General features: G+C 44.7%; 2 protein-coding genes across 2 annotated transcripts in view; both read left to right on the forward strand.

Annotated features, from left to right (window-relative positions):
* Nucleotides 1-5,384: 5,384 nt before the first annotated feature.
* LOC307221455 (IgGFc-binding protein-like) lies at nucleotides 5,385-37,285 on the forward strand (the record flags this gene model as incomplete). Its single annotated transcript, XM_079985877.1, has 20 exons — nucleotides 5,385-5,433; nucleotides 6,236-7,462; nucleotides 9,102-9,445; nucleotides 10,498-11,071; nucleotides 11,591-12,192; nucleotides 13,481-14,048; nucleotides 15,052-15,641; nucleotides 16,800-17,379; nucleotides 17,983-18,182; nucleotides 19,255-19,396; nucleotides 20,013-20,341; nucleotides 21,233-21,806; nucleotides 22,547-23,145; nucleotides 23,812-24,376; nucleotides 25,561-26,138; nucleotides 27,620-28,190; nucleotides 28,894-29,093; nucleotides 33,398-33,778; nucleotides 35,409-35,695; nucleotides 37,091-37,285. The coding sequence occupies 20 exons, from the start codon at nucleotides 5,385-5,387 to the stop codon at nucleotides 37,098-37,100; spliced, it is 8,970 nt and encodes a 2,989-aa protein (XP_079842003.1). The 3' UTR covers nucleotides 37,101-37,285.
* A 14,763-nt stretch (nucleotides 37,286-52,048) lies between these two features.
* LOC307223409 (IgGFc-binding protein-like) overlaps nucleotides 52,049-72,089 on the forward strand; it is a gene marked incomplete at its 5' end in the record, with an annotated part of 26,314 nt that continues 6,273 nt past the window's right edge. The window contains 12 exons of the mRNA XM_079989377.1: nucleotides 52,049-53,054; nucleotides 53,736-54,076; nucleotides 55,100-55,592; nucleotides 56,945-57,546; nucleotides 57,899-58,478; nucleotides 61,270-61,469; nucleotides 62,797-62,938; nucleotides 65,003-65,331; nucleotides 66,509-67,082; nucleotides 67,525-68,123; nucleotides 69,909-70,473; nucleotides 70,958-71,535. Coding sequence (XP_079845503.1) covers nucleotides 52,049-53,054; nucleotides 53,736-54,076; nucleotides 55,100-55,592; nucleotides 56,945-57,546; nucleotides 57,899-58,478; nucleotides 61,270-61,469; nucleotides 62,797-62,938; nucleotides 65,003-65,331; nucleotides 66,509-67,082; nucleotides 67,525-68,123; nucleotides 69,909-70,473; nucleotides 70,958-71,535 — 6,009 coding nt within the window. The remainder of the gene's footprint in view (nucleotides 53,055-53,735; nucleotides 54,077-55,099; nucleotides 55,593-56,944; nucleotides 57,547-57,898; nucleotides 58,479-61,269; nucleotides 61,470-62,796; nucleotides 62,939-65,002; nucleotides 65,332-66,508; nucleotides 67,083-67,524; nucleotides 68,124-69,908; nucleotides 70,474-70,957; nucleotides 71,536-72,089) is intronic.

Below are 72,089 nucleotides of genomic sequence, written 5' to 3' on the forward strand. Positions count from 1 at the left end.
GTAAGCTTCTGCGAAGATATTTAGAATTGTTTGGAGGTCATTCTCTGAGTGTGCACACACTACGCTGTCATCAGCATACTGAAGCTCTATGACGGAAGTTACGGTAACCTTAATCTTTGCTTTCAGCCTGCTCAGATTAAAGAGCTTTCCATTTGTTTGATATATGATTTCTACTCTGGTGGGGAGTTTCCCTTCGACAAAGTGCACACCATATAGGAACTGGGTATGCATTCTTAGGACACCCCCCCCCAATTACATATTAGTCATTCTCTGCTCAAGCGATTGTTACTTTATTTCTGAGTGGAGATTTGAAGCTTTGTGTCCCAGGTCCTGCCAAGGCAGCTAAGAAGCAAAAGCCTAAAATAAACAATATATGAAAAATAGCAAGTTGTGCAAAAGAACATAACCAAGCTACTGAAATTAGAAGCTGGGGGTGGTAGTGGAAAGGAGAGATTCCACCTAAACATTAGGAAGAACTTCCTGACAGTAAGAGCTGTTCAACAGTGGAATTTGCTGCCAAGGAATGTGGTGGAGTCTCCTTCTTTGGAGGTCTTTAAGCAGAGGCTTGACAACCATATGTCAGGAGTGCTCTGATGGTGTTTCCTGCTTGGCAGGGGGTTGGACTCTATGGCCCTTGTGGTCTCTTCCAACTCTATGATTCTATGATTCTAGGAAGACAACATTTTTTTTGGGGGGGGGGGGGTGACAAGGATCACCTATATTTTGCAATTCAGTTGAGAAACATGTCACTCTGTGTTCACGCTCTCTAATCTTGTGTTATCTGACTTCCACCATGCCCAACTACCATTTCTAAAGAGTGGACATTTCCTGGATGGTTTGGTGGAACTTGATTTGCATAAGACTCATTGACCCTATAAAAAGGGAAAGGACAGCAGAGAAGCAGTGAGGCGGGTGGGCAGAACCCACCTTTGCTCTCCTCTGTTGTGCCGTGACAGGTCGACTCAAGCGCTGAAGGTAAGAGACTTCCCTGGGGTTCCTCATTGTCAGCCACATCTGCTGAATGAAGCCAACCAAGGGCAGAGTATACATTTATCAGTATAAAGACCCCATTCTGTTATCTGTGGAGGCCAGTCCATAGGGGCATTTGAAGGAGAGTCCATTTGACTCTCCTTCCTCGGAGGTTTTTGAGCCGAGGTTGGATGGCCACCTGTTATGGATCCTTTAGTTGAGATTCCTGCATTGTGGGGTGGTGGTGGACTACATAACTCTGAAGGTGCCTTCCAACTCTACAATTCCATGTTTCTATGAAATGGGGCCCTACCCTACCACACTCAGTCTCCGCTCAGCCAGCCCCGCTTGCTGGGGAGTGGCCCTGCCTATCAGCATTCTCCCCCTTAGTCTCAGTGTTGCCCCTTGTAGAACTCTGCTGAGAAGAAGAGGACAAAACAAGAATTAGTTGGCTTTCCTGGTTCATGGGCTCTGGTTCCCCCATTACTGGGCTTCTTGCTTTCTGTTCCATAAGTTCCAGTGAGCATCAGCTACCACTGAATGAATGCTGTTCTTATCTTTGCACAGCAGCAAAGGTCAAAGGTTTCTACATGTGCGTGTCTCTACACGTGGGCAAGCCAGAGACAAGCACATGTACGTGGGGGGTATCATATGAGAGCAAGGATTTGCCGGGCAGAATTGGCGGTTGTTGCATCAATTCTTCCCTGCCTGCATTTCCTTTATCTTGACAAATGCAGATTTTGGATAACCTTCTAAGTTCTGCCCATTGAACATCTTAGTTTCTCTGGATTTGCACTTTTGCACAGCTGAGCCCATTTCTATCTCAGTACAACAAGTTCTGCCCTGTTTTACAAGGCTTCTGTCAATATCCCTTACGAGTCCAAGTGCCTTCCATATGGAGATTGTTTATTTGCACAAATATTTGCACAATGATTTGAATGGGCATTCCCTGAGTTGGGATGAGGGGTGGAGCCTCTAAATGTTTGACCAGATACTAATCAAGTAGGTAATAAACCTCTGATTACCTCTGATTCACCTTTTAATTGTATCTGAGATAACACAAGGAACTCTTAGCTCTCAAACTGCCCAGTTTGTTGGCTGATAGCTATAGCAATTTAAATTATGGTGATTTCAGGAGGCAGTCCCAGTGGAGGCTTCTGTTGAAATGCAGATAACAGCTTCAAAAAAGTGGTTTTTGTCAGAAAAATGGCAGGGAGACAAAAAAGAAAAAAGAAAAAAGTTTCAAGGCTGCTCAAGGCCTGGCTCCACCAGGCATTTATATAACAAAAAACCTCAACTGCATAATGCAATTAACACATCTAGTTTAATTAGGGGGCCTACCTAAAAGATAGACTCAACCCTTATATTCCCAGTCAGCAAATTCACTCTGCATTTAATGGTTGAATCACTTGTATGTTTGCTGCCTTGGGCTCCTTTGGGAGCCCACCTTCGCAAAACACAAACCAAATACTCAAAGTGAAACACAGCTTTGACATTTACCTTTCTCTTGGTTTTCATTCCATTTATTAGACTTATCTGCCGCTTGTCACCCAAAGGTCTCCAAGTGAGTTACAGTAAAAAAAAAAAAAAAAAGGCAGAGGGCCTTGTCGGTAGTGGCACCCACCCTGTGGAACGCCCTCCCACCAGATGTCAAAGAGAAAAACAACTACCAGACTTTTAGAAGACATCTGAAGGCAGCCCTGTTTAGGGAAGCTTTTAATGTTTGATGCATTACGGTATTTTAATATTCTGTTGGAAGCTGCCCAGAGTGGCTGGGGAAACCCAGCCAGATGTGCGGGGCATAAATTACTACTACTACTACTACTATTATTATTATTATTATTATTATTGCTCCTCTCCTGCAGCTGGTGCGGGTGCAGAGCAGAGGCATACCTGCATGGGAATTTATCTTTCCATGCCAGGCCAGCCAAGGCCAGCTGTTGCAAATCAGTGGTGGGTGGGTCCAGGGTCCTCCAGGGGTGGTCCGGCATCTCTCCTCTCCCAAAGCAAAGCAGGAGGATAGTATCAAAAGTTTCACCAGGATTTGAGATGTAATTCACAACCCAAACACACACATGTGCATATATTCAGGAAAACAACGCACAAAAACACAACACGTTAGAGAAAGGAACTTGCAGAAATGCATATATTAGGCAAAATTCTGTTTTGAAAATTGCATATGTTATGAGAGGTGTGCATGACAATGAATAAGAATTACCATGCAGGTGGTTTGTTTGTTCTTGAAAAGAAAAACCCTAAAATTTCAAAATGGGACTAACTGCATTTAAGATTTAAGAGAGAAGTTGAAATTGACACATTTGTCCATCTCTGCCTCACCAAAAACCCACCAAAACCTCAGACTTGCCTGGTTTCTTAAAGCTTCCCTCCTCCCTGACCTCTGTCCTCATTCAACTTCCACAATGTAGGTTATATATTATAGATTTTAATTATCATCATACCAGGGCTGTCAGTTCTTTGATAAATAGTGTTATCAGTGCTTGCTGCCTAGAAAGATCAGGCAAAATGCTGCCCTTTCCCCTGCCCACTTTTAGGGCACAGAAAGCCACTAGAGAGTAAGCTGCTTATATAAGCCCAGCTACTTGGTGAGCTGAACTAGTCTGGTGCCTTCAGCAGGTAAGCAAGATCCTTTTTCTATTCTTTGCCGAGTGAGCAATGCTTTTATATGGGGAGAGATAAGTAACCTGTATGTCAGCAGAAAAGTCCAGGCTTGCAGAAAAGCCATTGGGAATGAAAGCAATCTTAACCATATAGCCCTTGTGTGCGGCTGGAAAGCATACCTGGTTAGCAATTGCAGACACTCCAGTAAGTCCCTATTTTCCAGGGACAGTCCTGGATTTATAGAAGGCGTCCCCATTTCTAATTTGATCCTGGGATGTCTCACTTTTCCTTATTTTCATCAGAGAAATGTTGGAGGGCATGCAATGGCTGCAGAAAGGCGTGGGCATGTTTTTTAGCATGAAAATTCTATTCCTGACCCAATGCTGGTCTTATCAAATGCTGTTAGGTAGCCCTTGTGTTTCAGAAGTCCAGCTGCCTTCAACCAGAAATCAGGTATTTAGTGGCACTAGTTCCATGCTATGGAATGCAGAACTCTTTCAGCAGAGATTTGGCAAGCCTCCTTGCTGTTAGTTTTCATATGTTTCTTGAAGACCTTTTCATGCCAACAGGACCCTCTATTCAGTTCAAATTGTCTTAAGGCGAGCCTGCCATTTTTTAATGAATAATTTTATTGCTGTTGTTTTTGTGGTTTGGACTGCCATTTTTTAATGAATATTTTTATTGCTTTTACACACCAACACCCCCCCTTAAAACTGTTGTTTTTTGTGGTGTGGACAGGGTTTGGATCTGGTGCAACTTTATCTTGGCTTACCTTTCACTGGCTTGCTTCCACCAGCTTCCTGCAATGGTATATGTCAGATGGCAATGGTGGTTGCTCGTGAGTAACCAGTCAGGACTCCGACTTGTCTTTTACAGGTCTTATTTTGGTGCAAAACTATTTACAGTGCAGAGCCACAATCGCTAGCAGAATCCGGGAGTGGTCATTTCCGGGTCCTCCCCCAACATAAGAGCTTAGTCACCCCCAGCCTTTTCCTTCCTTCTTTTTGTTTTACACCTATGCGCAGGGTGGGCAACAGAAGAGGCGTGCTTCCCTCCTGACCGGCTTGGCCAGGAGTGGTGCTGAGGCTCCCAGCAGCATTCTCTGGTCCCTTCCCCTCTTCCCCACTGGAGCCGTGGCTTTCCCCACCACAGGAAGAGGAACTGCTTCACAAGATTTTCAGAGGTTCCCTGTAACCCAACTGCCCTTCTGCTTCCCTACCCTGTTCCAATGGCAGTACCCTGACAGTATATATCTTTTTTCTAGAAAAAGAGGTGCCAGAACTTGTTGACCTTTTGGGGGGGGGGCACACCCCTTCTGACTCCGTTGCACAGCAGGAATGCACCAAAGAGGTGCAAGAACTCAATTTCAGTGAGTTCCAGCTGGAAAAAAGCCCTGTTTTCAATAATTTGCACATTTTTGCAAATACAATGCTTCTGGTGTGTTATTTTCACAAATTTCCCCATTGTTTCACACACTTTCACCTAATGTACGCATTGTTGGGTTGCAAAACTACCTTGCAAAAGTGTGAATTTTGAAACTACCTTGCAAAAGTGTGATTCTGGAAAAGTGTGAATTTTGAAGAATAACTGCATTCCATATTGTGTATTGGTTTGAATTGTGTGACTTCCGCAGTTCCTTGTGGAAATGCAAACAAAATCAATTTTCTCCCCATCCCTACCCAGGTAAGACAAAAGATCAGAGCAGCAAAGTTAAAGAAAATAAAAGAAAACTCATGCACACACTCACACAGAATCTGCAGATGACCTGAACTTCTTTCTTTTGCTGTTTTGTAGCCATGGCCAAGAGGCTGCTGCTGCTTTTGACCGGACTGGCACTCCTATCTGGTGAGTTTGGTACTTAATTAACCTGCAGGTTGGTCCCACAAGGGAGACACTTCTTGAACTTTGTCTCTATGGAGCAACTGAAGATGCTGACGGAACAGGGACTCACTCAGAGCCTGGCAAATTTATCTTTGACCAAAAATCCCACACTGTGGCTATCAGACACACAGCCCAATGTATTGTTGGCTGAGTCTGTGCTAATACATGCCACAGGTCATCATCACCTGTACTATATCCTAAACTTTAATCAGTCAGATTTCTGATTTAGGTGGTTCTCATTTTCCCCTGTATTTGGCAAACTCATATGAGCCTCTCCCACAGAGGAATATTCCTGATCTTCCTGAGATACATTTTTCTTGATATAACCAAATAGGGTTCTTAAAAAGTCCCTCTGATAATTTTCTGTCGATTATCGAGAGAGATGATTATTTTGGGAAGAAGATGCAAAAGTCAGATCAGTACAGAGTATTCCAAAAGCTATCACCCCAAGTGATTATAGCACAGCATTGAGATACTTGCATTGAGAAACATCCTTTTGGGGTGCAGGCTATCAAAGGAAAAGCTGGATATTCTTAGGGATGCTTCATAGCATGTCAATAGATAAATAATCATTTATTGAACTTTCTCAGATGCCATCTCCTTGATATAAGCAAATAGAATTATTAATGGCTTCCTTTAATTTTCTGTCTGTTGCAAGATAGGATAATAAAGCACACAAAACTCTAATTGCTGCCACATCGTATGATTAGGGCACAGCATCGAGATACTTGCACTTTACGAATTATCTGTTCCTTCTGCCTTTCAGGGTTCTGTGGAGCAGATTACCGTGGGAAGGAATTTGTAACATGTTACCTGCAGAACTACTTGGCAAGCCAACACAGTCCTAGGCTTGAGCTGCTTATCACCGGATATCATCCTGCAACCACTGTCAGAGTCACAGTGAACAAATCTTCATTTCAGAAAACGGTTTTAGTCTATGAGAAAGAGACAGTGTCTGTTGTGGTCCCGGCCTCTTTGGAGTTGACGGGGAACAATATCTTTGATGGGGTTGTCAGGATCCAAGCTGACAAAGATATCTTAGTCTTTTCCTACAACTACAAGCTTACATCAAGTGCTGCCACAGTCGTGTACCCAGTTCATCAGCTGGGCACACAATATTATGTGGTAACCCCAGAAGGGCATCTCTCAAACACTTTCAAGGAATTTGCAGTTGTAGCCTATCAGTTTCCCACTCAAGTCACTATTCACCTGAAAGGGGCTGTGACATTCCAAGGGAAAGTTTATGCTGCAGGGAGCAGGCTTGTTGTTGACCTCAAAGCCTTCCAAGCAATTCAGCTGCAAAGCTCAGTTGATTTGTCTGGCAGCAAGATTGAATCAGATTCGCCCGTGGCTGTTTTGAGTGGGCACAGCTGTGCCATACAGTTCTCAGAATGTGACCATGTCGTTGAGCAGCTCTTGCCTGTTTCCAGCTGGGGCACCACCTTCATAGTTCCTCCACTGTCTTTTCAACCTAGAATAGACATTGTGTATGTCATTGCTTCCCAAAATACTTTGATCCAATACCAGTCTGGGGTCAACCAAGGCTCCCGTCGTGCAGTGGCTGGAGAAATCATGCGGTTTGAGAAGCAGCCCTCTCAGGTCCTTTCCTTGTCTGCTGATGTAGGAATCCAGGTCCTTTTTTTCTACACTGGTACCAATAATGGAAATTGCCAGTACGATCCATTCCTCATCAATGTTCCAGCCTTAACAAGCTATTGCACATCATATCACATTGATGGGATTAGGGACTTTGATAATTTTGCTGTCATCATGGCCAAAACCTCAGTTTCTGGTGGGATCACATTGGAGAAAAAAGCCATTACCAATGTTGAATGGGCACCAGTCCCTGGAACAGAATATTCATTTGCTCTACTCAGCTTGGTCAAAGAAACCAGTGCTCTCTCTGTAGAACATCCTACCACTCCTTTTGGGCTCTTCATCCTTGGAGGTGCCAAAAGCAATGGTTATGGCTCCGTGGCCATTTGCTCTTGTGGTAAGTATCCAGATCTGTGCATATGGTTTAAGTGTTTTGTTGTTGTTTTTTGCTACAAATGAGACGTTAGACTATATAATTATAATTTGTTACATCTTAATGAATATCCCCATCCTTATTTGTGGTTTCTTCCACTTCCAATATTTTCATCTTTTTGCCTTCCAGCATTGGATACTGTGTTTTAACATTACTGTCTGCTCATTTGTAGATTGTGAAAGAAAGTGGCCCCTTATGAGCGGTAACTGGAGGACCACAGTAGATCTCAATGGACATTGGAATGGAACTTTAGCTGCCACTATTTCAGTGTCCTAGTTTCCAGTATACTTTCCATATATAGAATAAAGGACTGTAAAATGGTCTAATTTGATGAATTCTGATTTTCTGCCTCCCACTCTCAAATCTGCCCCCTTTTGTCACAGGTTCCATCTCCTTGCCTGTGTCCTCCAGCCTCTTCTTCATTTGTCTCCTCTTTCTAACTCCGTTACCTAATCTGCACCATCCCTGCAGCCATCTTGTATTTCCCTGCTCCTCATGTTTCACTGTCTCCCATGGCCTCCTTCTGCCCCTCAGGCTCTCTGAGAAACCTACTCTCCACTTGGATCTTAATTCCAGTGTACTCACAGCTTTCCTTTCTTCATGAGAAGGCAAATTTAAACCATATTGATTGCCTTATTGCCTGAGCAATCAGAATGTCCATAAGGCAACCAGATAAGTGGCTATTCAGAAGCCTGTTTCCCTTGTTTTGTCTGTCTGCAGCATCCTCCCCTAGTTACTAATGATGCTTGGTGTCAGAGCTGCCTCTAGGTCCCAGCTCACAGAGGACCAACGCCAGGCTGTCGTTATGTACAAAAGTCTTTATTGAGGTTTAGTTTCCATTTCAAAGCCGCAGCGCGCAGCTCTACGTCTTAAAGCCTAGACCGGCGAAGTACCGTCTGAGTCTCCTCCCCTATGACACCAGTTTAAGATCCTAGCCCGGCTCCACCTTTTACGCTGCTCTCTCCTCCTCTGGGTCCTCCTGCCCGCTGGGGCATTGCCCTTTCTGGACTCTTCCGACGCTGAGTCGCTTAGCTCCTCCCCTCCCTCCGGCAGGCTTTAGGACCCGGTTCCCAATCCTCATTCTCTGCTGTCCCGCGCTCCTGTACATTTGAACTTGCCTCTCGCGCCAACCCAGTGACCTTCCTCCTGACCGTTACACTACTTCTGTCACTGCTTCCCTCTTCCGGGATACTGGCCGGATCTGACCTCCCCTCCGTTGTCTGACTCTCCGATGGAGGTGTGGTCAGCCCTGCCTTATCTTCTCTCCCTGGTGGGGAATGCACTGGCCCTGATCCTTGGGACTCTTCCCCCCCACTCTGCTCTGGTGGGGAAGCTGGTCCTGATTTCCAACTACTGCTCTGGGAGTCCCTGCTGCCCCCTTGCTCCTGGGACGTTCCCCTTGGGAACCCCCTACCCCTGGCCACTGGTGCCCCTTCTGTGAATCTTCCGATTCGCTGGAGAGGCTCATGGAATCCCTCGGTCCACTGTCCTCTTCTCCTACGCTCCCCTCGGATTCTTCCCCTTCGCTCTCCATCTCCTCTCTTCCCTGTGCCTCTGCTCCTGAACCCCTGACACTTGGTTTTGCACCATTGTTCTGTTCCAGACAAACCAGTGTCTCCGTGCAGCTTGTTCCAGTGCAGGAAGAAGGAGAAGTGTGAAATCATAGGAGGTGATCCAGTGTGTGTGCCAGAGTCTGAATCCAGCTGCTGGGCCCAAGGAGATCCTCATTATCACACCTTCGATGGGAAGAAATTTGACTTCATGGGCACCTGTACCTACACTATTGCCAAGACTTGCGGCTCGGATGCCACTCTTCCTTCCTTCAGTGTTGAAGCCAAGAATGAGAACAGGGGAGGAAATACTCGTGTTTCGTACATTGGCTCTGTGACAGTCACAGTCTATAACACCATCATCAAGGTGGTCAGAAATGAGAAAGGCTTTGTGAGGGTGAGGACGAAAGAAATATTTCTATTTCTTTAAAAAAGCAACCTCTTTTCCCGAAGAGTCCATCAGAATCTACTCTGCTTGCTTCTTGTCTTGTCTTGTAATGCAGGCATGTGGAACAGAAGATCTGGCAAAGTCTCCCTGCCCCAGTTTGCTAACCTGGACTGATCTCTGGCCACCACCCCTGCTCCCTCCTTCTGCACCTCCCCCCACCAGCCAGTGCCCCACTTTTTTAGCATTTGAGGAGGAGCTGTTTTCATTTGGCTGTATCCGCCTGCCATTGGGCACTGGGAACGATAGTACAGCCCAAATAGCTGAGGCTTCGGGGGCTTCTCACCATTTTTAATTTAAACAAGTTCTCCCAAAATAAGAGCGGTAGCGAGACAGAATTAGCTACAAGCCTAGATGGCTCAGTAAACTGATCTGGTGAGATGCCATCTTTGGGATCAATGATCCAGTAAGTGCCCAGGAGCAGCACATACCTCTGCTTGGTCCTGTTCTGTCACTTAGCTCATGAGATCTTTTTTTGCAGGGGAGGGTGGAGGGATCTGGATTACAGGGTTCCAGATATTTGCCTGGCAATCCACTCTAGTGACTGCATTTTCAATTATTCCTTCTTGCACTGTACTTTCCAGCCATAGGTCTGCAGTTAAAAGCTCTGTGTCCAAGTGTTACTTTTTCTTTTTCTTTTGCCCTGGAACTTCCCCTGGGAAAACCTGTTTTTTTACCACTGAATCAAAAAGCAATTGACAGAAAACTTGCTTTTCATTTGCTCTGATTTGGCAGTAAAATGTTGAATCAGAGCCAAGGAAAGTGTGTGTGTTGGTCTTTTTCATATACGTTCCTATTTTACATCCATCTCATTCAGCAGGCTATATGATGTAACAAACCCAATAGGTTATATCCAACCAATTTCTACTCTGGGCACACCCACTGAAATTAATGGACCCAAGTTAGTGCATTAATTTCAACAGGTCTGCACTGAGTCTGACTGACATTGAATACAATCTACAGTCTTGTCCTGCTGCTTGTTGCATCTGCGTTTTCTCTTGCAGGTGGACAACCTGCGGTTCCGCCTGCCCATCTCCCTCCATGAAGGAAAACTCCGTCTCTACCAGAGTGGGAGCTCTGTCTTCATTGAGACAGATTTCTCCCTGAAGGTCTCCTATGACTGGAACACCTACCTGGTAGTGAAGCTCTCCAGCAGCTTTTATGAAAATGTCTGCGGACTTTGTGGCAACTACAATGGAGACCCCGCTGATGACTTCAGCAAACCCGATGGGGCCTTGGCTCCCAACCCCAATGAGTTTGGAAAGAGCTGGAAAGTAGACGATGGCGACAGGTTGTGTTGGGATGACTGCCATGGGGAATGCAAAACCTGCTCCCCAGAAATGGCCAAGAAGTATGAAGGTGAACCATTCTGTGGCTGGCTCATCAAAGGAGAGGATGGCCCATTCAGCAAGTGTCATTCTGTGATCGACCCCAACCCCTATCTGGGGAACTGTGTCTATGACCTCTGCTTGAATGATGGGCTGAAGGAGCTTCTTTGTGATGCGCTGAATACCTACGCAGTTGCTTGCCAGGAAAAGGGAGTTGCTATATCTGAATGGAGGATCCGCACTGGTTGCGGTGAGTGTTCCTGGGTGCTGAGTAGAGCACAGCAGATTTTATTTTCATTATTTGGCTTAAAAATTATGTTCTCCCTTATGTCATGAGGTACATAATGTCAAGCCAGGGCATTTAATGTTCTGCAGATCTCTGCACAAAGACTTTTTCACTGAGCCTAGCATTCACTATTAAGGAAGATTCTTGTCCCCACTATGACAGAGAGAGATGATTTGAAGGGACTCTAGGAATAGAGTGTGACAACAGAGACAGAATCTCTATTGGTTTTTTTTTATTAAAAAAATCAGATCAGTGTAACAGCTGAATAGGGATGGGCTAGGAAGGCAAATGGTGGATGCATTATTTCACCTGTATTGAACACTTCAAGGCGAGAATTGCATATGAGGTTATCCTGTTTTATTTCTGCAGTGCTCTAGCAGGGAGTTTAGGCTAGCAGAATCTAGAACACCTTGCTTCTGGCCCACACTGTCTTCTAAGCTTTTAATCTTGTGCTATTGATAAGCATGTTGTCTCTTTTGACAGGTGTCTCCTGCCCCGAGAACAGCCATTATGAGCTCTGTGGGTCTCCATGTCCTGCCACCTGCAATGACCAAGCTGGGCCCAAGAATTGCTCCTCGATGTGTTGCGTGGAAGGCTGCCAATGTAATGAGGGCTTTGTGTTGGATGCTGGGAAATGCATCCCCAAGTCTGCCTGTGGGTGTGTGTTTGAGGGGAAGCACTTGCTTCCCGGAGAGCACTTCTGGGGAGACAAGACATGTACGAAAAGGTGCTTCTGTGACCCACAGACAAGACAAGTGAACTGTCAGGCAGTGAGCTGCGGAAAGGGAACGGAGTGTAGGATTGAGGGTGGCATCCAGAACTGCTACCCAACCAATTTTGGCAACTGCTCTGCCTCTGGCGACCCGCACTACATTAGCTTTGACGGCCGGAAGTTTGACTTCCAGGGCACCTGCGTGTATCAGTTGACTGGGCTGTGTGAGAAGAGGGAAGACCTAGTCGATTTCCAGGTCCTCGTCGAAAATGACCAGCGAGGCGGCCAGTCTGTGTCCTATACCCGGACTGTAGAGGTGAAAGTTTATGGGGCATCCATTGTGATGAGCAGAGGGAACCCTGCAAAAGTCATGGTGAGTTTATCATAGAGGTGGGGAACCAAATGCAGGGGCGGAGGAAGGGGTGTGTGATGGGTGCAGACCATCCCAGGTGTCACCACTGAGAGGGGTGACAAAATGCTGGGCGGCACTCATCATGGGGTCTGCAGCGCACCTGAGCCATGTGTCTCTCCTGGGAGAGTCTCAGTGGCTTGGGCATGCGCAGGCTGCCCAAACGGTCTGCCTGCTGCCTCCCCCCCAGCTGTATGGCAGCTGAGTGGGAGGAGGCAGGCAGACTCCAGAGGCCCCGTGGTACACCCCACCCCTATGGGTGGCTCGCCCTGCCCCTGGGTGTGCCACCCCAGGTGCCCAGGCGGCTTCCCCACCACTGACCATCTCCCCAAGGCATCTCCTTGCTACACTGGCCTTGCTTTGGACCCTCCTTGCATGACTTGAATGTGTCCTTTGAACCCTGATTATGCTTGCCTAGAAGAAAGATAGAGAGGCATATATGATTATGCGTGAAACTAGCCTACTGTACATAGGTAAAATTAGCCTTCATTGCTCTGCCCACTTTTGCTTCTGACCCCTCTCACCAGTGGCATGTGGTCCCCAGGAAGTTGCCCGGAAGGGAATGTGGTTCTCAGCCTGAAAAAAGTTCCCCACTCCTCATATGGAACATCACAGTTGGAAACTACTGAGAACAGGGGAGGGGATTATTCTGATAATGAAGGTACCTGGCATGGTTCCTTTCCTCTCCATGGCTAGTGCCCAGAAGAAAGATGACGTGGGCTGCCTTGTGTCCATTTTCCATATGTTTTGAAAAGAGACCATTCTGTGATCATATGAAATCTATTTTCCAGTATTATTATTATCATTTTAAAGGGAAACTTTACTTCAATAATCTAGTACAGAGGGTTATCCTTTTTTGGGTTGCAGAGGTGAGAGGAACAGAACAGGCAGGGGCAAATTTCCCAGACTGTGTGTTACCAGACGTTTCACCCCTAAGAGAAAGCTAAGATCAGCAAGTGAATTCTTTGTGGTACTTGATACCTAACAGAGAATTTTAAAAGAGTTAAATTTCCCCTCCTCCCTGCAAATGGTAAGTTTTGCTGCTGATCTCTGTGCTCTGGAGCAGCCTTGCTTAGTCTTATGCATCCCAAGTGTTACTGGTCTCCCAACTTCCATCAGTCCTGGCCAGCACAGCCAAGGAACAGGGATGATGGGAGTTGTAGTCCAAAGTACCTGGAGAGCCCCAGGTTGGGGAAACATCATGGATTACAAAGGCACTTCTGAAATGCCCCCTTTTTTGAATGGGCTCTAGGTGAACGAGTTGCTGACCAACCTTCCCTACAGCATCGACATCAACAGAATCTCCGTATACAGGAAAGGGCAAGGGGCAGTGGTCCAGACAGACTTCCAACTGACTGTCATCTTTGATGGGATCAGCCGGGTGACTGTGTCTGTGCCCAGCAGCTACCGTGGTGCCCTGTGTGGTCTCTGTGGGAACTTCAATGGCAACAAGCAGGACGATCTGACCATGAAAGATGGCACAGTGGCTCCGCACCCATCAGACTTTGGTCAGAGCTGGAAACTGCGGGAGGTGCCAGGCTGCAGCAAAGGGGGCACAGAAGAATGCCCTGCTCTGTCAGCCATTGAGAGGAATCAACGGAACCTCAACAAGGAGTGTGGGCTCATCCTAGCCAAGGGCGGCCCCTTCAGAGAATGTCACAGCAAAGTGGATCCAGAAGGATACTTCCAAGATTGTGTGTACGATTATTGCTTCTTTGATGGCCAACAAGCTGTGATCTGCCAGGTCATTGCCAGCTATGCTGCAGCATGCCAGGAAGCTGGGGTGACCATCTATCCTTGGAGATCGGACACCTTCTGCAGTAAGTGCTAATGCCCTGAGCTGTTTTCTGAAATTTCTCAGATTTTCAGAGTTACAGAGAACACGGTAACCTATCTAAAATGACATGCAAATATATCAATGCTTATTTTTCTTCTTAAAGTATATATTCAAATTTTGTCTCTGTACCATTTCAGGTAAAACTTCATGTAAAACTTTTCCCAGCTGAGAAAGTCTCATTGTCCCCCCCACCCAAGTGATGGACAGACCTGCCCACTCTCTCAGTTTCTTAGTTTTTCTAATTTGAAATTCAGCTGTCCACATTTCAGAAGGAATCTGCAATTTTTGAAAGCGGGGGAGAAATCCCCATTAAAATTTGTCAGCATTTTAGTACCAATTTCTACTTACAAACACATTTTTGCAAGTAATTTCCCCATAGATAATGTGCTTTGGTATGCTATTTTCACTAAAATGTTCATTTTAATGGCCATTTCCCACCAAATATAGGCATTTTTTGGAAATACTAGTTGGTTGGAGAATTGCACTGCGATTTTGGAAATTATGAATTAAGCAGTTTCACCTTTAAATGAGAGCTGAAATGTATTTCTCCCACATCCCTATTTTCTCCCAGTCTAGGCATTCAGTTCTTGTATCATCAGAGGCAAAGAAAGATGGGACTTCTGTAAACCAGGTGGGGGTGGGGGTGTGCAGTGTAAACACACACACACACACACACACCAGGCTACCATTGAAAAGTGGGGATTCCAAACAGGTATAGAAATAGGTCAAAGACCACCTCTCGGTTGGAAAGCTGTCCATGTCATATTTGGAAATCAGGAGTGGAAGAGTGCTGTTGTGTTCATGTCCTACTTGTGGACTTTATGTAGGTATTTGGTTGAGAGCAGAATGCTGGACTACATAGGCCTTTCATGCGATCCAGGAGAACTTTCCTTATGCTTATAATAACCCCTTTCAGCATGCCATCCTAGAACATCCTGGCCCTTTCCTCCCTCTCAATGTTTCTTTGTACTGGTTCCAATTGACAGGTCTTTCCTGCGCTCCGAATAGCCACTACGAGCTCTGTGCGAGAGGCTGCGCTCAGACCTGCGGCAGCTTTTATGCTACAGTCCCTTGTTCGGCTACGTGCCACGAAGACTGCGTGTGTGACGAGGGCTTTTTGCTGAGTGGCGATCAATGCGTGCCCACGTCCCGGTGTGGCTGTCACTACCAAGGCCACTATTACCCGGCAGGAGAGACTTTCTATCCAACCTGTCAGGAGCGTTGCATGTGCCATGCTGGGGGGAGTATTGGGTGTGTCTCATTCTCCTGTGGCCCCAATCAGGAATGCCGGTTGTCAGATGGCGTCCGGAAATGCTACCCTGTAGGCAATGCCACCTGTTCTGGTTCGGGTGACCCTCACTATCTCTCCTTCGATGGACGGGCCTTTGACTTCCAAGGCACCTGCACCTATACCTTGGCTACAGTTAACACAGGCAACCGGCTTTTGAGATCCTTTACTGTCAACGTGGAAAACGAGGCCTGGGGGAATGGGAAGGTGTCCGTTACCAAGATGGTTTCTGTCTCAGTCTACGGCATTACACTTACATTACTGCAGAACAAGCAAGGTCAAGTGATGGTGAGTCCAAGCTATAAGGAATGGGCAATTGGATGGCCATCTGTCATGGATGCTTTAGTTAAGATTCCTGCATTGCAGGGGTTGGACTAGATGACCCTCAGGGTCCCTTGCAACTCTGTGATTCTATGATTTTTAGCCATTCATCTTTTTCTCTCTCTCATTAAGACATTGTCTTTGCTCAGTCATTCAATTTGTCCTAAATGAATCTGATAATTTTTGTTTGGTTTCTCTTTCTTCCAGCCCTAATTTCAGTTTTCCCATATTTCCACATTATTTTTTTAAAAAAGAGAGTCCTGAAAATTTGTCTACATTTTAGTGCAATTGTTATTGCAAATTTATCCTAATCTACTGAGTTTTGCATGCAGTTTTGCCTAATATACATACTGTGGCAAGTAATATTTCCTACTTCAGTGCATTCTTATATGTCAGGTTTACCTCGCCTGGGCCGGTTCACTCCAGCGGAGATCCCTCCGTGGGTCGGAGAGTGCATGCATGAGCGTGCATGGCCACGATTTCCCTTGTCTGCATCTGCGCAGACACGATTTGCAGTGTTTCCAGCATGCACAGACATGATTTCCGGCGCCTTGGAAGTGAGTCACCGCGCCACGCCGTGCTGGTTTAGTGCAACATGCGGCGGCTCGGTTCGGGGGCGGCTTGTGGGCCGGTTAAATGACCCCTGTGGGCTGCTTGTGGCCCATGGGCCTCAGGTTGCCTACCCTTGCTATATGTCATTTTCACTAATATATGCATTTTTATACAAATATTACTTTGCTACTGTATATGCAATTTTTGTACATGTTACTTGGCCAGAGAACTGCATTGCAAAATTCAGAAAATTTCAAGGATAGTGGTGTTTTGGTTCTCATATGGTTTCAGAAAATGTAAATTCACTTTTAAATGCAAACCGCATCAAGTTTCTCCCCCATTCCTATCTAGAGGTTGAGAAGGGTGACAGCAACGAGGGTGGGGGTGAGGGCAGAGCTAGCATCCTCAAGCACACACACTCTTCCTCACATGCCCTTTTCAGCACACCTGTTTCAGGTTATCATCACTGAGAGGGCTAGGATAAAATATGTTCCTCCTAGGAGCTTTTATGGTTATCTTTCCACTGCGACCTCAAAAAACCAACCTTTCTCAAAGAGGAAATCCTTCTTGCAGGTGAATGGCTTGATTTACACCGTCCCTATATCCTTGTCTGCTGGGCGAATCAGAGCCTATCAACATGGCACAAAAATCCTGATAGAAACTGACTTTGGTCTCATTGTGAGCTACGACCTGGTTTACCGTGTGACAGTCACAGTCCCAAGTACTTACCAGAGTGAGATGCGAGGCCTTTGTGGGAACTACAATGGGCAGAAGGATGACGACTTCCTGCTACCCGATGGGAGCACAACTTCCAATGCAGGTGACTTTGGTGCTTCCTGGAAGGTTCCAGTCCATGGGGCAGCTGGATCTTGCTCAGATGGATGCTCTGGAAACAGCTGCCCAGTCTGCGATGAAAGGAAGAAGGAGATCTTCAAACAGCGCCATTACTGCGGGATCCTCACTGCATCTGATGGCCCCTTCAGTGCTTGCCATGGAAAGGTTGATGCCAATGTATACTTCAACGACTGCATCTATGACCTGTGCATGGGCAATGGGGACAGCCAGGTCTTGTGCAACAGCATCCAGAGCTACGTATCTGCCTGCCAAGCAACTGGGGTCTCTGTCAAGCCTTGGAGGAGCCCTTGCTTCTGTCGTAAGTACTGGGGACTGAACATTCATGGGGATGTGAAATGGGATAAGAGAAATGGGAAAAGTATCTGAACTGGTTCCTTGTCACTTTGGGGCTAAACTAGAGGGATGTGCTCATTTGCAAAGCCCTAAAATGTCTCAGGCTCTGCAAAGGCTGAATTCATTTGACCTTTCCAATTACACACGATCACCCTCTTGACTATTTCTGACACACCAGCTATGAAATTGTTTACAATGAGTTCCTGCCAGAGCCAGAAGTCTAAGGTAGAGGTGGGGAGCCATTTTTCAGTCCTGGGACCATGTTTCCTTCTTGGTAACCTTTTTGGGTTCATATGGCAATAGTGAGCAAAGCCAGAGCAAAAATGGGTGGAGCAATTGATGTTATTTGTTATTTTTGTACAGTGGGCCAGTATCTACCCCCAATCTTTTATACCCCTCTCTATCCTCTATCCAGGAAATTAAGAAGCATGATCAGAGTTCAAAGATACATTCTAGCCAGGAAAAAGAACTAGTCCCTCTTTTGGATTTCACATGCTGTCTTTCACAACCATTTTAAGAAGCACCGGGGTCCTTTTGGTCTAATATCTTTTTTTCTTTTCCAATTTAGCTATGCGCTGCCCTGCCAACAGTCACTATGAGATCTGTGCCCAGCTCTGCCCCACCTCCTGTGCCAAGATCACAGACCCTGCACCCTGTCCGAAAAATTGTGCTGAGGGCTGCCAGTGTAATGATGGTTTCTTCTTTGATGGTGTTGGCTGTGTCCCTGCAAAAGACTGTGGGTGCATAAAGAATGGACGCTACTACAAGGTAGATGGTCTTCTGAACCTGATTTTCCTCCCTTCCTTTTAAAATTAAACTACATTTTTTATTTTTACTGTCCCCAATCATTATGGATCAAGTTGTTTTTATCTGCTTTTACCTCTGTGCTTGCTCAGTTTCACATTCTTTCGAATCACAAGTCACAAGCTGTTGTGATAATTTCTAGGACTTAGGGAATTTCTCAACCTTTGAATAACTGAGTCAAGTTGTGTGTGTGTGTGTGTCTTGAGGTGTGGTTTTCTTTGATAATCTGGAAGTAACAAAGTCCTAACAAATGAACTGACCTTGTTATGAAGAGGTGCAGCAAATGACATAATAATGCATTTTTAAATGTAAGGATATGACAGAATTACTAAGGCCATGTTTATATATGAAACAAAAGAGCCCAGACCTAAAGCCTATCTAATCCAACATTCTGTTCTCAGTACAGAGGCTAATAATAATAATAATAATAATAATAATAATAATAACATTATTTATACCCCACCCATCTGGCTGGGTTGCCCTAGCCACTCTGGGCAGCTTCCAACACACATAACTGTTTATGGGGTGCTTGGAAGCAGGGCATGAGCTCAATAGCCCTCTTCCTTAGTTGCGGAGTGGCTGGGGAAACCCAGTCAGATGGGCGGGGTATAAATAATAACAGATCATCATCATCATCATCACCATCATTATCATTATCATTATTATTATTATTACAGTGGTACCTTGATTATGAACTTAATCTGTTCTGGAAATCCGTTCTCCAACCGAAACCATTCTTAAACTGAAGCTCGCTTTCCCTACCAGCCCTGGTGACTCGACCAATTAATGGGTTTCTCCTTGAAATGTGATACCGGTTAATGTTTTCATGCCATCATTTGTTGCTTCAGAGCATTTAGAAGCTGACATGTATTCGTAAATAATGTTATTGACTTCAGGTCCAGTTGCAACAGAGAACCACATTCGGAACTCTTGGCTGGATGCTATTTGCCATCTTCACCTACACCTTTAGTGTAGATCTGATTCTGCCCTAATTCTGTTGTTGTTATATCTTATTGTTTTCCAAATTTCCCACCAGCCCAATGAGAAGGTTCTGCTGAATGCATGCCAGGAGATCTGCCACTGCATCCCAGGCCTGGGAGTGATTTGTGAGGCCCACAACTGCACTGCTGATGAGATGTGCAAGATCCAAGATGGAGTCATGGGTTGTATTAATAAGGGTAAGGAGAGATTAATTAAAGGATGAGATGAGGAAACTGTGACTCTTCAAGGTGATGTCATTGTCCCTGACCATTGACTAGGGCACAGAGGGCACTACCTGCTGCCCAAGTAGTGGCTTTTGAAAGATATGGATAGCTCAGTTGGTTAGAGCATGGTGCTTATAATGCCAAGGTTGCAGGTTCTATCCCCGTATGGGACAGCTGCATATTCCTGCATTGCAGGGGGTTGGACTAGATGATCATTATGGTCTCTTCCAACTCTATGATTCTTTGACTTATCCACACTCACACATCTCTGTCCTCTACCCAGACAATCAAGAAGCATTATCAGAGTTCAGGGAGATATTCCAGCCCAATAAAACTGGGACAGGAAGTGAGGGTTATGTGTTACTCTTGCCTTTTTTGTTTCCCCCTATTGCCGTGAGGCTATCATGGTACTATCCATGTGTTCTTGGACTACAGCTCCCATCAGTCCTGACCATCTGCCATATTGGCTGAGGCTGATGGGAACTGGAGGGCCACAGCATCTGGAGGGCACCGTACTGGCTGCACGCAATTAGATATTCACCCCGAATTGCATCTAGCAATCACTCACATTTCGCCCCTTTCATTCCAGATCCATGTAAATCCCTGAAGTGCCGAGAAAAAGAAACATGCAGGATTGTGAATGGCCAGGCCAAATGCATCCCTAACTTCTCAGGAATTTGCTGGGCCTGGGGGGACCCACACTACCAAACCTTTGACAAAAAGAAGTTTGATTTCCAGGGCACTTGTTCTTACACTATTGCCAAGTACTGTGGGAACGATGCTACGCTGGTGCCTTTCACTATCGATGAGAAGAATGACAACAGGGGCAACCAGGCTGTGTCCTACGTGCGTCTGACCAACATCTATGTCTATGGCTACAAGATCTCCATCCACAAACAGGAAACTGGAAGAATCCGGGTATGTTAAATAGTCAGGGGGGAATGACCCCACTGAGTGTAATGGAATTCATTCTGATATATAGCCAGAGCCCAAAAGTTTAAAATAGCATTAAAGAGTATATATGTATGTCAGGATGGAGAAGAGAAACAAATGATTGCAGATCAGATTGCTATACCACTCTGAATAACTGAGGTAATGACCATCATGCTATTACGTAACTAAAAGGCCCTCATTATCCAGGAGTCCTATCTCATTTTCCTTTTTTTTTGGTATATAATTTTTGTTATATTTTCTGTTTTACAATTTAAAATACTCATTTTACATCCTTAAGATATCACTGACTTCCCTCCTTCTCTTTCCATGGTTCATTTTACATATCATAAATCCTTGCATACTTTACAAAAAACTATACCATTCAGTATTCCGTTATTGCATCCAACAAAACTTATTTACACAGTTGAATTTATCTTAATGCTGCCAGCATGTCCTATCTCATTTTCCTGAGCTTGTGTCACTGTGGCGAGGGGCGAGACAGTGGCAGGATTGGTGCAGTGCAAATGCAAATGCATCAGCAGAATTGACTCTGTTGGTGTGTTTGCCTCACTACATCCTCACTGCTGCCTTGCCTCTCCCCCTTTTGAAAAGCCATAACAATGATAGTGATGGGAGCCACGACTCCTTAAGTGGTAACAACACAATTCCTAACCATGTCTGCTGAGATACAAGTCCAAATGAATTCAGTGGGACTTGCTGCCAAGTAAGTGGGGTTATAAGGCTAGGATCAACCTGGCTGTACCTGTTTCCCGCAGTTGTGACTACATGGGATTGTGTGGCACAAGCTCCAAAAAAGCCTAAGAAAACCAAAGGAATTATTCCTGTGTGTGTGTTGTCTTGCCTTTCTGCCTCTAGCTGAATGACAACATTGTCAGCCTGCCACTGACTCTTGAATATGGCAAGATCAAGCTGTACCAGAGCGGCACCAATGCTGTCCTGCAAACAGATTTCGGCCTCCAAGTGACGTACGATTGGAAATGGCACCTGGTGATCACTCTCCCCAGCAGCTACTATGGGACCATCTGTGGGCTGTGTGGAAACTTCAACCAAAACCCTGCAGACGACATGGTCTTTCCCAATGGCACCAAGGCTGCCTCCATCATAAGCTGGGCCAGCAGCTGGAAAGTCAAGGACCGGGACCCCTTTTGCTGGGATTATTGCCGAGGGAATTGCCCAACATGTGATGAGAGCAAGAGGGCGCTGTATGGAAAGGAAGAGTACTGTGGGCTGATCAGCAAAACCTCGGGGGGCCCCTTCAGAGAATGCCATTCCATAGTGAATCCAGATGACTTCTTTGACAGCTGCATTTATGATGTGTGTCTCAATGGAGGAGCCAAGAACATCCTTTGCCAGGCCTTGGAGGCCTATGCTAAAACCTGTAGGAAAGAGGGTGCCACCATATATGATTGGAGGACAGCCTCTGGCTGTGGTGAGTACTTTTCCTTTATACACACAATGTATGTAATGACACCTATGGCTTAGAGCAGCAGTGATTATTAATAGTCCACAGACCTTCAACTTCCAACCCTCCACAAATATCTGCTGCCACACAAAGAGGCAGGGAAAGAAAGCCACAGTGCACAAGATAGCCCACTAAGTGCATGCTTTTTCATTGCTAAAAGCATAAACAAGAGGAAAACCTCAAATGAGATACCCTGTTTGCTTTGTAAATCAGTTTGTGGTTGAGAATAGCTGCATCTGAAGCAAACAAATCTATTTGGCTATTGGAATGAATAGAATCATGGCTGGACCAAAACATTTTGCTACCTTAGTCATAAGAACACAAGGTCTAGCATCCTGTTTTCGCAGCAGCCAATCAGATGCCCATAGAAAATTCACAAGCAGCCCATGAGTGCAACAGCACTCTCCCTACTTCAGAGTCCCAGCAAAGGGTATTCAGAGGCATTCTGTCTCCCACAGTGAAGGTAGAACATAGCAACCTATTCGCCATGAATTTGTATAATCCTATTATTGTTTAATCCATCTGACCGTGTGGCTGCTGGACCTTATGTTATCCTGGGAAAAGCATAGTATCTTCCATGTAAGTACACTTTTAAACTCCCAGTGTTCCTGCTTCCACATACAATATCAGCAACAAGAGCTCTTGCGAAGTTGAGACTTCAGCACGTTTTATCAGTTCTTAAATTCCTGATGTTCTTCTCCTTACAGCCTTGCCGTGCCCTCAGAATAGCCACTATGAGTTCTGTGGCAATGCCTGCCCTGCCAGCTGCTCCGACCGCACGGCTCCCTCTTTCTGCACACAGCCATGTGTGGAAGCCTGCCAGTGCAATGATGGCTATGTCCTCAGCGTCGACAAGTGTGTGCCTGTCGGGAGCTGTGGCTGCACCTACAATGGGCTCTACTACAAACCCGGAGAGGAGTTCTGGGCTGATGAGACCTGTGGTTTCCGCTGCACATGTGATCCCACCCTGGGCTTTGCGGTGTGCAAACCAGCTGGCTGCAAAGCCAGTGAACAGTGCACCGTGGTCAATGGAATCCGGGGCTGTTATCCCATAAGCACCGCTACTTGCTCAGCAGCCGGGGACCCTCACTATACGACCTTTGATGGGAAGAAATATGACTTCATGGGCACCTGTGTCTACCAGCTGGTTGGGCTCTGCTCTAAGGACCCGACTCTCAGGCCTTTCACTGTCAATGTGGAGAACAACAACCGAGGCAACCCAAAGGTGTCTTACACCAAAGTGGTGACATTGAAGGTATACGATGTAACCGTGATTATGAGCCAGGAGCATCCACGCAAGATCCAGGTATTGACACAGGAAATTGATGTATGTATGTATGTATGTATGTATGTATGTATGTGGAGGTTTTTTGTGTCCTTTCAGGACCCCTAGGGAGGGTGGCTGAGGCTCTTGGAATTGTTTCTGTATCTTTGGACATTGTAGCTTTAACTACCTGGGCTCTTCTTATGCAGAGTATAGGCTATGTCACGTAGAGATGTTGCAGTTACAATCATAATTCACTGTGGATTATATGCAGCTGGTGGCCCACTGAGGGCTGTCAATTGCAGCTCCTGAGGATGGAACTAGGCAAAGGTGGTTTGTAGTCAGTGAGAGCAGGATCCCCAGCTGCTCAGCAACGGTGAGTTAACCCAGTGTTTCCCAACCTTGGGCCTCCAGCTGTTTTTGAACTACAATTCTCATCATCCCTGACCACTGGTTGGGAAACACTGAGTTAACCTGCTTTTACTCTGAAAGAGTGCTTTAACAGTCAATCCTTCTTCACAGAGAACTCTGAGTATAGCAGTTCCCCAACAACTTTCAGCACACTTTGCAAGCTCTGGCTTCCAGGATCCTATTGGAGAAGCCACAATTGTTTAATGTGCTATCATACTGCTTGAAATGCATGGTGTGAATGTAGCCTTCCATTAGATATGGCTTTACGGTAACAATTCCTGTTGCATCACATTCCAGGTCAATGGCGTCTTTGTGAACCTGCCTTTCTACCATGAAGACAAGATAAAAGCTTACATCAGTGGGAATGAGGGCGTCATCAAGACTGATTTTGGCCTGACGGTAGCCTTTGACTGGAACACCAATGCCAAAGTCACTGTACCCAGTACGTACGCCAATGCCGTTTGTGGCCTCTGTGGCAACAACAACTTGAACCCCAATGATGACTTGACCATGAAGGATGGGAGTCATGCATCCAGCATCTCCCAATTTGCAGAGAGCTGGAAAGTTGGAGAGGCCCCTGGGTGCACACCGGGTTGCACCACCGATTGCCCGCCATGTGGAGATGCGCAGAAAGAAACCTACAAGGGCGACCAGTACTGTGGCATCCTCATCAAAAAGGATGGGCCATTCTGGCAATGCCATGATGTCCTTGACCCAACACCCTACTTCACAGATTGCGTCTTTGACACCTGCCAGTATCATGGTCAGCATAAAATTATGTGTGATGCCATCAGCGTCTACGTGGCAGCATGTCAAGCTCTGGATGTTGAGATTGAAGAATGGAGATCAAACTCTTTCTGCAGTAAGTGTTGCCTCTCGAAGCTTCCATAAGTCACGTCATCTATTGTTGACACTGACTGGCATTGGTTCTCCAGGATCTCAGCCAGGGACTTTCCCCAGTCATACCTGGGGCTGTTGGGGGTTGAACCAGCTGTTATTTGCATGAAAAGCACATGATCCACCACTGAGCTGCACTCCCTCCCCTAGTTCAACTTTAGGGATGTGCATGAGTTGAAGGGAAGTGCTGCATAAACTTGACATTCATCAAATTTTGAAATGTGAGGTTTGCAATTAGATTCTTTTCTCCCTAAATGTATTTCAGTCATCAGAGTATTTGAATAGGTACCAGATCATTGTATAAAGGCAAATAGTAACAGGATCCTCTCTCTTCCTCAGCCGAGACAAGGTCTTAACTCTTATGGTCTGTTATTCAATGTTAGTCATGCTCAGAGTACACCAGTTGAAATGAATGAACATGACTACCTTAGCTTTATTAATTTCAATGGCTCTATAATGAGTAAAACCTAGTTGGATACAGCACATAATGCTTAAGATTATTATTTTTTAAATACCCTTGGATTTTGAAAGACCAGTTGGAATCCTTTTGTTTAAGCCTCTTGACTTGTCAGCAGCATCTATGACTTGATACATACAGGTCACATCAGAGCTAAGATTCCCCTGAAAAATTCAGTCGGAATCCAATCTGCATATAGCAATTTTGACATTAGATGTGAAGCATTTTGCATTTACTGATCTCCACACTCAGATTGAACATTTAAGTGTCAAATCCATTTCAACCCTGATAATTCAAGTAGCGGGGTTTCACATCTATCCAATTTTAAATGTTGATCCTGGAGAGGGGCAGGGAAGCAGTATCATTCTTAGTCTGAACCATCCAGGCATTTAAAATGCTGTAACATCTCTTAACAGGCTTCGTTTTGAATTTATTCAGCAATTTCAAGTGCTGCAGGGCAAAGCAATATGATGATGATGATCAATGAGATACTTCTATATTCTCTAACTATTCCATTAATGGATTTAAATATGAATTCAGATGACAGCCTTCACTAAAAACTAACCAGTAGATGGCACTGCATAAACAGAATAGGCAAAAGAGTCCTGCAGACCTCTTCCTGTCGATGTCTCTGGAACAACCTCTATACTAGCTTGAAATTCACCACAGTCTGTTTTTGTCCTTTCTTCCAGGCCCTGCCTGCCCACCCAACTCTTACTATGAGCTCTGCGGAAACGGCTGCCCTGCCACTTGTCATGGTCTCTCGGCTCCTGATTGCTGTGAGATGTCCTGCAAAGAAGGATGCTATTGCAATCCAGGGTTTATCTTGAGTGGGGACCAATGTGTCTCCATTGGCGATTGTGGCTGTGAACACCAGGGCAACTACTACAAGAAGGGAGAGGTTTTCTATCCTGGTTCCTCTTGCCAGAAACGATGCCAATGTGCAGACAATGGAGTTGTCCAATGCGTGGACTTCTCCTGTGGGCCCCATGAGGAATGTAGGATAAAGGATGGTGTCCACGGCTGTCATCCTGTAGGGTCTGGCACATGCAGTTTGGCCGCAGGCTCCCACTACCTAACTTTTGATGGACGGGCCTACGACTTCCAAGGAACCTGCACTTATACTTTAGCTAAAGTTGTCGGTGTGGGTTCTCAGCTGGCAAACTTCTCAGTGATGGTGGAGAATGAAAAGTCTTTTACCAAGATGGTTGTGGTCTCTTGTCATGGATATACCATTGTCATTGAGAGAGCAATAAAGTGGAAAGTCAAGGTAAGTTCTGTTCTGGGTTTAGCCTCTTTGAAGTAGAAATGCCAGCAAAGTTCACTAGCAGTTTCTACAATTGCAGGAGTCCCTGGGAGAACGTCGTCTCCCAATGTCCACTGCACCCCATCTTACAATCTGGGTTTTTCTCAGTTTCTCATTTTCCCCAATATTAAATTCAATTCTCCATTTTTTTCCTGCGGCAACCTGTTATATAAATGCTTTAAACAATAAAACATGATTTTGAAATAAAAACATGCAAGTGATAAGGGAACTGTATAGGAAATGTAGGGTGTGTTGATTTCATTTTTTTAGGGTTTTAGGGTGTTTAGGGGGGTCCACTAGAGAAACAAGCAAGCTGCTTGGATCTTAGACTAAGATGACGCTGCTGGAAGCTAGTCCTGATTTCTCCACCCAATTGTGTTTAGGTTGAACTGATGAGTCCTAGGTACTGTCTCAGAATCCTTTTGAAGAATTCATTTTGGGGCATCCCAAGTCCTCTCCCAACTGGACAGCAACTACCAGAGAGTAAGACCCACTGGCAACACTGCAGGGCTGTTCTGTTGCAAACCCTTGATCCCTTTTGAATATGGTCTTTAGGTCTTTAAGGTAAAGGGACCCCTGACCATTAGGTCTAGTCGTGACCGACTCTGGGGTTGTGGTGCTCATCTCGCTTTATTGGCCGAGGGAGCCAGCGTACAGCTTCCGGGTCATGTGGCCACCATGACAAAGCCGCTTCTGGAGAACCAGAGCAGTGCATGGAAACGCTGTTTACCTTCCCGCTGGAGTGGTACCTATTTATCTACTTGCAATTCAACGTGCTTTCAAACTGCTAGGTTGGCAGGAGCAGGGACCGAGCAACGGGAGCTCACCCCGTTGTGGGGATTCGAACTGCCAACCTTCTGATCGGCAAGTCCTAGGCTCTGTGGTTTAACCCACAGCGCCACCTGCGTCTCTACCTTTAGGTCTTTAGTGACTAACAAATTATGATTTGCCCTGTAGTAACGGTATTGTGTGGTCTGGCTCTGAGATACTAGTTGTGCTGGTATTTATCATACGTTTTATGCTTGCTTTTGTCTTTTTTGAAGGAAATTGATATTTAAAATGGTTTTAATATTATATCTTACAGTGTATATCCTAATACATTTTTATCTTCTATACAAAAAAAGCCTGTGGATTTGTTGCACTAAGGAGACAGGGTGCTTGAATCCACTTGAATGGCACAAACCTAAATTTCTGCTGTGTGTTTGAATCCTTTCAGAATAGTGGGAGTCTAGAGGAACCCTTAATTTGTAAACTGCTTTGGGAGACATTCTGTTGTTGTTGTTATTCTACTGCCCTATACACACAGGTCTCAGGGCAGTTCACAGAATAAAATCAGAATATAAAACCACAAAATACATTCTTTGCCTGAAAAGTGGTATCTAAATCCATTACATTCTGACAATTTTAAACTGTGTCCATGGTCACCTTCTCTGTGGTTAATGCAGGTGAATGGAGAGCTCTATACACTGCCCATGAAGACAAACGATGGGAAACTCTGGGCCAACCAGGAAGGCAACAATATCATTGTCCAGTCTGACTTTGGTCTCCAAGTCCTTTTTGACACCTCCTCATATGTCCTGGTGTCTGTCCCCAGTAACTATCAGGGACTTGTCAATGGCCTATGTGGCAATTTCAATAAGGACAGGACTGATGACTTTACTCTACCCACGGGGGAAAGAACCCAGAATGTGATCGAGTTTGGGGCCTCTTGGAAGGTTCCAATTGATGGTATCAGATGCTCTGATGGTTGTGGAGATAAATGCCCCGTCTGTGATGCAGCCAAGACAGCGCCATACCGACCTGAGAGTTCCTGCGGAATGATCCAAGCCCAATCCGGCCCCTTCAGGAACTGTCACTCCGTGGTAGACCCTACCGAATTCTTCAACCACTGTCTGTATGACATGTGTGCAGCCAATGGTGCCGGAGAAACTCTCTGTAGGAGCATCCAGGCCTACGTAGCGGCATGTCAGGCTGCAGGAGTTACAATTGGAGCCTGGAGAACAAACAACTTCTGCCGTAAGTTTGTACAGGAATCTGCAGTTATTGTTATTTATTGTTATTTATTACATTTCTATGCCACCCTTCAGCCGAGGATCACAGGGTGGTTTCCAATATAAAAACACAAGAATATATAACATAGTAACCAATAATGACAATAGCGCCCCCCACAGTTTAAAAGGCTCTCTCTCTCATCCATCCATCCATCCTGTTATATTGGCCAACAGATACTTCAATGGTATCTGTATTTGGATCCCATAGAAAATAAGCTATTTCTTTAAAATTAAATAAATAAAAAGCTAATTTCTTCAGCCTCTGTTTGTGAAGATGTGTTGCCTATAGAAAATGGTTTCACCTTCAGCATTTAGATCAGGATGGAGAACCTCCGGCCTGCAGGTCAAATGAAGTCCACCAACACCCTTCCCATTTGGCCCGTGAGGCCATTGTGGTCAAGCCACCTTTGCCCACCCTACATATACAAAATCAGGTGTGGGGCAGGCATAGGTGGGGCTTCTGCATGTTTGGGTGGGCAGGTTTCCACAAATTTTAAAAATGGTGTTTTATTGAACTTCTATTTTATTTTGCCCTTATCATACACCCCAATGAATATAGGTGATCTCTCCCCTGCCCCTTAACTTAAGAATGCTTAGCTAATGTTCTATATGTGTCTTAACCATCGCTGTCTCTTTTCATCACTTGTCTCCTCTCCCTTCCTTTTCAGCTCTCACTTGCCCATCCAACAGCCACTACGAGTTGTGTACAAAGACCTGTGATTTCACTTGCACCAGCTTATCCTCTCCAGGCCGGTGCACAAAACAATGCTTTGAAGGTTGCCAGTGTGATTATGGCTACCTGTTTGACGGTGACAGGTGTGTGGCAGTGGGGAACTGTGGCTGTTCGCATGATGGGCGCTACATAAAGGTAAGTACAGTGAAAGTGGTGGTGTCCATGAATAACACTCTAAGCAAACCCAAAGAATAGTTTGTCTTACCTCCTTAGGATGGCCGCTCATGCATTGGCCACCAGAAAAAGAAGACATGTCTGTGGCATCTTCTCATGCTCACCATAGGGTCACATAGAGTAGACGAGGAGAAAGGGTTGCTGAAAAAGGCCAAGCCTGCAGAGTGATGGAGAGAGAATGAGACAAGTTGGGGAGAACCTCTGGACCAGCAAAGCTGATGGAGCAGAGCAGGAAGGGACATAGGGAAACAAGTGCAATATATGAAGAGAGAACATAGCATAGTCGAGGTTGAAATTGATTTAATGCTAATTCAAGTAAAATTCAAGTGATTTAATGCTAATTCAAGTACCTCTATTTTGTTATCTGTTTGTCATTTATGTTGCATTGGCATACCCTTATGGATATAGTTGTATAGTTGTATGTTGTTGTTGTTTAGTCGTTTAGTCATGTCCGACTCTTTGTGACCCCATGGACCAGAGCACACCAGACAATCCTGTCTTCCACTGCCTCCCGCAGTTTGGTCAAACTCATGCTGGTAGCTTCGGGAACACTGTCCAACCATCTCGTCCTCTGTCTTCCCCTTCTCCTTGTGCCCTCCATCTTTCCCAACATCAGAGTCTTTTCCAGGGAGTCTTCTCTTCTCATGAGGTGGCCAAAGTATTGGAGCCTTAGATGAGGATCTGTCCTTCCAGTGAGCACTCAGGGCTGATTTCCTTCAGAATGGATAGGTTTGATCTTCTTGCAGTCCATGGGGCTCTCAAGAGTCTCCTCCAGCACCATAATTCAAAAGCATCAATTATTTGGTGATCAGCCTTCTTTATGGTCCAGCTCTCACTTCCATACCTCACTACTGGGAAAACCATAGCTTTAACTGTACAGACCTTTGTCAGCAAGGTGGATTAGTTGTATAGCTGCATATTTTAAATACTTTGGTTCTGTAAATATACATTTTGAATGTTTGCTTGCAAATGGAATTCTAGTAGCAATCATATATAATTGTGCATTTAAATTTTTAATACAACAAAACTCCCAAAGAAAAAAGGCTAAGGAAAGAAAAAAAGAAGAATTAATCCTTCAACTGAAAGAATGTGAAAAAAATATGATAAAAAATCCAAAAGATGATTGCCATAAGCAACAATATAAAATGCTCCAAATACAATATTCAACATTAATAAGCCAAGAGGTTGAATGGGGAATAAAGTTATGAAACAAAAGTTCTTCGAATTGGCAAATAAAATTGGAAAATTTCTGGCGTGGCAACTGAGGAAAAGAAGAAAATGTAGCATCATAAACAAAATAAAAGTAGATGAGCAAGTTCTGGAAGATCCTAAAGTAATAAAAAAGCACTTCCTTAAATTTTATATGAACTTATACAAAAGAGAAGAAGAAGATTTAACGAACATTATAAAATACCTAGAAGAAAATAGTCCAAAAAAAATAACAGAAGAAGAAAGAACCGCCTTAAACAGACCTATAAAAATAGAGGAAATTCGAGAAGCGATCAAGAGGATGAAATTAGGAAAAGCCCCAGGACCAGATGGTTTATCAGCTAAATATTACAAGGTCCTAGAGGAATATATAACACCAGTACTATGTGACGTTATGAATGAGATATTAAGAGGAGGAAAAATGCCAACATCCTGGAAAGAAGCCTACATTACTTTGATCCCGAAACCAGATTCAGATAAACTTAATATTAAGAATTACAGACCGATTTCACTACTGAACAATGATTATAAAATCTTTGCAGACATAATGGCACATAGACTTAAAAAATGTTTAATTAGCCTTATACACAGTGATCAGGCCGGCTTCCTTCCTAATAGACAAGTAAAAGACAACATCAGACACACAATAGACATTATTGAATATCTAGAATGTCATAACGAAATCCCTGCCGCTTTAATGTTCGTTGACGCCGAGAAGGCTTTCGATAATGTCTCCTGGGGTTTTCTAATAAAATGTCTGGAAAAAACAGGGATAGAGGGCACATTCCTAGAAGGAGTTAGAGCAATATACACATAACAAAGAGCCAGATTAATTATAAATAACAACCTGACAGAACAGTTTGAAATAGCAAAAGGTACTCGACAGGGGTGCCCTCTATCACCGCTGCTGTTTATCATAGTCTTAGAGACAATTACAAATAAGATAAGGAAAACCTCAGAGATCCGTGGTATAAAAATCGGCACAAATGAACATAAATTGAAAACATATGCAGATGACCTTATGTTGTCATTGGAAGAACCAAAGGAGAGCATCGGCAAAGTTATAAAATTACTAGAAGAATTTGGAAAACTATCGGGATTTAAATTGAACAAAGAAAAAACCAAAATAATGACTAAAAATATGAAAGAAGACATCATAAATGAGCTTGAAAGACAAACTGGAATTAAAATAACCAAAAAAGTAAAATACCTTGGAATTTGGATAACTATGAAAAATATAAATTTGATGGAAAATAATTATAAGAAAACATGGAAAGAGATAATGAAGGACTTGGATATATGGAACAGATTACATCTCTTGTGGATGGGCAGAACGGCGGCAATTAAAATGAGTTTATTACCCAAATTACTCTTCTTATTCCAGAACATTCCAATAATTAGGGGAATTGCAATATTTAAAGAATGGCAGAGACTACTTTCCAAATTTATTTGGCAGGGAAAAAGACCCAGAATTAAATTTAAACTGCTTACAGACCAAAGAGATAGGGGGGGGTCTTGCGGTCCCAAATCTGAGGTTATACTATGAGGCCGCATGTCTTTGTTGGGTAAAAGACTGGATCGTCATTTAAAATAGAGAGATGTTAGATCTAGAGGGGTTTAACTTAAGATTCGGTTGGCACGCTTATCTATGGCGAGATAAGGGAAGGGTTCATAAAGGTTTTTCTAACCATATTTTCAGAGGGCCACTACTGGAAGTCTGGGAAAGGAATAAAAAATTGCTGGAGCAGAAGACACCCTGGTGGCTATCACCAATTGATATTTTAACAATTAAAAAATTAAACATTGAGGGGGAACGATGGACGTATGAGGACTTACTAACCAAAACAGAATCCGGGTGGAGGATTAGACCATACGAAGAAATAAAAAATAAGTTGACTGGTTGGATTCAATATCATCAAATAAATTCAATGTGGACGGAAGACAAAAAGATTGGAATAAATGAGAAAAAATCTAGATTCCAGATTGAAATAATAGAAAGTAAAACAAAATTATTATCAAAAATGTATAACCAGTTGCTTGAGTGGGACACCAAGGATGAGGAAGTAAAGGAGGTGATGGTGAGGTGGGCGGTAGATTTAGGGTATAATATAGAGTTTGATAAATGGAAGGCTTTATGGTGTAAAGATATGAACTTTTCAGCATGCACGACACTTAAGGAAAATATGTACAAGATGATGTACAGATGGTACATAACGCCGATAAAATTGTATAAAATTTATAGAACAGGCGACAAACTGTGTTGGAAATGTAAGAGTAAAGAGGGCGAATTTATTCACATGTGGTGGATGTGCGAGATTCTCAAAAAATTCTGGGAATCTATCTATAATGGATTAAAAAAAATTCTCAAATATACGCTTGTTAAAAAACCTGAAACCTTCCTGCTGGGGATAATTGGCAAAGATATTAAAGAAGAAGATAGAACCCTTCTTCAATACGCAACAGCGGCCGCTAGAACCCTCATAGCACAGTACTGGAAAACAGCAAAAACCCCAACATTAAAGGAGTGGCAATTTAAATTAATAGATTATTTAGAATTGGCAAAATTGACTCAGAAAATAAGAAATCAAAAACGTACAAAATTTAGTAATGAATGGGATAAATTTAGAATATATATGGAAATAGAGACAAGGGGAAAATCAAAATGTTAATCAGAAATATAGATGTATCTAAAAAAAAAAAATCACAGTAGGCATGAGATAACGCTTACTACGTTATAAATTTTATTTTGGAATAGATACAGCAGAAAGATAATTAACATAACATTATCCGAAATCGAGATAAAGGGAAGTCAATCAATGTTGTTGTAAAATTAATGTAAGTTGTGTTGTTTATGTTGTACGTATTTTATGTTCTTTTTCTTTTCTTTTCTTTTCTTTTCTTTTTATGTTTATTTCATTTACTTTTGTCTGTTGTATGTCTGTGAAATATATTTATGCAAAACTTAATAAAAATATTAAAAAAAATAAATAAAAATTTTTAATTTAACCACACTTTTCTTATCTCCCTCTCCCTTTTGTGCGTTATAAATCTTCCAGGCTGGCGAGACTATTGTTTTTGAAGGTTGTTCAACCAGCTGCACTTGTCGCCCAACAGGCCAACTGGTCTGTGAGGGAACTAGCTGCCAATTAGGAGAGATTTGTCGCCTCCACAATGGTGTGCGTGGTTGCAGGGGGCAGGAAGGCGAGTGCATCATCGTCCCTGGAGCACGGCTGACCTCCTTTGATGGCGTCTCTGGGGGAATCTTTTATGAAGGAGCTTATGAGGTGGCTTCCCTTTGCAATGAAAATGACCTCTTTTGGTTCAGGATCATAGCAGTGGTCAAGAAATGCAACGAAATGGATTTGCCATCAGTGTCGATAATACACGTATTTTTCCAAAGGATGCTTATCACTGTAAAAACAAACAAGGAGGCATGGGTAAGTTCCGAAGGCAGGCTCTGGGGTCATCTCCTGTGTAGGTCATACATAATAAACATTACTGACGTCAGCCCATTGATTTCAGTGGGTCTGCTCAGAGAAGATGCTAGTTGGAGACAATCCATTATTTAATTGTTTGTTTATTTTCTGCATTTATGTAGTGAAATTTCATTAAAATTCTCTAGGTAGCTTACAATATAGAGGTAAAGAAAACAAATAAAAGAAAAAGAAAACATAACACCAATAACTACGTAAGACAGCAAAAAAACAAAAGTAAGCCTAAATCACCTTTCATTGTAATTACCTCACCCATAGTCTCTCCTGGCTTTGGAGGTGGCAATGCGGCTCCTTGTCAAGGGTGCAAGGGAGCCTACAATAGGTATGCCTCTGGCCCTGGTCTAAAACAGAAGTGGAAAATCTGGGGCCCGGAGACAATATCTCATCCAGGCCTCTTGGTATGGCCCTTAGTACTTGCTCCAGGCTATTCCCATAGCCAGGCCACACCCCTCACTGGTCTGCCCCATTCCATTCCCATTAGTGCTTTTGCTTGGTTGGAATGTGCCTCTGAGCTGTGATTCTACCTCTTGCTCACCTGGGTGAGTGGTAGAAAGGTTTGCATGTTTAAAGGACTTACTTTTGTGTGGCTACTATGTATCCTACCGTACAAAGGTAAGAATCGCATGCATTGATCTGCCCACTTTATTCCTATGGCACTGGCTGCCATGCAGCTCCCAGAATGCTGCCATGAAAGAATATGGCTCTAGAAAAGCATTCCTCGCTCTAAAGGATTATGAATAATGGACAATATGAGGACAGAAAGAGGAAGGTGGTTCAGGGCCCAGCTATCAAGAAGTAAACGGTGGCGGAACAAACCAAAGTCGTACAGCAGTAAAAGCAAAGACTGAAAAGGGTACTGTGTTCTGTGGAGGAAAATTGTCCCTGAGGGGTTCAAGTATGGAGGCTCACACCAAATTCCCAAATTGGTCAGACTTTAATCTGTTGCAGGAAAGAAAAAAGACCAGATAAGAAAATAGGCTGTGCTCTTAGATTGGTTCTCTAGTCCACCAAACACACACACTCACACACAGGCTTGCCTTTCATGTTGTTTGTGCTCAGTGTGTGATAATCAGTTACAGAGCTTCTGAATTTGGAGTAATTTTGGATATGATGAATCAGTAGGAATATGCAAGCTGTCTCTGCATACTAATTCCTCTTGACCAAGGGTGGGGAATCTCGAGTCCAGGAGCCAAATGCAGTCCTCCAGGCCTCTCCCTTTGGCCCTTGGGACTTTCCCCTAGGGCACACCTCGTCACATGCTTTTGCCTGACTGGGATGCTTTATTGAACTGTGATAATGTTTTTGCTTGCCTGGATGGATGGAGGGTGGAATGTTGTTTGTCCATGTCTGTGCAGAAACCTTTAGGTTTTGTGAGGCTGGAAGGTCACCTACTGTACAACAGTAACAGTCCACCCATTACTCCATCCACTTTGGCTTCTGGTCTCACCCACCACTGGCATGTGGACCCCAGAAAGTTGTCCATCAGGGAATGCAGCCCTCGAGCTGAAAAAGGGTCCCTCCCTTACTCTAACCATTAACGCAACACCTTTCACCCTCCTTTTCTGAATTTCAGGTCAATGGGCACCAAGTGCCACTCCCGGCAATGGTATCTGCAGGTGTCTCCATAAGCGTCTCTCAGGATGGCGTCGTGATTAATTTGGCCTCCGATGTAAAAGTTCTCCTCAGAGCCTGCGGGGAAATGACAGTGGAAGTCAGCGAAAGCCTGGAAGGAAAACTCTGTGCCTCCTGTGGCAACTTCAATGGAAATGGTATTGATGACCTGAAGCTGCCCAATGGGAACGTAGCAGGAAATATTGCTGAGGTCATTGATTCCTGGAAGGCAAAGGATTTCACTAGCTGGTGAGTGGCTCTGGGGGAGGTTTTTGCCTAAAGAGGATAAAAGAAGTACTTTGTTGTTTAATCCTCTTAGGGACTGAGGAGTTGTTCAAGGAGTCTGCTCTGAAGCCCCCAACCCATATTGCAAGTTGGAACATGGCCTGCCCTGGAACCTGTCTCCCAGACAAATCTCCTGAAGTGGTCTGCTACTTGTCTCTTTGTTCTGAGTTGCATCTAACATTAGACATTTCCAAAGCAGACTCACTGAAATTAACGGACATTACTCCATCCAGCTCCGAGGGCCTTCTGGCAGTTTCCTCACTGTGAGGGAACCAGGCAGAGGGCCTTCTCGGTAGTGGCGCCCACCCTGTGGAACACCTTCCCATCAGATTTCAAGGAAATAAACAACTAACTGACTTTTAGAAGACATCTGAAGGCAGCCCTGTTTTGGGAAATTTTTAATGTTTGATGTTTTATTGTGTTTTAAATATTCTGTTGGGAGCCACCCAGAGTTGCTGGGGAAATCCAGCCAGATGGGTGGGGTATAAATAATAATATATTATTATTATTATTATTATTATTATTATTATTATTATTATTATTATTATTAATCTTAGGACCATTAATTCCAATAATTCTACTCTGGCTAGAATTTAGTTGGCTATAACCCAATGTTTCACTAACTGGTCCCAGGGCAGAAATACAGCAATAAAACAACAGCAAACTGTTTAAACAATACTCATATATATGAAAACATCCTTAAAATTCAGCAACAGAGAAACAACTTCTATCTGAGTGGCTTGTGACAGTTTTGAGTTCTCAGCTGCCTCCCAGAGGCCAGGCTGAAGAGTTGCATCTTCACCGACTGATGAAAAGTCAGCAGCATCAGAGCTGTGGAGAAATCTACACATGATATGGGGGAGTGTGCTCCATCTGCACATGGGGGAAGCCATCTCCCCACCACCACAAACAATACGAAGTCCCTTAGGGCAGGATGTCATTGGTCAGTCATGATGCACTGCCCCTCCAAGGGGAAGTTGCCCTAGCCTATTCATAGCCACACATTAGTTGCTGTGCTTGCTAGGTGTTTCAAGCTACTAGGATTATTATTTTTAAAGAAAAAAAAATGTAAAACAATGCCCAGGCCAGGAGGACAAGGCAGTTCATGCCACAAGTTCTTCCTTCAGACAGCTGGCTGGCTGGCTGGCAGTCAGTTGTTCCCTATAAACAGCATCTAGCATCTGCAGCAGTCAGCAGATTGTAAAACCAGAAGGATGAGTTACATTCAGACAGTAAAATACCCATAAACTGAGCCATTACTATTCAATAAAATTTTACAGTTGCATGGGAAGTATTGGACAGTTTCTCCCTGATACATAAACAAGATCATACTGACTTCTTCAAAATTTTCTATTCCAGTGATGTCTGATCCAAAGCGAGCGACTCTCTCTGCTGCTTAACTGTTGGCGTCAACTATTTGCATCTGAGCTCGGAGCAAAACTGTTCTGCATAGAGTATTCCCTGGCTTCACATCTTCGTGTTTTTCAACCTGCTATCTGATTGCCAAACAAAATGATGACACTTTTTCCTGAGAATCAATAAATCCTCTCTTTTTTTGGAAAGCTTTTCTACACTGACTTCACTGTGTCAGCATGATTTTAATACTGTAGATGTGCAAATAAATAGGATGGGTGGTGGGAAACTCTGATGGCTATGTTCAAGCAAGGAGGCAAGGAAGTCATCTTCTTCAGCCTCCAGATGTTTGACAACAATTCTCATCATCCCTGACCAATGGCTAAGAGGGCTGGGGACGATGGGAGTTATAGTCCAACAACATCTGGGAACCTAGACAAACAATGTTCGAGAGGCAAAGAGTGTTGAATTTTGAACTAGACTCCAGTCAGTGCTCAGTCCCTCATATTCTTATGGGAGTGGGTAGGTGTTAACAGAGAAATCTGAGGGCTCCCTTGGACAAAAAATAAGGACAGCAGACAGGAATTCCAGAGCAAAACAGCAGCCAGTAAGGTTTGGTCTTTATTGAAGACTATCGTGACAGGACTCCCACCTGCCACAAGGTGGAACAAGATGGAAGCCCCGAACAAAAGAGAACTCAAACTTTTATTAGCTGGTAATCCCCATGTTACCCCCCCCCCCAACTACATCACTAATACAGTGGTACCTCGGGTTACATACACTTCAGGTTACATACGCTTCAGGTTACAGACTCCACTAACCCAGAAATAGTACCTCAGGTTAAGAACTTTGCTTCAGGATGAGAACAGAAATCGTGCGGCGGCAGTGGGAGGCCCCATTAGCTAAAGTAGTGCTTCAGGTTAAGAAGAGTTTCAGGTTAAGAACGGACCTCCAGAATGAATTAAGTACGTAACCAGAGGTACCACTGTACATCATGGTTACATCATGAAAGCGGAGGTCTGGTGGCAGTAATCTGAGCATCCTGGACCTTGCCCCATGGTTCCCCTTGCCCTTCACCAAAAACCCATCAAGTGTAACAAAAGGAATATTTACATTTCCCTGTTTCCCAGCCAAGTTAATCACACCCTTTTGCCTCCATCTGGGTTTGTTATTTCTGGAATGGCTATCTGTCTGGCACTCAGGTATCAGGATGCCAGGAATTATCACTCAGGCAGAGGGACTGTTGAGTAGCTGAGCTCACATCTCTATATGAATTTCTGAAGTTTTCCCAGTGAGCCAGTACATAGATACATTTATCAGTGAATTGTTACATTTGGTATTGTGCAGCAAAGACCCTTTGAATAGATAGGAAGAAACTGTGATGAAGTGTTTTGTGGGGACAAAAGTGATTGTGGTGATTTTGGTATTGGGCTGCATGTGCATGATATCTGCTGGAGGGTCAACCCCCCCCCCCCCCAACCTATACATAAATTCCTGCAACATAGGGAAAACTTGAAAGAGAGAAATCAGCAGGTGAGAGAGGGGTTGCTTGCAATTGATTTTGTCCTCAAGCTGGGCTCAAAAACAATAGCATGCCCAGTGTGTGTGTGTGTGTTAAATTCAGTTCACATTTAAAGGGGAATCTACCGAACTTATACATCCTGAATCAAAATGCAAGCTAAAACGTCCATCAAAATTTCCACTTCTCCAAATTTTGCAGGGCCGTTCTCAAACCAAGTAAAATGTACAAAATGGCATATCAGTGTGCATTAAAATGCATATGCTTGCCAAAAAGCATATATTGCTTACAAAATGTGTATATTAGGAGAAATTCACACTGAAATGGCGATGAACTTTCATGATTTTTTTTAAAAAAAGCAAACTGAAGATGGAATGTAGAGAACTGAAGATAGATTGCAAACATGAGAAAGGGAGATAAGAAGAGAAGACTCCCTGGAAAAGACCCTGATGCTGGGAAAGATTGAAGGCGCAAGAAGAAAGGGACGACAGAGGATGAGATGGCTGGATAGTGTTCTCGAAGCTACAAACATGAGTCTGACCAAACTGCGGGAGGCAGTGGAAGACAGGAGTGCCTGGCATGCTCTGGTCCATGGGGTCACGAAGAGTCGGACACGACTAAACAACAACAACATGAGAAAGGGAGAGAAATAGAAAAGGAGAGTCACTCATCCCTATCTGATATGTAGGATTTGCATGGCTTAATGGGCAGACTTGGTGGCAAATGAAGGTTGGGATACGCTTTAGGCCAGGCTTCCTCAGACTCAGTCCTCCAGATGTTTTGAGACTACAGTTCCCATCATCCCTGACCACTGGTCCTGCTAGCTGGGAGTTGTAGGCCAAAAACATCTGGAGGGTTGAGTCTGAGGAAGCCTGCTTTAGGCTCTGCCTTCTGAACAACATCACTGGAGTTGCTCTGGATTTGTAATATTTCATATGTGAATCGATTTCCATTTCTGCAAAATGAGTTCTGCCCTATTTTACAAGGCTACTGTCAACATCCCTTAAAAACCACCATAAAACAAAGTGCCTTCCATATAGACATAATTTATTTGCACAAATACTTGTACAAATATTTGCATGATGGTTGAAGAATGAATCCTGGGCTGGGCGTAGGGGTGGAGTCTCAAAATATCTGTTTCAGTAATCAAGCTGGTAATAACTCTTATTCCCTTGTTATTGTCTTTTAACTGAAGAAGAAGAGTTTGGATTTGATATCCTGCTTTATCGCTACCCGAAGGATTCTCAAAGCGGCTAACATTCCCCCTTCCCTTCCTCCCCCACAACAAACACTCTGTGAAGTGACAGATAGGTAGCCGTGTATCTGAAGAAGTGTGCATGCACACGAAAGCTCATACCAAGAACTAACTTAGTTGGTCTTTAAGGTGCTACTGGAAGGAATTTGTTTTGTTTTGTCTGTGAAGTGAGTGAGGCTGAGAGACTTCAAAGAAGTGTGACTAGCCCATGGTCACCCAGCAGCTGCATGTGGAGGAGCGGAGACGCGAACCTGGTTCACCAGATTAACCACTACACCACACTAGCTCTCTGAGAGAAAAATACAAGGAACTACTAGCTCTCAGACTATGATTTAACCTTCAAAGTCTATTCTTCTCCCACAGGGGAGCAGGACTGACAACTATCATCCTAGATATTTTGTCTGTACCTTGTTGTTTAGTTGTTTAGTCGTGTCTGAATTTTTGTGACCCCATGGACCAGAGCACGCTAGGCACTCCTGTCTTCCACTGCCTCCCGCAGTTTGGTCAAACTCATGCTGGTAGCTTCGAGAACACTGTCCAACCATCTCGTCTTCTGTTGTCCCCTTCTCCTTGTGCCTTCAATCTTTCCCAACATCAGAGTCTTTTCCAGGGAGTCTTCTCTTCTGATGAGGTGGCCAAAGTATTGGAGCCTTAGCTTGAGGATCTGTCCTTCCAGAGCACTCAGGGCTGATTTCCTTCAGAATGGATAGGTTTGATCTTCTTGCAGTCCATGGGGCTCTCAAGAGTCTCCTCCAGCACCATAATTCAAAAGCATCAATTCTTCAGTGATCAGCCTTCTTTATGGTCCAGCTCTCATTTCCATACATGTCAAAGGGATAAAGGTGCTGTGCCATTTGTTCCACTTAGCAAGGGGTGGGAAACAGACCCAGAGGAAGAAGGTTTCTTTCTTTAGTCCTTAGGACTCTTCTCAGTATTTTGTTCCATATGTTAGCAAAGCCACTTACATAAAGCAGATAGAGTCCAGAGATAAATCCTGGTAACACCTTACTGAACAAACTGGACAAAATATATAATTTGAGGAGAAAGGTACTTAAAGGATTTCTCTGTTAGGACAGCTTTCGTACGCAACAAGGGTAGATTCAACTTAACACTCACATGAAAGTTCCCTCAGGGCTACACAGCCACTCAGAGAAAATGCTATCTCACTAACTGGGATTGATTTGAGTTGATTTGGGAGTCTGTCAAATTGGGTTGAAGCACATAAGTCCATCTGGGTCAAAATGGGGGATGGACTTCAAAAGGAGGGGCAGTATGGTGGTGAGGAGAGTGGGTGAAATTCCTCCTGAAACTCAGTAATGACGGATAAAGGATCAGCTCATCAGAGAGCAGATGGGGAACCATCACAGAAAAGGCCCCGTCACAAGTCAATGCCAATCAGGCAGACCCTAGTGGTGGCATGATCAAGAAGACCTCTCCTACCAAGTGTAGGGTTTGAGAGCCTACCCCCTACTCTTCTATGATAATAGTGCCCCAAAGCCCATTCCACACCTCCTCCTTCCCTCCCCCCTTCCCGCTTCCACCCCGGACCCTGGTAATAGCAGCTCTCTGTATCTCTCCCACTTGCTCCCTCTGATGCAGGTGCAGAATGCCTTTTATTGATTTTCACCATCCATCCCAAGGCTGTAGCTCAGTCCCTCGACAGGAGAGCTCCGTAACTTGTGACCACCCATAAAGCATCCTGCATATGCACACTGTCTGCATGTAATTCTGCAGAAGCCCAACATTTTTCCTTAAAATAAATTCCTTCCAATGAAATCATTGTGTGACCTTTTATTTCAGAGTCAGTGAAGGATGTGCCATTAAGCGTTTAACAGCTGGTCAATTGCTGGTTCCTGGGAAAGCATTGCTGCCTTTTGTGAGGCTGATAAACCTTACTTTCCCTTTCCCCGCACCCAGCAATCCAAACAAAGTTTTCTGTTTTTGACTATGTATTTGAGTCTGTGCCAGATCAGCTAAAATGGTATTTGCTGAAAGGGGCTGGGAATAGAGCAGGGGTCAGCAAACTTTTTGAGCAGAGGGCTGGTTCACTGTCCATCAGACCTTGTGGGGGGCCGGACTATATTTTTTTGGGGGGAATGAATGAATTCCTATGCCCCACAAATAACCCAGAGATGCATTTTAAATAAAAGGGCACATTCTACTCATGTAAGAACACACTGATTCCCGGACTGTCCACGGGCCGGATTGAGAAGGTGATTGGGCCGGATCCAGTCCCTGGGCCTTAGTTTGCTACCCATGGAATAGAGAGCTGCTGGGCCTGGTAGTTGGAGGAGAAATTCTCGAAAGGCTGTCTTTTCCCCAGCACTGGCCCAAGACATTTGGCACCTGAAGTGAACCAAAAAAAGGGGTGAGTGAAGATCTGCATCAGGAACAAGGGGAGTATAAAGAGTATACATTGGAAACAAGGAGGGAATGAATGAAGGAGTTTCTTATTTTTCCAGTCTCAAGTTTATAACAGTTTGCAATTTAAAAAACAAACAAACCCTCGTGAAAGTTCAGCAGCATTTTACTGTAATTTTCTCGTACACATAGAATCATAGAATCTTAGAGTTGCAAGGGACCCCAACGGTCATCTAGCCCAACCCCCCGCAATGCAGGAATCTCAGCTAAAGCATCCATGAGAGATGGCCATCCAACCTCTGCTTAAAAACCTTCAAGGAAGGAGAGTCCACCACCTCTCATGGGAGTCTGTTCCACTGCTGAACAGCTCTTACTGTCAGAATGTTTTCCCGCATGTTTAGTCAGAATCACCTTTCTTGCAACTCGAAGCCATTGGTTCAAATTTTATGCTCCAGAGCAGGAGAAAACAAGCATGCTCTCACCTCCATGTGACAGCCCTGAAGATATTCGAAGATGGCTATTGTATTTCCTCTCAGTCTCCTTTTTTCCAGGCTAAACATACCCAGTTCCTTTACAGCACTTCAGTTCCTGTCTATACACTCTGCCACAGTAGAATATCATTATTGCAGATTCCTTAAGTAGAAAGAGTTTGCCCATGTGGAGGTAATGTGCCTGAAGATTTACCCCACTACTTACTGGTTTGTCCAATCAATGAGAAAAGCAGCATAGCTCAAAGATTTAAATCTCCCAGTTAGGAGATTGATTGGGTGTTTGATTAACTTTTTATTAGGGGACAGGTCCCTCACACTTCTGAAAAGGTGGCCTATTTTCCCTTTAGAGCATGGGTAGGCAAACTAAGGCCCAGGGGCCAGATCCGGCCCAATCACCTTCTCAATCCGGCCCGCAGACAGTCCAGGAATCACCATGTTTATACAAGAGTAGAATGTACCCTTTTATTTAAAATGCATCTCTGGGTTATTTGTGGGGCCTGCCTGGTGTTTTTACATGAGTAGAATGTGTGCTTTTATTTAAAATGCATCTCTGGGTTATTTGTGGGGCACAGGAATTTGTTCATTTCCCCTCCAAAAATATAGTCCGGCCCCCACAAGGTCTGAGGGACAGTGAACCGGCCCTCTGCCAAAAAAGTTTGCTGACCCCTGCTTTAGAGTGCAATGTTAAGGGAAAAAGTTTGTGTGGACCAGTGGGAAAGGCTTTGGCGCATAGACATTAGGATCACTTCTTGATATGAAATAAAAGAGAATATTAAGAAAATGTTTTTTAGGTGGTACTATGCAAAAGCCTTTGACTGTGTCGACCATGGCAAACTATGGCAAGTTCTTAAAGAAATGGGAGTGCCTGATCACCTCATCTGTCTCCTGAGAAATCTCTATGTGGGACAAGAAGCTACAGTTAGAACTGGATATGGAACAACTGACTGGTTCAAAATTGGGAAAGGAGTACGACAAGGCTGCATTTTGTCTCCCTGCTTATTTAACTTATATGCAGAATTCATCATGCGAAAGGCTGGGCTGGATGAATCCCTAGCCGGAATTAAGATTGCCGGAAGAAATATCAACAACCTCAGATATGCAGATGACACAACCTTGATGGCAGAAAGTGAGGAGGAATTAAAGAACCTTTTATTGAGGGTGAAAGAGGAGAGTGCAAAATATGGTCTGAAGCTCAACATCAAAAAAACGAAGATCATGGCTACTGGTCCCATCACCTCCTGGCAAATAGAAGGGGAAGAAATGGAGGCAGTGAGAGATTTTACTTTCTTGGGCTCCATGATCACTGCAGATGGTGACAGCAGCCACGAAATTAAAAGACGCCTGCTTCTTGGGAGAAGGGCAATGACAGGCCTAGACAGCATCTTGAGAAGTAGAGACATCACCTTGCCAACAAAGGTCCGTATAGTTAAAGCTATGGTTTTCCCAGTAGTGACGTATGGAAGTGAGAGCTGGACCATAAAGAAGGCTGATTATCTGAAAAATATATGTGGTGTGAACACAACGCTAGCGGGATTTAAAGAGGCACTGTAAAAAAAGAAAATAAGTATTGTTTATGAGAAATAATAGGAGTAAGGAGGAAAAATGGCAATACGAAAGAAGGGAATGTGTACTAAAGGTGTAACTACGGATGATTGTCAGAGACGTTGAAGGAAGTCAAAAAATAATTATGATTTGTTGTATGCGGGATTGAACGAAGAATTGGAGGGAACTTTATAAAATGTATAATAATAAAAATTATTATAAAAAAAAGAAAAGAAAAGGCATTTGCACATGCAAATGAACTGAAGCGGATGGATTTGATCTAGAAGAGGTTTGAGGTGTAAGAAAATAGCAGAATACAGTGGTATCTCTGCTTGAGAACGGGATCCGTTCCGGAGGCCTGTTCGCAACCTGAAAAGAACGCAACCCATGTCTGCGCATGCACGGGTCGCAATTTGCCGCTTCTGTGAATGCGCATGATGTCATTTTGCGCATCTGCGCATGCGCGAGTGGCGAAAGCCAGAAGTAACCCTTTCTGGTACTTCCGGGTCGCCGCAGGATGCAATCTGAAAACGTGTAACCTGAAGGAAACGTAACATGAGGTATGACTGTATGTTAAGAAGCATGTTAGAGAGGATGGAATTACAGTGGTACCTCTAGTTGCGTTCACCTCTGGCTACGTATCCTTCAGGATATGTACACGGCAAACCCGGAAGTATTTTTCCGGGTTTCGCTGCACATGCAGAAGCACTAAACCATGCCGCGCGCATGCGCAGAAGCAGCACCTCCCATTGCGAATTCCTCAGGATGCAGCCGAACCTCCGGAACGGATCCCGTTCGCAACCGGAGGCACCACTGTAGATAAGATGGAACCTCAACAATGCAATTGTATGCAATTTGGGTTATAAACGTTGATGTTGGGGGAGCAAGAAGTCACTAGTTTTGTTGATTTGGAGTATAATTGTGGAGTAACAAATATAACTTTCAATATGGAAAAAGAATAAAATATTACTCTTTAAGAAATAAAAAAAAAAAAAAAAAATAAAGAAGGCTGATCGCCGAAGAATTGATGCTTTTGAATTATGGTGCTGGAGGAGACTCTTGAGAGTCCCATGGACTGCAAGAAGATCAAACCTCTCCATTCTGAAGGAAATCAGCCCTGAGTGCTCACTGGAAGGACAGATTGTGAAGCTGAGGCTCCAGTACTTTGGCCACCTCATGAGAAGAGAAGACTCCCTGGAGAAGACCCTGATGTTGGGAAAGATGGAGGGCACAAGGAGAAGGGGGCGACAGAGGACGAGATGGTTGGATAGTGTTTTCGAGGTTACCAGCATGAGTCTGACCAAGCTGCGGGGGGCAGTGGAGGACAGGAGTGCCTGGCGTTCTCTGGTCCATGGGGTCACGAAGAGTCGGACACGACTAAACGACTAAACAACAACAATACCATCCATGTTAGCCAAAATCTACAAACAGAAGTCCAACCTATGCTGGAAATGTAGAAGGAACATTATTTCATGCCTGGTGGGCATGCGAAAAATCAAAGGGATAGTGGGGTATGAATCACGAAGAACTCAAAAAAGTACTAAAAGCATCTATACCAAAGAAACCAGAGGCATATTTATTAGGCCTGTTGGGAAAAGACATACCTCAGAATAGGAAAGGAATTTTTCCATATGCTGCAGCAGCCGCCAGGATTGTATTTGCCAGCAAATGGAAGAGTGAGATAATACCTACAAAAGCTGACTGGCTATATAAATTAAGCAAGTTTATGAAAATGGAAAAGCTAATTGCATTTATAGACTCTTGAGAGTCCCATGGACTGCCAGAAGATCAAACCTACCCATTCTTAAGGAAATCAGCCCTGAGTGCTCACTGGAAGGACAGATCGTGAAGCTGAGGCTCCAATACTTTGGCAACCTCATGAGAAGAGAAGACTCCCTGGAAAAGACCCTGATGTTGGGAAAGATTGAGGGCACAAGGAGAAGGGGATGACAGAGGACGAGATGGTTGTTCAGTGTTCTTGAAGCTACCAGCATGAGTTTGACCAAACTGTGGGAGGCAGTGGAAGACAGGAGGGCCTGGCGTGCTCTGGTCCATGGGGTCATGAAGAGTCGGACATGACTAAACGACTAAACAACAACAAAACTGCATTTATAAGAATGCAGTCAAATCAAAAGCTTAGACAGGAATGGCAATGTTTCAGAGAATATATGGATAAACATTGCTCCAAAAAGAACATGCTAGGAGTAAAGTGAAATAGAACTCACTAACAAATTATATTATAAAGCGAATAAAACACAATAACTCAAAAGATTGCAATGTTTTGTATCAAATTTATATGGAAGTCGAGATGGAGTGGAGGGAAGTCGTGGGTGTGTTGGTGGGTAGTCACGGGGGTGGATATGATCTTTGTTTATGTAAATAGCAGTTTATTTTTTATTTGTCTATGTATTTCTTCTTTTCTATTTTTTGTATCTTCAAAATTCAATAAATAATTTAAGAAAGAAAGAAAGAAAGAAAGAAAGAAAGGAAGAGGAAGGAAGGAAGGAAGGAAGGAAGGAAGGAAGGAAGGAAGGAAGGAAGGAAGGGCGAGCCCTGGTGGGGATGATACGATAAATTCTTTAGAGGAGCAAACTCTTACCTGGTTTTAATCTGGTTTTAATCATTATTTAATCATTATTTTACCTGTGTAATGTATTTTATCCTGTTTTTATTATTATGTTTTTTATATTTTGTAATGACTTTGGCTATACATACAAATAAATAATATTCAGAGTAATTCACACCAAACACTAAATACAGTAAGAGCAGATTAATCAGAGATTAAAAGCCTGCTACCCTCCCTGTCTGTTCCTGCAACTATTTCACCTAGTTTCACATACATTGAAACATCACCATAAGTATAGCCCTTAGGATTATGATTGTCTCTAACTCTGAGCTCAGGGTCACACTTATACTGCAAATTTGGTCCCTCAAAGGGAATCTAATATTGCTACCAATCATTTTTGACCTTTCAGAAATTGCCAAACAATAAAACCTATTTTGCATATCCTAGCTATGTAAGCTACTAAGTTTTGTGTGGCAATTTGAATATTAAGTACTAGGAGAAACCAAATATTGACCAGACAGCATAACTTAGATAAGAGCCTGCTGAAGATAAGAACCTGCTGGATCAGACAAATGGCTAAATTTCCTCCAAATTTCCTGCTTATAACCACAATGAGGGCTATAGAATATAGATTTTGCATATTCACAAACTAGGTCTGACAATTATGTGACTGTGTTATCAGTATTTCCTGCTTAGAAAGTGATGTTGCCCTTTTCCCTGCCCCCTTAAAGCATTGGCTGGGCTACTAAAGAGTAAGCTGCTATATAAGCCCAGCTACTTTGAGTGCTGAACTAACCAGACGCCTTCAGAAAGTAAGCATGGTCATTGCCTGACTTTGTTGAGTTGGTGATGCTTTGATATGTGGACAGGTAAGTAACCTGCATGCCGGGATCTCCTTGGTGAGGCCGTAGCTCAGTGATGGAGCATTTTACCTTGCAAGTAGAAGGCCACAGGTTCAATCCCCAGCATCTTCAGGTAGGGCTGGGGGAGACTCCTTCCTGAACCCTGGAGAGCTGCTGTCGGTTGGTGAAGACAATACTGAGCAAGATGAACCAATGGTCTGACTCAGTATAAGGCAGCTTCCTATGGTCTGCAGAAAAGTCATTTGGAATATAAGCAGTCCAACTATACAAGCTGTGGATGCCTTTCAGATGTTCTGGACTGTAAGCACATCTGGGGAAAACTGTAGTCCAAAACACCTGGAGGACACCAGATTGGCAAATGATGAGTAGGGAGTTTCCTTTACTTACAGGAGAAAGAGATTTAGATTAGTCTCAGAGAGTCAGGTACAGGAATTTTTGGAAAAACATGGTAAAGACCCAGAGTTTCAAAGCTCGGGGAGAGGTTCTAGAACCCCTTATGAAATGCAAAGAGATGAATTGGAAAAGACTGAAAGAGCAGGGCAAAAAAAGCAAATCTTTTTTAAACGAATCAGATAATGGCAAATCTTAAATTATTAACCTGGAATGTTAATGGCCTTAACAACAATATAAAAAGGAACAGGGTGTGGCATGAAGTTTTAAAACAGAATTTGGATATCATTTGCTTACAGGAGACCCATGTTGCAAGAAAACATGAGAAAATTTTGAGTAATAAGAGGTTAGGGAGCCATTTCATTGCATCAGATGTTTCCAAAAAATGTGGAATTGTTTTGTACATAAAACCTGCACTTGAACCACAACTAATTCAAAAGCATGAGAAAGGGAGAAAATTAATGGTACAAATTAAAGTTGAAGGAGAAAAAATAATTCTAGTAGGGATATATGCACCAAATGAAAATAAATCAACAAAATTTCAGGATCTAGAAACAGACTTGTTAGAATTTGCAGACGACGAGTTAAAGATCTGTAACAGAACATTTCTGTTCCTTATTGATATCGGTATCATGTTGGTCTGTCAAGTACTGTTAGTTGCCCCCCATGTATCAGAAGCCCGACTGGCTTCAGTTAGAAGTTGGACATTTATTCCCATGCTGTGGAATTCTCTTACAGCAGACATTTGTCAGGGATTCTTGATGTTAGTTTTCAGATGTGTCTTGAATATCCTTTTATGCCAACAAGACTTTATCCATTTTTTTTTTTTTAAAAAAATTATTTCAGTCATTTCTGATTATCATCTGTAGGCTCAGCCACCCATCCACTTTCCCTGAGGGAAAACCTGTGGTTTAGCACTGAATCAGAGCCAACAGCAATCCGGTATTTTGCAGATTGACATATGTTCCAATTTAGTGTTAAACAATGGGTTTTCTCAGGGAAAAGTTGTGAGACAAAGGCAAAACTGATCAGACGTCTCATGCAACCATAGTTTGAAAGAAATTGAGAAAGATGGTTACAATTTGCTGAGCCAGGTAAAGGGGGCTGTGGGAGCCATGATTCATATATGTTGCCATGCAGACTCTAGAAGGCATGTTCTAGATGTTCAAGAGACAAATGTTCAGATCGGAGGATGGGAATTTACCTTGGATCTGCAGATTACTTGAACTACTTTCTTCTGCTGTTTTTTTTTTAGCCATGGCAATGAGACTGCTGCTGCCTTGGATCTGGCTGGCACTCCTATTCGGTGAGTTTGGTGCTAATCGGTAACCTGCAGGTTGGCCCTACAAGCGAGACATTACTTGCACATTTGTCACTGTGGGGCAAATGCAGATGCTCACAGCCTGGCAAAACTTTCCTTGACCCAGAATTCCATTTTGTGTCTATGGCTATCTGGCACCCAGCCCAATGTATTGTTGGCTGAGTTAACACATGCCCAGTCCCTACCATTGTGGGGAACCCATGGCCGATGTTGTTGGACTCCATCTCCCATCGTCCCCAGACATCAAAGATAATGGTCAGCAATGATGGGACCTGGAGTCCAACCACATCTGGAGGGCACTGATTCTGAATGTCTAAAGTCAAAGATTTACAGAATGCAACTTACAAAAGGCAAGCCTGTCTATTTTTCTCAGCTCAGCTAATACTCTGCTAACAACCTAAAATCTTAATATATGAACAAAGGAGCAGTTCTTCTTTCTCTCCATTCTCTCCACACTGTTCAGACCTCACACACTGAAGCCTTTATTCATAGATTCAGTTGCTGTTCTCAGTGACTGCACCCCAGTCTACGATAGCACCTTACCCAGAGAGTCCCGCCTGGCCCCTGCCTTGTATTCTTTCTAGAGCCAGCAGCACCTTCGTCTTTTTAAAATTCTACCTGGCTTTTAATGGCTTTGGGGCTTGAAAAGTTTTGAAGGCATGTTTGTATTTAACCCTATTGCTTACATACCCTGTTTGCTGTGTTGCACTTTACGTTATTGTTTATTTAATCATCATATTTTAAACTATTATTTGGTAAGGTACCTAGAGAACGTTTGTTATGGGGTAGCTGAGAAATACCTTTGATTCATTAATTCAAAGTTTTATTTATTCTTTTCCTTTTTTTGAAAAAAATAATACATGATCTGTTCATATAGTACATAAGTCAAATTTGCCGATATAGCTAGGGTAGGGGTAGGGGCTGTACTGTTGCTCATTCACCCTAACAGATCCCCCACCCCCTCACCAATTCCATTCCTTAACACCTGGTCAAACTCCCTTTCCTTTACACCCAGCCATTCCCATTCCTCCTCCCTATACACCTTATCAAGCCCTTCTCCTCCTGCTTTTACAACTCCACCACCTTTCTAACTCTGCACTCTCACTGACCTTGCTACTGCCCCTTACAGCTTGCCCAAACACAGTGCCTCCTTCCACTCAGAGCTCACCTGAACTATGTTCCCTCCCATTAGACATCCCACCCAGCTGCCAGGGCCATTTCATACTTAACTGCAGATGGTGAGGACGAGGGAAGCCATGGCAGCAGTGGAAGAGCAGGACTGTTGCTGGTGAGCTGCCTGCCCAGCCCTGCCTGTTCCTCAGTGCCTCACCATGCCCACATCCATTTCCCTCCTCCTTGGCTTCTGAAGCTGCTGAGGCTGAAGTGGGCTGAAGGGAGCTGTCTCAGTCTGTCCTCATTGTTCCTCTGCAGTTTTGCCTGGACTGCCTGCTCTGCCTCCATCTCTGTTTGCTTGGGCTCCCCACTGTCAGCTTCAGCCATGCACACACGCAGCCATCTTCCTAGGCCACCCACTCATTCACTTGGACCACCTGCATTCCTGCATCTGCACTCCAACACTCTTGTTCTGTTCAGTGGTGGAGCTTCAAGCTCTGGCAGGGAGGGGGGGTCTGAGAGCAGGTGGGGGCGTGGCTGGCATGCATCCCGGGGGTGTGGTGCACGTCCCGGGGTCATGACGCCCAGTGTGGGCGGGGCCCCCAGCTGCGATGGCACCCTACCAGGATTGTGCCGCCGGGAGCGGTGCGCTTCCCCCACACCCCTGTTCCTCCGCCAGTGGTTCTGTTATCATGCTGCAAAATGCTGATCAGTAATTGTGAGGGAATGGGAAAGGAAGGTGTGGCATGTAGATGACCATATCTTGGTTCAATACTTCTAGGAGGAGTTGAACAAAGAGAGAAAAAAATTACCAGGCGCTCTTTCAACTGTGTTTGCTTGGAACAACAGTGTTCGCTTGGAGCATGCACACGAAAGCTAATACCAATAACAAACTTAGTTGGTCTCTAAGGTGCTACTGGAAGGAATTTTTTTATTTTGTTTCGACTATGGCAGACCAACACGGCTACCAACCTCTAACTGCTTGGAACATGACAGCCTGGGTAACAGAGTCTCACTAGAAGCCTCTCCAGGCTACAATCAAAACTTCCTTCTGGGATGCAGGCTATCATAGGAAAAGCTGGATATTTTTAAGGGAGGGTTCATAATGTATTAACAGATGAATAATCATTTGTTCCTCAGAGACCACTTCCTTAATACAACCAAACAGGAATATTAATAGGTTCCTTTGAGTAATCATTTTCTTACTGCTGTAAGATAAACTAATCAGATCATTATACAAAAACTCTAACCGTTGCCACATCAAGAGATTAAAGCCCAGCACTGAGATACTTGCAGTTGACTAATTATCCATTCCTTCTGCCTTGCAGGGTATTGTGGAGCAAGTTCCCGAGGGACGGAATTTATCACAGCCTTCCTGGAGAACTCATTCAAAAGTCAGGGCTCTCCTAAACTTGATCTGCTTATCACTGGATATTATCCTGCAACCACCATCACAGTCACAGTGAACAAATCTACATTTCGGAAAACGGTTTCTGTCAATGAGAAGGAGACTGTGTCAGCTGTGGTCCCAGCCTCCTCAGAGATGAAGGGGACCAACATTTTTTATCAGACTGTGCGGATCCAAGCTGACAAAGATATATCGGTGTTTTCTTACAACGACAAGCTTTCCACAAGTGCTGCCACAGTTGTGTACCCAGTTCAGCAGCTGGGCACATCATATTATGTGGTAACACCAGTGGGGAATGACGCAAACACTTTCAAGGAATTTGCAGTTGTAGCCTATCAGTTTCCCACTCAAGTCACTATTCACCTGAAAGGGGCTGTGACATTCCAAGGGAAGGTTTATGCTGCAGGGAGCAGGCTTGTTGCTGACCTCAAAGCTTTCCAAGCAATCCAGCTGCAGAGCTCAGCTGATTTGTCTGGCACCAAAGTTGAATCAGTTGCGCCCGTGGCTGTTTTGAGTGGGCACAGCTGTGCCAAGCAGTTCTCATATTGCGACCATGTTGCTGAGCAGCTCTTGCCTGTTTCCAGCTGGGGCAGCACCTTCATAGTTCCCCCAGTGCCCTTCCAAACTCAGACTGACACTGTGTATGTCGTCGCTTCCCAAGATAACACTTTGATCCAATACCAGTCTGGGGCCACTCCAAGCTCCCGCCGCGCGGTGGCTGGGGAAGTCATCCAGTTTCAAATGCAGCCATCTCAGTCCTATTTCTTCTCTGCCAATGCAGGAATCCAGGTCCTTTTCTTCTTTGCTGGTAACAGCAAGAAATACGACCCTTTCCTCATCAATGTTCCTGCTCTAAAAAGCTATTGCACATCATATCACATTGATGGGATTAAGGCATTTGATAATTTTGCTGTCATTGTAGCAAAATCCTTAGATTCAAATGGGATCACATTAGAGAACAGAGCCATTACAGATGCCAAGTGGACACGCATCCCTGGAACAGAGTATTCTTTCAGTCAACTTAGCTTGGGCAAAGAAGCCAGTGCCCTCTCTGTAGAGCATCCCAGCGCTCCTTTTGGGCTCTTCATCCTTGGAGGTGTACATGCTGATGGCTATGGCTCTGTGGCCCTTTGCTCTTGCAGTAAGTATCTGAATCTGTGCATATACTTTAGGTTTTTATGCTACAAATGAGGGTTTTGAATAAATAATTAAATTTCGCTACATCCTATTGAGTACCCAGTGGTTTTTTTCATCTTTTTGCTTTCCAGCACTGGATGCTGTGTTTTAACATTACTGTGTGCTCATTTGTAGATTGTCAAAGAAAGTGACCCCTTATGGGTGACAACTGGAGGACCACAGTAGATCAAAATGGACATGGGAATGGAACTTTAGCTGCCACTATTTTAGGGTCTAAAATCATCTCCTAGTTTTCACTATTCCATTCTGCCTTATCATAAAATAGGTTAAAGAACTGTAAAATGGTCTGATTTGATGAATTTTTACTTTTTGTACCAAGTTCAGAAAATCTTATTGAGACCCAAGTTTCCCATTTTCCAGAGGGAAGGGGACATGACATGAGACCTACAAAGTTCTAGACTGCAGTAACAGTCTGACTGGTTCAAATCAGTATGTGAAATTCAGCTTCCCACCATCTTGATTGCCTTATTCCCTGCGCAATTGGAATGTCCATGAGGCAACCAGATTAAGTGGCTATTCAGAAGCCTGTTTGTTTTTCTTGTCTTGTTTTGTCTATCTGCCACATCCTCCACTAGTTACTAACAATGCTTGCTTTTGCAATGACACTACCATTGTTCCATTCCAGACAAACCAGTGTCTCCATGCAGCTTGATCCAGTGCAGAAAGAAGGAGAAGTGTGAAATCATAGGAGGTGATCCAGTGTGTGTGCCAGAGTCTGAATCCAGCTGCTGGGCCCAAGGAGATCCTCATTATCACACCTTCGATGGGAAGAATTTTGACTTCATGGGCACCTGTACCTACACTATTGCCAAGACTTGCGGCTCAGATGCCACTCTTCCTTCCTTCAGTGTTGAAGCCAAGAATGAGAACAGGGGAAATACTCGTGTTTCGTATGTTGGCTCTGTGACAGTCACAGTCTATAACACCATCATCAAGGTGGTCAGAAATGAGCAAGGCTTTGTGAGGGTGAGAACGAAAGATGACCATATTTCTATTTCTCTCTGGCTTAAAAAAAGCAACCTATTTTTCCCCAAGAGTACATCACAATCTACTCTGCTTGCTTCTTGTCTTGCTTGCATGCTGTAATGTAGGCATGTGAAACAGAAGATCTGGCAAAGTTTCCCTGCCCCCCGCTTGCTAACATGGACTGATCTCTGGTCACCTCCCCTGCTCCCTCCTCCTGCCCTTCCCCCTGGCAGCCTGTGCCCCACTTATTTAATGTTTGAGGAGGAGCTGTTTTCATTTTATGCCATACCGACTTTGCGGTTGGCTGTATCCGCCTGCCATTGGGCACTGGGAACGATAGTACAGCCCAAATAGCTGAGGCTTCGGGGACTTCTCACCATTTTTAATTTAAACGAGTTCTCCCTAAATATGATTGGAAGTGAGATTTTTTTTAAAAAAAGGAGTTTCGGTATTACTGTTTGTGAAAAACTTCAAAGGTATTTTAAAAGAAAGCAAGAGAAGTTTTGGTGAGATTTATTAAAACTTGTCAGGAAGATAAGAACATAGAAAGATGCTTTATGCTTAGACCATTGGTCCACTCCAGCTCAATATTGTCTTTACAGACTGGCTGTGGGTCTCAAGGATTTCAGGCAGGAAGCTTTCACAGCCCTTACTGGAGCTGCCAGAGATTAAACCCGGAACCTTTTGCAAAGCATGTGCTCTGCTACTGAGATGCACTCCATGTGCTGCAAAACATATGGTCCACCACTGAAGTATGGACTCTGCAAATTCTGCACATTCCTGTTGAATCAATCTACCTTTATTATTGCATGTGTGTGTTGGTCTTTTTACAATCATCATCATTTTATGTCCACTTTGCTGAGTAGAATAAATAACAAAAAAAGTTGGTTGCATCGAAGTTTTAGTCTGAGTAGACCCAACGTATGTGCATTAATTTCAACAGGTCTACTCTGAGTCTGACTGACATTGAATACAATCCACTGTGTTGTTCCACTGTTGGTTGAATCTGATTTCTCTCTTCAGGTGAATGACCAGCGTTTCCGCCTGCCCATCTCCCTGAATGAAGGGAAACTCCATCTCTACCAGAGTGGGAGCTCTGTCTTCATTGAGACAGATTTCTCCCTGAAGGTCTCCTATGACTGGAACACCTACCTGGTGGTGAAGCTCTCCAGCAGTTTTTCTGAAAACGTTTGCGGTCTTTGTGGCAACTACAATGGAGAACCCACTGATGACTTCAGCACCCCTGATGGGGCCTTGGCTCCCAACCCCATTGAGTTTGGAAAGAGCTGGAAGGTGGACGATGGCGACAGGTTCTGCTGGGATGACTGCCATGGGGAATGCAAAAGCTGCTCCCCAGAGATGGTCAAGAAGTATGAAGGCGAGCCATTCTGCGGCTGGCTCAGCAAAGGAGAAGATGGCCCATTCAGCAAGTGTCATGCTGTGATTGACCCCAACCCTTTTCTGGAAAACTGTGTCTATGACCTCTGCATGAATGATGGCCTGAAGGAGCTTCTTTGTGAGGCACTGAATAACTATGCAGTAGTTTGTCGGGAAAAGCAAGTTACTGTCTTGGACTGGAGAACCCCCATTGGTTGCTGTGAGTGTCAGAATCTCCCTTCTTGTAATTTGAAGCCATTGGTTCGAGTCCTATCTTCTGGAGCAGGAGAAAACAAGCTTGCTCTATCTTCCATGTGACAGCTTTTGAGATATGTGAAGATGTCTATGATACCTTCTTTCAGTCTCCTCTTTTCCAGGCTAAACATACCTAGCTCCTTCGCCCGTTCCTCATAAGGCTTGGTTTCCAGACCCAGAATAGACTGGGTTTCATTCATATATATATATATATATATATATATATATATATATATACATATGCCAAAGGCCAGGGTAAAAATAGAAGTCTCCAGCATATGATGAAAGCTATACAGTGGTACCTCAGGTTAAGAACTTAATTCGTTCTGGAGATCCGTTCTTAACCTGAAACTGTTCTTAACCTGAAGCACCACTTTAGCTAATGGGGCCTCTCGCTGCCACGTGATTTCTGTTCTCGTCCTGAAGCAAAGTTCTTAACCCGAGGTACTATTTCTGGGTTAGCAGAGTCTGTAACCTGAAGTGTCTGTAACCTGAAAAGTCTGTAACCCGAGGTACCACTGTACAATGAAAATGCCAGATGTTCCTCTATGGGAAGGGAATGCCAGAGTTTGGCAGCTGCCACAGAGAATGGCCACTCCAGGCCACCACAACCCCAAACTTCCAAGGGTAGCAGAACTACCAAGAGGGCCCGCTCTGCAAACCTTAGTTTAATGTTACATCTGTACTGAATACATCTTCCTGGCAGCTTACAGTTGGTGCATCCATTTGATTTGCACAATACTCTGAGAGGCAGGCTAGGCTAAGGACATCTTGGTCATTGCTGTTGTTGTTAATTAAATTTATATACCACCCTATACCCGTAGGTCTCAGGATAAAATCAAAATATAAAAACCACAAAATACATAATCAAAATAAAAACATGGTTCAGTACACTTTCCCTTGTCCCACATTAGCAAAATATAGCTTAACTTTGTTGGGATACTGCCAGGGAGTCAGAGGCCATCATGCTTCCACGACGTCTCCCGGTCTCCCGAGGAAACAGTATCAGTCAAAGGACTGGAAAACATGACTGCCTGCCTTCATGTGGAGGCAACAGACAGAAAACAAAAGCTATATATGAAATGGAAACTCCCTGTTAGCAGGAAGTACACAGGCTTGTGATACACAACAGCCTGCTCCCTTTTTAAGGAGGAACGGAAATATCCTAACAAACTCTCAGATTCCCTGTGTCTTCTAATCGTGCCTTGTTGACAATCATCTTGTCTCTTTTGACAGCCAAATTCTGCCCTGAGAACAGCCATTATGATGCCTGTGGATCTCCTTGCCCTGCAACCTGCAACAACCAAGCTGAGCCCCAAGACTGTTCCTCAATGCCCTGCATAGAGACTTGCCAATGTAATGAGGGCTTTGTGTTGGATGCTGGGAAATGCATCTCCAAGGCTGCCTGTGGGTGCGTGTTTGAGGGGAAGTCCTTCTCGCCCGGTGAGCAGTTCTGGGGAGACAAGACGTGCACAAGACGCTGCATCTGTGACGCACAGAGCAAGCAAATAAAATGCCAGCCTGCTAGCTGCAAGAAAGGGGAGCAGTGCAAGGTAGAGAAGGGTATTCAGAACTGCTACCCCACCAGCCGCGCCACCTGCTCTGCTTCAGGTGACCCTCACTATCTCTCATTCGATGGACTGGCCTTTGATTTCCAAGGCACCTGCACTTATACCTTGGCTAAGGTCAGCACAAACAACCGGGTCTTGAGAGCCTTTACTGTCAACGTGGAAAATGAGCCCTGGGGAAATAGGAAGGTTGCTGTTACCAAGATGGTCTCGGTCACTGTCTATGGCATTACACTCACATTACTGCAGAGCAAGCAAGGTCAAGTGAAGGTGAGTCCATGCAGAAAGGAGAGGCAAATCATTAGATCTTTAGCCATTCATCTTTTTTCCACATTAAGACATTGTCTTGGCTCATTTATTTAATTAAGGATGAACAAGTCCATCAGCTTCTTTCTCTCATATTTCCTGTCCTAAGTCCAGTTCTCCACATTTCTGTATCAGCTGGCATTTCTCCCAATAATTCTAATGAAAACTTGTTAACATTTTATTGCAAATGTCTCCTAATATAGGGGGGTTTTTTTGCCCCCCAGCTGCCAATCCTTTGAGTATGAATTTGCAACATAAGAAACAACCCTTAGGCCAATCCTACTCAACCAGTGAATGTTCTGTTTTCTTCTTCCAGGTGAATGGCTTGATCTACACCGTCCCTATATCCTTTTCTGCTGGGCGGATCAGAGCCTATCAACATGGCACAAAAATCCTGATAGAAACTGACTTTGGTCTCATTGTGAGCTACGACCTGGTTTACCACGTGACGGTCACAGTCCCAAGCACTTACCAGGGTCAGATGCAAGGCCTCTGTGGGAACTACAATGGGAAGAAGGACGATGAGTTCCTGCTACCCAATGGCATAATAACCTCTGACATAGCTAAATTTGGTGCTTCCTGGAAGGTTCAGGTCTCTGGGGCAGATAGATCTTGCTCAGATGGATGCTCTGGGAACAGCTGCCCAGTCTGCGAGGAAAGGAAGAAGGACGTTTTCAAACAGCGCAACTACTGTGGGATCCTCACTGCACCTGATGGCCCCTTCAGTGCTTGCCATGCAAAGGTGGACCCCAGTGTGTACTTCAGCAACTGCATCTACGATGTGTGCCTGGGCAACGTGGACAGCCAGGTCTTGTGCAACAGCATCCAGAGCTACGTTTCTGTCTGCCAAGAGGCCGGGGTCTCTGTCAAGCCCTGGAGGAGCCCTTCCTTCTGTCGTAAGTACTGGGGACTGAACATTCAGGGGGAGGAGAGAAATAGGAGCAGAAACTGAAATGACCCCCGTCACTTTGGCACACATCTAGAGGTGTGTGTTTATTTGTAAGGCTCTAACTGCCTCAAGCTGTGCAGAGACTGAACTCACCACCCTCTTGACTATGTGTTCCGCAACCTACTGACAAGCTCAAATCACAGAGGTATATAGAAAATTGTCTTCAATGAGTTCCTGCCAGAACCTGCAGTATAAGTTGATTGGGTAGGGGCCTTGTTCAGCACAAGGGTTGTGATTCCTTCTTGTCAACCTTCTGGGGCCATAGACAGGGCCATATTTGGGCCTGGTCCCTAGGTTCACCATCCTTGAACCAAGGTATGCTGGAAAGCAGGAAATCAAGCAGGTATGCAAGATCAGTTACTCTGAGAGCTCAGTCTGTGTCTGAGTGATGAAATGCAGCTGAAGGAGCCAGAGAGAGTCAGCAGCCTTGTAGACCAATTGGTACCTAGCAAGACACTTCTCAGAATACACAGCAAACAAACAAAGGAAGTTGCTTTGTGCCAGAAGGCACATAGGTGGCCCCTGCCTCTCCCCTGGCTGTTGGTGAGAAGGACAAGGGCCAGAGGTGTAAGAGAGACAGAGAGCAAGCTGCAGGCAGAAGCTGGAGAAAGAGAGGCACACTGGATTTCTGCTTGAATCCAGGACTGTGGCTCTGGGATAAGCAAGAATTTTGGGGATGTTAATGCTGTGAGCTCCATCATAGGCTAGGGTTGTACATACAGTCGTACCTTGGTTGCCGAATGCCTTGGAACTCATACGTTTTGGCTCCTGAACGATCAAAAACTGGAAGTGAGTGTTCTGGTTTTCTAACAATTTTTGGAAGCCAAACATCTGGCGTGGCTTTTGCAGCTTCCGATTGGCTGCAGGACATTCCTGCAGTCAACTGGGAGCCATGTATTGGTTTTTGAACAGTTCCGGAGGTCAGATGGTCTCTGGGAAAACCTTCTGTTTGAGAACCAAGGTACAACTGTATGTGCAAATAAGCCATATATCATTAATAATAATAATAATAATAATAATAATAATAATAATAATAACAACTTTATTGTCATTGCCCCCTCTCAGGGACAACGAAATTTACTTGGCTGTTCCATCCACCCAGGTAGGGCACTCCACACGAAATCAGAACAACTATAAAAACACTAATTAAAACAATGCAATATAATACAGCAAGGAAGATTAGATGACTTTCAAAGTCCAGGTTTCCCATTCAGGGCCGAGATCGCTCTGGAGAAGAAGCTGTTCTTGAGACGGCTCGTTCTCGTCTTCATCGTCCTGTATCTCCGTCCCGATGGCAGGAGCTCAAAGAGACAGTGACCAGGATGCGATGGATCTTTTACTATGTCCAATGCCTTCCTATGGCACCTTGTGGCATAAATCTGCTCTAAGGTGGAAAGTGGGCAGCCAACAATGCTTTCTGCTGCCTTAACAACTCTGCACAACCCCATCCTGTCCTGGTTAGTACAGCTTCCGTACCACACACATAAGCCATAAGTGAGCACACTCTCAATGGCACAGTGATAGGAGGCAAGCAGCAGTTTCTGCGGAAGATGGTTTTTCCTTAAGATTCTCAAAAAGTACAGTCTCTGCTGCGCCTTCTTCACAAGCCCCCTTGTGCTGACACTCCAGGACAGATCCTCTTGTAATTCAATACCCAAAAATCTGAACGTTGTTACCCTCTCCACACAGACCCCATCAATCAAAAGTGGCTGGACATTGCTCTTCTGTCTCCTGAAGTCCACCACAAGCTCCTTTGTCTTCCTTGTATTTATGAGCAAGTTGTTAGCTCTGCACCACTCTATCAGCCACTCCACCTCATCTCTATAGTCCGTTTCACCCTCCCTTTCAGAGATGAGCCCAATCACGGTTGTGTCATCTGCAAATTTAACAACCCTATTACTAGGGTGAGCAGCGACACAATTGTACGTGTAGAGAATATAAAGGAGAGGACTAAGTACGCATCCCTGTGGTGTTCCTGTGTTAGTCTTAAGCGTATTAGAGGTATAAGGGCCCAACCAAACCCTCTGGGGGCGGTCTGACAGAAAATCCAATATCCACCCACACAGTGATAACGGAAGCCCCAGATCTTCCAGTTTAGACATCAGACGTTGTGGTAGAATGGTATTAAATGCCGAGCTGAAATCTAAAAAAAGCAGTCTGGCATAACCCCCCCGCTGCTCCAAATGTGCAAGAACGGCATGGAGGGCAATCGCCACAGCGTCCTCTGTCGATCTTTTCGTTTTATAAGCAAATTGGAATGTGTCCAATAAACACATCACAGTCACTGCTGACCCTCATTCCAAGAAAATCAAACCCTAGGTAAACCCTGGAATCTCACATTGCTCAGAGATTGGGTTTGTCCCACTGCTCAAATTGCCTTTACAAGATCTCAGAAGCATTTTACTATCCTCCTTGCTTCCTCTCCCTATGGAAACCTAAGCATTTTTTATATTTAAAAAACCTCCATTGTCTTGAATAGGCAAGTTTTCAATGGCTGGAGCAAAAATATATGAGATAAGTGAAGAAATGATCAAAACAGTGGGGTTAAGGAACATAAATTCATCCTAGCGTCAGCTTTCTGTTTTCGTCTTTTGCAAAAACAACAGCTGTCAAAGACATTTTCTGCCCTTTAACGGCCACTCTATCTGCATTTCACTTGCCAGTTTCCCAGCCATCCCAGATAGTACCAGGGAGCCTTTCACCTAACATGGATGTTTTTTCTTTCTTTTCTCACTTAGCTCTGCGCTGCCCAGCCAACAGTCACTATGAGATTTGCAGCAACCTATGCTCCACCTCCTGTACCAAGATCACCGACCCTGCAGCCTGTCCGGAGACCTGTGCTGAGGGCTGCCAATGTAATGATGGCTTCTTCTTCGATGGCCTTGGCTGTGTCGCCGCAAAAGACTGTGGGTGCTTAAAGAATGGACGCTACTACAAGGTAGCTGATCTTCTGAACCCTTTTTTCAGAGCATGCTTTCCCAGTTGCACATTCTTTGAACCCCAAACCACAAGCTGTTGTGATCATCTCCAGAATTTCTCAGGTCTTGAAATGTTTTAATGGCTGTTTTTTGAAATATGGAATAAATAAAATGAACTGTCATTGGTAGGAGTTGGTACATCAGGTGGCGGAATCGTGCAACTTAAGTGTAACGATAGGACAGAACTACTAACAGCTTGCTTATGCAGTCGACTTAATGTGATTTTACTTACTCCTTTGCACAGATCACCGAAAAATAATTAGAAAGGGGTGGGATAACCTGGCTTACTGGGCACTGGAGGCTATCGTGAGATCTTGCAGGAGCCTTGAGAACGCTCATGTGACCATCTCAGAACCCAGTAAGCAAAGTGCGGGGCAGGAAAACTCTTCGAAGAAAGAGCTTTTAATCCTTCTGCTTTGTTTACCAGCTCTAAGAAAGACATACAAGGCCTCTGGGAGGCTCCCACAAGATATCACTGGCCATCCAAGAACCTGTGAGATCTTGGACAGTGGGGGCAATTCCAGGGGTCATCTTGACTTTGTGTGATTTTGCCTTTACATGCAACCTCAAGGAACATAAACCCAACATAAGCTGAGAGTCATCTGTAAAGTAAAGGTAAAGGTACCCCTGCCCGTACGGGCCAGTCTTGACAGACTCTAGGGTTGTGCGCCCATCTCACTTAAGAGGCCGGGGGCCAGCGCTGTCCGGAGACACTTCCAGGTCATGTGGCCAGCGTGACAAAGCTGCATCTGGTGAGCCAGCACAGCACACGGAACGCTGTTTACCTTCCCGCCACTAAGCGGTCCCTATTTATCTACTTCCACCCGGGGGTGCTTTCAAACTGCTAGGTTGGCAGACGCTGGGACCGAGCAACAGGAGCGCACCCCGCCGCGGGGATTCGAACCACTGACCTTTCAATCGGCAAGCCCTAGGCGCTGAGGCTTTTACCCACAGTGCCACCCACGTCCCCCGAGAGTCATCTGTACATGCATGCAAATTATTTGACCTGGCTGCTTGCTGTGGAATAGGCAAATTATCTCAACTGAAAGGCTTGAGGAGTTGTGGCATTGGGAGCTGAGATGGGGGGAAAACACACCGTGATGTGCAGTTGGTGGTGATTCATTCATGCACCCATTTCACCATTTTTGCTTAACAGCCCTTTCTGTTAAAAGGAATCTCACTCCTCCTCCAATGCTCAGTCCCTTCCCATTCAAGCTATACCTCAGAAAAGCACTGAAGGGATTACTGTTGCTGCTCTATTTTATTGTTTCCCAAATCTCCCAACAGCCCAATGAGAAGGTTCTGCTGAATGTGTGCCAGGAGAGCTGCCATTGCATCCCAGGCCAGGGAGTAATTTGTGAGGCCCACAACTGTGCTGCCGATGAGAACTGCAAGATCCAAGATGGAATCATGAGTTGCATTAATAAGGGTAAGGAGAGAGTCAATCAAGCGAAGGGTGGGGACCCTGTGGCTCTTCAGATGTTGCTGGATTACAATTCTCATTGTGCCTAACCCCTGGTCTTGGCACAGATATGCTGGGAAATTATAGCACCTTATATGTAGGAATGTAGTATGTGAGTCTATAAATAATGGGCAAGGTACATTTTTTAAAGCTCTAGGGCAGCATTCTCTTCTGGGCAGACTTCTGGAGCCACATGCTGGGTGGTGCCAGAGGCAGAAGCAGACAGAGCTGCAATTGTACATTTTTCCTTTGTACAGCAGGCAGATTTTCCACAAACTTACCTGCACTTCTCTGTCTTTCATTCCAACAAGCAAGAAGCAATATAATAATAATAATAAATTTTTTATTTATATCCCGCCCTCCCCAGCCGAAGCCGGGCTCAGGGCGGCTAACAACATTAAAACAGTATAACATTATAAAACATTATAAAAATGAATTAAAATCAAAATTGATGGCAACCATAAACTAAAGCTTTGTAAAGATTGCCAGAGGAGGGGGTCAGGCTGCGCCCTGACCAAATGCCAGGTGGAACAGCTCTGTCTTGCAGGCCCTGCGGAAAGATGTCAAGTCCTGCAGGGCCCTTGTCTCTTGTGACAGAGCGTTCCACCAGGTTGGAGCCGCAGCCGAAAAAGCCCTGGCTCTAGTTGAGGCCAGCCTAACCTCTCTGAGGCCTGGGACCCTCAAAGTGTTTTTATTTGAAGATCGTAAGTTCCTCTGTGGGGCATACCAGGAGAGGCGGTCCCGTAGGTACGAGGGCCCTAGGCCGTATAGGGCTTTGAAGGTTAAAACCAGCACCTTAAACCTGATCCTGTACTCCACCGGGAGCCAGTGCAGCTGGTATAGCACCGGATGAATGTGATCTCTAAGCGAAGACCCCGTAAGGAGTCTCGCTGCGGCATTCTGCACCCGCTGGAGTTTCTGGGTCAGTCTCAAGGGCAGCCCCACGTAGAGCGAGTTACAATAATCCAGTCTGGAGGTGACCGTCGCGTGGATCACAGTGGCTAGGTCAGGGCGAGAGAGGTAAGGAGCCAACTGCTTAGCTTGGCGGAGATGAAAAAATGCCGCCTTTGTTATAGCTGCAATCTGCGCCTCCATGGAGAGGGAGGTATCGAAGATTACACCCAAACTCTTAACGGACGGTGCTGGCACTAATTGCACCCCCGCAAGAGATGGGAGTTGCCCCCTCAGTCCCATGTCGTCCCGTCCCAGCCAGAGGACCTCTTCGAAGGATTTAACTTCAGCCGGCTCCCACGTAACCATCCAGCCACAGCCTCCAAGCATCTGATCAGTGTGTCTGGGGCCAAGTCCGGGTGGCCGTCCATCAACAAATAGAGTTGGGTGTCATCAGCATACTGATGGCAGCCCAGCCCAAAACTCCAGACAAGCTGGGCGAGGGGGCGCATAAAGATGTTAAAAAGCATCGGGGAGAGTATTGCACCCTGAGGCACACCACACACCAAGGAGTGGCGGGATGACAATTCCCCCCCAAGCGCCACCCTCTGTCCCCGACCAGAGAGAAACGAGCGCAGCCATTGAAGGACTGTGCCCTGGATCCCCACGTCGGCAAGGCGGTGGTCCAGGAGTTCGTGATCGACCATGTCGAAGGCTGCTGACAGGTCTAGAAGAATCAGCAGCCCCGACCCGCCTCGATCCAGCTGCCTGCGGAGATCATCTGTTAGGGCGACCAGAGCCGTCTCGGTCCCATGACCAGCGCGGAAGCCGGACTGGAATGGATCCAGAGCTGATATCAGAGATCAAGGGCACATTCCAGCCTAATAAATATGAGGCAGGGTTGTGTGTTGCTTCCCCCATCACATAGACAGCCAACATGTTACCGTCCAGATCTTCTTGCTCCTATCACTTTTGACCACGCAGGCCGAGGCTGATGAGAATTGGACTCCAACAACTTCTAGAGGGCACCATGTTGCCCACCTATGCCCTTTTGCTAATGGATAAAACTTCCCTCCACCTCTGCACCTTTAGGTTTTTACGGAATGACTTCTAGCTCACGTTTCATGCCTTTCATTTTAGATCCATGCAAAGCCCTGAAGTGCCGAGAAAAGGAGACATGCAAGATGGAGAACGGCCAAGCCAAATGCAAACCACAGTTCACAGGAACCTGCTGGGCCTGGGGGGACCCACACTACCAAACCTTTGACAAAAAGAAGTTTGATTTCCAGGGCACTTGTTCTTACACTATTGCCAAGTACTGTGGGAACGATGCTACGCTGGTGCCTTTCACTATTGATGAGAAGAATGACAACAGGGGCAACCAGGCTGTGTCCTACGTGCGTCTGACCAACATCTATGTCTATGGGTACAAGATCTCCATCCACAAACAGGAAACTGGAAGAATCCGGGTATGTTAGATTGCCAGGGGATGGGATAACCTTCGTGAATGTACTGGAATTCATTCCAATATATAGCCACTTTGAGAGCCTGATATTAGTCTAAAGTAGCATGAAAGGAATAGCTATATCAGGAGGGAGAAGAAATACTAGTGCTTGCAGGTCACTCTCAAGAGATTATTGAACCTCTATACCACTCCGAATGATGGAAGTTATTGACCTTCATGCCACTTTGCATGATTAAAAGACCCTCATTATCCAGACATCCAATCTCTTTCTCCTTTGTGGCTGGCAGAATATAGGGAACGGGGGAATGTGATGTGATGAAGCTGCAATCCTATTTGGCATAATATTGATTTTCAAAGCTGGTCACAAGAAACCGTAGCAGGATCTACCTGATCTTGATGCTTTGGCATGGCAAATGTGTGCTCTAGATCTACCCAATAAGGATCCAATGAGGAGCTTGTTTTGTGATGTTTGCATTTTAAAAAGATTCCGTAAATACTGCAAGTTGGCAACCGAATGGTGTACAGATAAACACAATCTGAGTCCCTTTCTTGGGTTCATGGTTTGAAACCAGAGTATGAGCAGCTGCTAGTGCAACTGGATTTGGCTTGGTTACACCTTATAGTTGACTTTGACCCTCCTATGTGACTGCACTGCCCAAACATAAGTGATCACTTGGGCCACCTAAGCCCAACAAACTTGTTTGCGCTGCCGACTAATATTCCCAAGGTCCACTAAAAAACTTAACCTATCTAAAGTGATGCTTGCTCATGTGAAACAGTACCATGGACAGAGGTAGGTGGTGAAAGTGTAAATTCCCTGAGAATCACATGCAGTAATAGCTTAGGGAAGGGGCTGGGAATGGTTTACAACTTCTGTCATCCTTGACCATTGACCATGCTGGCTAGCACTAATGGGGATTGTAGTCCAACAACACCTGGATGGCCCATAGATTCCCTGTCACTGGGTTTGTGGCCATGGCTAAAATGCCTGCTGATTCCCCAGTCTTTGTCTAAAGAATTCATTGAAGCTTACTCCTTCGTAAGTGGGGTTAGAATTTCAGTCTAAGAGTCTAAGGCTAGGATCAGCTTGTCTATTCCTGTTTCTTAGACACATGGCTGCATGGAAACAAAGGAAAAATAAAACAATAATTCATATGTGTGTGTTGACATTCTGTCTCTAGTTAAATGATGCTATTACCAGCCTGCCACTGACTCTTGAAGATGGCAAGATCAAGCTGTACCAGAGCGGCACCAATGCTGTCCTGCAAACAGATTTTGGCCTCCAAGTAACGTACGACTGGCAATGGCACCTGGTGATCACTCTCCCCAGCAGCTACTATGGGGCCACATGCGGGCTGTGTGGAAACTTCAATCAAAACCCTGCAGACGACATGGTCTTTCTCAATGGCACCAAGGCTGCCTCCATCATAAGCTGGGCCAGCAGCTGGAAAGTCAAGGACCGGGACCCCTTTTGCTGGGATTATTGCCGAGGGAATTGCCCAACATGTGATGAGAGCAAGAGGGCGCTGTATGGAAAGGAAGAGTACTGTGGGCTGATCAGCAAAACCTCGGGGGGCGCCTTCAGAGAATGCCATTCCACAGTGAATCCGGATGACTTCTTTGACAGCTGCATTTATGATGTGTGTCTCAATGGAGGAGCCAAGAACATCCTTTGCCAGGCCTTGGAGGCCTATGCTAAAACCTGCAGGAAAGAGGGTGCCACCATATACGATTGGAGGACAGCCTCTGGCTGTGGTGAGTGCTCTTCCCCATTTTGGAACTAAGCCAAGTTTTACTGCCGGTGCAACTTTCACATGACTCTGAGATTTGCAAGTAAGCTCTTTTTAATAAAACTTCTCAAATGTGGGGTCTTTTTCCTATGCTGGTGGAAGAGGGAAATAAACTTGGGGGGGGTGGAACTCACTTGGAGGAGCACATTTAAAAGTGTTTATAGCCTATATTTTCACATTTGGCGTTGCTGCATGTTTTGTGATTTTAAATCTTTGCTGGGGTTCTCTCACCAAAGAATACTTGCTCCAAACTTGGATCTTGTGACCCAAGAATTCATTCTTAAACACACGCACACACACACACTGTATATGACATGTACAATATTAGCAGCATCAGCTCTTGCCAATTTAAGCTTTAGCACATTCTATCAGTAGTTAGACACCTGCTGTTCTTCTCCTCCTTACAGCCTTGCCATGCCCTCAGAATAGCCACTATGAGTTCTGTGGCAATGCCTGCCCTGCCAGCTGCGCCGACCGCAATGCTCCCTCTGCCTGCAAACAGCCATGTGTGGAAACCTGCCAGTGCAACGATGGCTACGTCCTCAGCGTTGACAAGTGTGTGCCTGTCGGGAGCTGTGGCTGCACCTACAATGGGCTCTACTACAAACCCAGAGAAGAATTCTGGGCTGATGAGAGCTGTGGTTCCCGCTGCACATGTGATTCCACCCTGGGCCTCGTGGTGTGCAAACCAGCTGGCTGCAAAGCTAGTGAGCAGTGCACTGTGGTCAATGGAGTCCGAGGTTGTCATCCCGTAAGCACCGCTACTTGCTCAGCAGCCGGGGACCCTCATTACACCACCTTTGATGGGAAGAAATATGACTTCATGGGCACCTGTGTCTACCAGCTGGCTGGGCTGTGCTCTAAGGACCCGACTCTCAGGCCTTTCACTGTCAAAGTGGAGAACAACAACCGAGGCAACGAAAATGTGTCCTACACCAAGGTGGTGACATTGGAGGTCTACAATGTCATAATCACACTTAGCCAGGAGTATCCACGCAGGATCCAGGTATAGACAATTGGTGAATGTATGGTTGTTTTCCTCTTTGTGTCATTACAGGGCTGTTTCAAGGGTGGCTCTTGGGCAGGGTACCTTGCTAGTTTTCTAAGTAAGCATTGAAGCAGTTCCTGATAGGGGATGGTTTATCTGTGACAAATGGCACTATACCCCACTGGACATTGTAACTTGAACTACAGGGTCTGTTGACATGCAAAGTATAGATGAAGTAAGCTCGATGTGCTGCAAAATTCAGCATTAGATATGTGCTGTTGACGGCCACAAGAGTTGTCAGATCCAGTTCCTAAGTATGGGACAAGCATGATTTGTGAGCAGTGAGGGCAGGGCCCCCAGCTGCCTACAACAATGAGTTTATCTGATCCAGAAACTATTATGGGAGCCTAGGACGATGATTGGATTTTTCACTGGCCCTTTTTTCATAAGTTGGGTTACAACAACTTAAAACTACAATATTAAAAAGAGTTAAAACAATTTAGTAAAGGTAAAGGTACCCCTGCCCGTACGGGCCAGTCTTGACAGACTCTGGGGTTGTGCGCCCATCTCACTTAAGAGGCCAGGGGCCAGCGCTGTCTGGAGACACTTCCGGGTCACTTGGCCAGCGTGACATCGCTGCTCTGGCGAGCCAGAGCCGCACACGGAAACGCTGTTTACCTTCCCGCTGGTAAGCGGTCCCTATTTATCTACTTGCACCCGGAGGTGCTTTCGAACTGCTAGGTTGGCAGGCGCTGGGACCGAGCAGCGGGAGCGCACCCCGCCGCAGGGATTCGAACCGCCGACCTTTCGATCGGCAAGCCCTAGGCGCTGAGGCTTTAACCCACAGCGCCACCTGCGTCCCATTAAAACAATTTAGAGTCAGATAAAAAAGCAAATCTTTAAAATACACATCCATCGCAGTATATATATATATATATATATATATATATATATATATATATATATACACACATCACAGTATATATATATATATATAACCATATATATGTATGTATGTGTGTGTATATATATATATATATATATATATATATATATATGGTTAAGAGATGTGTTTTCAGCACATGACAAAATCAAACTTATGAATGTGTCAAATGAAGCTCAGCAGGGAGGGAATTTCGCAGCTTAAGGGCTACCACAGAGAATACCTGCTACCAGATCCCATCCACCCACAAACTACCAAGAGGGGCCCTCTTTGCCAATCTTAACATCTGAGAGGGTCTGTAGGGAATGAGTTGGTCTTCCCAGATTGGGGATAGTACTGTCTACCAACAACCCTGTTGCCCAGCAATACCACTGATCAGGCTGGTCAGGGTCATTTCTGTGATATTGTTGGAGGACCCCAGGAGAATAATCCTAGGTGATTTCAATATCCATGTGGAGGCTGCTGTTGGGCCAACTCCAAAGTTCATGGCCTCCAAGGAATGGGAATTGGGGGTTCTGTGTTACAGTGGTGCCAATTCTACCTCCAGGACTGAACTGGGACAGTGCTTTTTGGCTCTCCAGTGACTATGTTATGGGATGCTGCAGGGCACTATTTTATCTCCAGTGCTATCTAAAGCCACTGAGAGTGATCATTAGGAGTTTGGGGGCAAGGTGCCATCTGTTTGTTGATGGTACTATGCTCTATTTTTCCAGAACATGTGAATCAGGAGAAACCTTATAGTCTTTATGTTATATGCTTCTTGTTCATTAATTTCAATGGGTCTGTTTCTCTAAAACTAATACTGGACACAACCACTTGGTAAGAGCAGTGGTAACAATTCCTACTGCATCACATTCCAGGTTAATGAAGTCTACGTGAACCTGCCTTTCTACCACGAAGACAAGATAAAGGCTTATGTCAGTGGGAGTGAGGTCTTCATCAAGACTGATTTTGACCTGACAGTAACCTTTGACTGGAACAGCTATGTCAAAGTCATCATACCCAGTACATATGCCAATGCTGTTTGTGGCCTCTGTGGCAACAACAACATGAACCCCAGTGATGACTTGACCATGAATGATGGGAGACAAGCACCTAGCATATTCCATTTTGCAGAGAGCTGGAAGGTGGCAGAGGTCCCAGGTTGTTCACAGGGTTGCACCACCGATTGCCCACCATGTGGAGAGGCACAGAAACAAGCTTATAAGAGCAACCAATACTGTGGGATCCTCATCAAGAGGGATGGGCCTTTCAGGCACTGCCATGAGATCATCGACCCAACGCCCTACTTCAATGATTGCATCTTTGATGTCTGTCAGTATCATGGCCTGCACAACATTCTGTGCAATGCCATCGGCTTTTATGGGGCAGCCTGTCAGGATCTGGACACTGAGCTTGAAGAATGGAGAACAGAGTCTTTCTGCAGTAAGTATTGCCTCTTGAAGCTGTTTTAGCAGAGGAACATAAGCAGTAACTTGACACCTGTTCAGATCATCTACTGTTGACATTGACATTGATATTGACATTGACACTGACATTGGCTCTCCAGACTCTCAGTTATGGACATTATCCCAGTCATACTTGGAGATGCCAGGGATTAAACCTGGGACCTTTTGTATGAAAAACGTCCTGTTTACCAGTGAGCTAATCATCTTCCCTTACAATGTTCTGCTCCAAGGATGTGCATGCCATATGTTGTGGGCTTATGGTATATCGAAATACAATTTAATCCTATGGCAACCTTTGCTAACATCTTCTCTAACCAGCAGATGTCACTCCATAGGCATACTTTATAACAGAGCACACCAGACCTATTCTACACCAGGTGACCAAAGAACCAGACGTCTTCTGAAAAAACTTCTATACTAGCTTGAAATTCACCACTTTCTGTTTTTGTCCTTTCTTCCAGGCCCTGCCTGCCCACTTAACTCTCACTACGAGCTCTGTGGAAATGGCTGCCCTGCCACTTGCCGTGGTCTCTCGGCTCCTGATGGGTGTGAAATGACCTGCAAAGAAGGATGCTATTGCAATCCAGGGTTCGTCTTCAGTGGGGACCAGTGTGTCCCTATTGGGAATTGTGGCTGTGAGCACGGGGGCAACTACTACAAGAAGGGAGAGGAGTTCTACCCCGGTTCCTCCTGCCAGGAACGATGCCAATGTACAGACAATGGAGTTGTCAAATGCCAGGAAATCTCTTGTGGGCCCCATGAGGAATGTAGGGTGAAGGACGGTGTCCAAGGCTGTCATCCTGTAGGGTCTGGTACTTGCAGTTTGGCCGCAGGCTCCCACTACCTAACTTTTGATGGACGGGCCTACGACTTCCAAGGAACCTGCACTTATACTTTAGCTAAAGTCCAAGGAGAGGATGCTCAGCTGGCAAACTTTGCCGTGTCAGTGGAAAATGAAAGGTCACTGACTAAGATGATTGTAGTCTCTTTTCATGGATACACTGCTGTCATTGAGAAGGCAACAAACTGGAAGCTCAAGGTATGTCTCTCTGAAGTAGAAATGCCACCATAGTTCACCCACGATTCCTACAACTGCAGGAGTCCTTGGGAGAATTTCATCTCCCACTGTCCCTTGAGCCCCATCACTGACAGTTTTCGTTTCTCTCAATCTCACATTTTTCCAGTACTGAATTCAGGTTTCCAGATTTCTGTGGCAATTCGCAATTGTTTTTTTTTCCCTTAACCCTCCTGCTTTTAAGTACAAATTTCTCTTAACAACCCTCCCCCTTTTTTTACCGCTTAAAGATTTGATAAAACATTAAGCAGTTTATGAAAGCTATAAACAAACAAACAAAGAAACAAATAAATGATGGACACATTTTTGAAAGCAATTTTCTCTAATATAATGCATTTCTATTTGTCATTTTCACCTACATGTGGGTTTTAATGTACATCTCCAAATATATGCATTTTTGTCCACTTTTGGGGTTGGAGAACTGCAATGCAGTTTTGGAGAAGTTAGAATTTTGGTTGTTTTTAAGTAGATTTGTCACCTTGGGGAGACAGGGTGCTTTAATCCTGTTCGATTGCATA

The sequence above is a fragment of the Podarcis cretensis genome, assembly GCF_951804945.1.
Source record: "Podarcis cretensis genome assembly, chromosome: 8".
In the NCBI taxonomy this organism is placed as follows: Eukaryota; Metazoa; Chordata; class Lepidosauria; order Squamata; family Lacertidae; genus Podarcis; species Podarcis cretensis.